The 65,979-nt window shown below is 49.8% G+C and overlaps 2 protein-coding genes across 10 annotated transcripts; one reads left to right on the forward strand and one right to left on the reverse strand.

The window, feature by feature from the left end:
- Positions 1–42,113: 42,113 nt before the first annotated feature.
- Positions 42,114–50,081, reverse strand: COX4I1 (cytochrome c oxidase subunit 4I1). 6 transcript variants are annotated; one of them, XM_081511537.1, is made up of 6 exons: positions 48,477–49,101; positions 48,305–48,379; positions 47,755–47,828; positions 43,887–44,054; positions 43,157–43,288; positions 42,114–42,367 (listed from the first exon to the last, which is right to left on the reverse strand). In XM_081511537.1, exons 3-6 carry the CDS (start codon positions 47,825–47,827, stop codon positions 42,231–42,233), a joined length of 510 nt encoding a protein of 169 aa, XP_081367663.1. In that variant the 5' UTR covers position 47,828; positions 48,305–48,379; positions 48,477–49,101; the 3' UTR covers positions 42,114–42,230. The 6 variants fall into 6 exon arrangements, with proteins under 6 accessions (XP_081367663.1, XP_081367659.1, XP_081367658.1 ...); XM_081511533.1 differs by lacking the exons at positions 48,305–48,379; positions 48,477–49,101 and adding an exon at positions 49,753–50,081; XM_081511532.1 differs by lacking the exons at positions 48,305–48,379; positions 48,477–49,101 and adding an exon at positions 49,727–50,081.
- Positions 49,265–60,707, forward strand: EMC8 (ER membrane protein complex subunit 8). 4 transcript variants are annotated; one of them, XM_081511527.1, is made up of 6 exons: positions 49,265–49,730; positions 56,480–56,589; positions 58,751–58,820; positions 58,924–59,016; positions 59,548–59,642; positions 60,164–60,707. In XM_081511527.1, the coding sequence occupies exons 1-6, from the start codon at positions 49,500–49,502 to the stop codon at positions 60,321–60,323; spliced, it is 759 nt and encodes a 252-aa protein (XP_081367653.1). In that variant the 5' UTR covers positions 49,265–49,499; the 3' UTR covers positions 60,324–60,707. The 4 variants fall into 4 exon arrangements, with proteins under 4 accessions (XP_081367653.1, XP_081367654.1, XP_081367655.1 ...); XM_081511528.1 differs by having other exon boundaries at positions 56,480–56,556; XM_081511529.1 differs by lacking the exon at positions 58,924–59,016.
- Positions 60,708–65,979: the final 5,272 nt, after the last annotated feature.

Genomic DNA, 65,979 nt, shown 5'->3' on the forward strand with positions numbered 1-65,979 from the left:
AAGTCTCACACTGTTTCCACTGTTTCCCATTCTATTTCCCATGAAGTGATGGGACTGGATGCCATGATCTTAGTTTTCTGAATGTTGAGCTTTAAGCCAACTTTTTCACTCTCCTCTTTCACTTTCATCAAGAGGCTCTTTAGTTCTTCTTCGCTTTCTGCCATAATGGTGGTGTCATCTGCATATCTGAGGTTATTGATAATTCTCCCGGCAATCTTGATTCCAGCTTGTCTTTCTTCCAGCCCAGCGTTTCTCATGATGTACTCTGCATGTAAGTTAAATAAGCAGGGTGACAATATACAGCCTTGACGTACTCCTTTTCCTATTTGGAACCAGCCTGTTGTTCCATGTCCAGTTCTAACTGTTGCTTCCTGACCTGCATACAAGTTTCTCAAGAGACAGGTCAGGTGGTCTGGTATGCCCATCTCTTTAAGAATTTTCCACAGTTTATTGGGATCCACACAGTCAAAGGCTTTGGCATAGTCAATAAAGCAGAAATAGATGTTTTTCTGGAACTCTCTTGCTTTTTCGATGACCCAGCGGATGTTGGCAATTTGATCTCTGGTTCCTCTGCCTTTTCTAAAACCAGCTTGAACATCTGGAAGTTCACGGTTCACATATATTTTTTTCATTACGATCTCTAAATGATCATTATTGGTTTAAAGGGAAAATATAGATTTCTGAATAGCTATTTTATAACTGGCCACCTCAACTAACCTCCTAGTTGGTATTAATTTCAGTTATTAATTAATATGATGACACCATATGCTTACATCACCCACAAACAGTGACTGCTCTTGACCACCATGTCTATGTCTGACTTCCCTTTTCTCACTGTGATGACTAATGCTTCGAAAACAATGTCAAGTAATTCCACTTTTATTTTCTAAGTTCCACCCACAAGGAGGAGGCCAAGCAGCTCTCCAGCCCCTCGCGCTCTGGCATCATTTTTCTAAACTCAAAGACAAAAGAGTGGAACCTGTATACACATCTCTGTATTTCTCACAATGTTCCGTTCATTAAAAATTAATGACTCAGCAATACTGTAAATTTTAAAGGAAGAAAGCAGATTGTCACTCCCTTACCACCCTAGCCAGCCGCCGTCCGCTGTACATGCTCATCCTATGTAACGGGCACTCAGTGTTGTCAGAACATAGGAAGTGTCAGTTCAAAGGTTGAAAGCACTTCCTGGATTCTGCACGCAGACTCCTAGACACAGACGGGCATTTGTGCACATTCCCACCTCCCCATCAGAAACAGAGGTAAGAGTGACTAGCAGAAAACATCAGAGTGACAGCTCCTCCAAGGACCACGGTGAGACGACAGAGGGTAAGGAACTGGGCGTGGAGCCATCCAGAGGGTGACAGAGCTGGAGAGGGAGAGGACAGCCAGTGTGGCTGCACTGCCAGGCTGGACCGGCCGATCTAGCGACTGGAAAGCTGAGAGAACTGTCCCTGTCCTGGTCACTGGCTGGCTGGGTGACGTGAACAACTCCCCTTAGTAAAGAAAGCAAACTGAATTTCTAAGGACAGTTTCAGCTCCAAGTTCACATATCTGTTTCCTTGGGGAAACGAGGCACCTGGGATGAGGGCTGGGCTGTCAGAGCAAGACAACTGAGAAGCAATCCCAGGTTTTTCCAGACCATGAGGTCATCTGCTCTTTGTGTTAGAAAGGACCGGATTGCTGACCTAACATATTTCCCCCCACTTCAGGAATTCCCTCTAGAACACCCTTGACGTCCTGAGACTGATTCTGACCCTTTGTCCTTCCCAGGGGTCTAAATGGCAGTTCTCAGATTCTGGTAGAGGAACGATGCCAGTCTGAGACAGTCTTCATCATTGGCAGCTCAAATATCCTTTCTTTCATGAATGATAACACCGCCATATGGTAGGTAGTTTTTTAAGTACTTTATTACAAAATCAAGGCATCAACTCCCCAACACACCCAGGTTTTTCTTCCTACTAGTGTTTGAAACAATCCACCTTCAATGTGGAAGACCTGGGTTTGATCCCTGGGTTGGGAAGATGCCCTGGAGAAGGGAAAGGCTTCACTCAGATATTCTGGCCTGGAGAATTCCATGGACTGTATAGTCCATGGGGTCACAAAGAGTCAGACATGACTGAGCAACTTTCACTTTCATTTTAGGTGTTTAAAACACAAAAGAGTAAGAAGCCTTAGAGAACATCATATATGATCAAACTTATCATATATGATCAAACTTGTCATATATGAAAGGACACCATACAAGAGTGTCTATGTGTTTCCGTGCAGATGATAAAGACAAGCACAAACATGTGGTTTATGGTGGAGAGAATTTTTTAAGTAGTTTTTCACCTTTCTCACCCCTCACACCCTGCATGGTGAGTGTCCAGCACCACAGGATGGGAATGTGGGAACACACACATCATGTAACACTCACTTGTCTACAACTGATGAACTTGCGTATTAATTACTGAGCAAAGGAACAGAAGCTTGCCTTGGTAGTCTTATGTCTGACATTTGAATAAGCAGCAGAGGTTTAAGACAGTCCTCGAAACTGGGAAACATCAATAAGGTGTGGTGAGATGGGGACCTCCTAGGTGTGAGGCAGGGCTTCTCGTGAACACTCACCAACCTGGGAGTTGTATATGATTTAAAAAATGCAGGAGGAGGGGAAGGTGTGTATCTCAGGTATAAGATGTACATCTCATTCTCAAAAGGCATTAGACCATAGTGACCATTTGTTCCCGCTGTAACATGAGTTACAGTATTTAAATTGTGTCCAGCTAAAAATGCTTTTGACCAGAGAATACTACAAACTTGCACAAAAAAAATAGACTATATTCTTCATAGGCAATGGAAATATTATAATAAAAATGTTATTGGATAAAGTATGAGTAGGTTTTCATGAGACGCACTGTGCTTCAATCTTACTTTTTCTGGAAAAATCAGAACAGAACAGAGCCTAGAAACAGATCCACTTAGACGTGGCCAATTGATTTTCTACCAATTAAAGGTAGAAAGGTGCCAGGGCAATTTAAAAGAGAAACAATAATCTCTTCAACTACTGGTAGTCCCAATAGCTGAACAATTGGCCACCCATACATTAAAAAGAGAGAGATATAAATGTAAATGCTAAAACTATAAAACTTCTAGAAGAAAACATAAGGTCACATAAGTGACCTTGGGTTGGGCAAAGATTTCTCAAACAGGACACAAAAAAGTAAAACCTATAAAAGAAATATTTGATAAATTGGACTTAATCAAAAATTGTTAAGTTTTGCTCTTAAGTGACCCTGTTAAAATGAAAAGGCAAACCATAAAAAATAGTTGCAAAACATATACCTGATAAGACTTATATTTAGAATATAAAGAACTCTTGCAACTCAATAATAAGAAAATGAACAACTGAGTTTTTTTTAAAAAGTCAAATGATCTGAACAGACATTTCATCAGAGAAGATAAATAAATGGCAAATAAGCACATAAAAACATCATTGGTCATCGGAGAAATACAAATCAAAACCACAAATTAAAGTGATACCCCTATATGCTCATTGCTGCTGCTGCTGCTGCTAAGTCACTTCAGTCGTGTCCGACTCTGTGTGACCCCATAGACAGCAGCCCACTAGGCTCCCCTGTCCCTGGGATTCTCCAGGCAAGAACACTGGAGTGGGTTGCCATTTCCTTCTCCAATTCATGAAAGTGAAAAGTGAAAGTGAAGTCGCTCAGTCGTGTCCGACTCTTCTCGACCCCATGGACTGTAGCCTACCAGGCCCCTCCGTCCATGGGATTTTTCAGGCAAGAATACTGGAATGGGTTGCCATTTCCTTCTCCAATATGCTCATTAGGAGAGTTAAAATTAAAATACTAGCAATACCAAGTGCTGACGCAGCTGTGGAGCAAAGGGAACTTTATGCACTGCTGGAGGGAGTGAAAAATGGTGCAGCCACTTTGGAAAACATAAACCTATCACATGACCCACAATTCCACTCATAGGTGTTTGCCACAAACACAGAAGACGTATGTTCACATTAATATCTGTAAAGAAATGTGTACAGTTGCATTACTCAAGACTCCAAAAATTGGAAACAACCCAGGTGTCCATGAACTGGTGAATGGATAGAGATACTGGGTGTCTCCAGGTCATGGAGTAGCGCACAATGCGTGGGTGAATTGTAAGAGCGTGACATCAAGTTTAAAAAGCCAAACATGAAGACTACCTACTGTAAGATTTCGTGTACATCCAATTATCTTAAAAGACCAAACCACAGCTCAGCTGGTAAAGAATCTGGCTGCAATGCAGAAGACCCTGGTTTGTATTGGGCTTCCCTGGTGGCTCAGCTGGTAGAGAATCTGCCCGCAATGTGGGAGACCTGGGTTCGCTCCCTGGATTGGGAAGATCCCCTGAAGAAGGGAACAGCTACCCACTCCAGTACTCTGGCCTGGAGAATTTCATGGACTGTATAGTCCATGGGGTCTCAAGGAGTCAGATGTGACTGAGTGACTTTCACTTTCACAGTGAGAGAGCAGGGAAAGGAGGGAGGAAACGGGCTACGGGAGATGAGGGAACTCCTGGGATGATGGGAATATTTTATCTTGTCATTGCAGGGGTTACATGACTGTACACATTTGTCAAAACTCATCAAATTGTACACTTAACACTGGTGAGTTGTACTATACATAAATTACACACTAGCAGAGCTGAACCCCCAAAGCGTCCAGAGTCCATTACCAAGAACAAGTCCAGTACTGCAGTCACAACAGTGGGGAAGTAAGACTTCAGTTTCGTTCTGCCAGAGGATTCCTCTAAATCTAGGTGAGTGAAAGCAAAACACTGCAGACTTTCAGGCTTTCCCTGATGCCTCCCCACACTGGGCCCCTCGCCCAGCTGCGTGGCTCTCCAGGCATGTGGCCCAAGACTCTTGGTTTCTCTTCTTTTTAGACAGCTTTGACCTCGTGCCCAGAGGGGTTTTGGTTCTCAGCTGCCCTGTCAGCGTGGACTTTCCATGTTGCGTTCCCCAGTGGACGTCCCAGATCAGGGGTCCGGGTCATCTGAAAGTGCTCACCCTCACCCTTGCCCTTCATTTTCTGTGACACTTGGGGAATATTTGCACTAAGGATGCTCCTGAAGAGAAGGTTCTGCAGGAGAGGAAAGGTGGTCCGGGATCCACCTGGAAAGGTGTGAGTCAGACAAGGCAGAGAGGTCCAGCTAGCCCTCTGTACCCGCCTCCAAGACAGCCTGTACAGGGCTGAGCCTTCAAAGGGAAGGTCCTGGCCATCCTATGTGGCAAGGGTCCCAAGGAGAGGACGGTGGCTTCTAGGATGACCAAGCATGGTCCCTCGAGCAGTGCCAGCCCCACAGGGAACAGCCTCAACCTGCCTGATAGGCATCACCCAAATTTCCTCACCCAGAGGGGGGCCTTCCGGCTTGAGGACACCCACCCCTGCCTGTCAGTGCCCAGGCCCACGTGCAGTCTGAGGGGCAAAAGCCCACAGCACCAGAAATTCCTAGGAAGGGTTTTCCCTAGCCCATCTTCAAGCATCAGAGTAACAGGATTCAAGAGAAACTGATGTGAAAGGAAACTGACTGGTCGGGCTCCACTTCCCATCAGCGGGATGACCACAGCAGGAAGCGGGGGAGTCCCTGGGGCCGCCTGAAGCACAGACGTGCCCTATAAAAGGCACCCAGAATACACCTGTCAGGAGCCGCCCACCACACAGACAGAAACCTGGCCTTCAACCCTCCTGGCCCCTGGGTTTTCTTCCCACTGCCTGGCTCAGGGGCAAATTCAAGCCAGGCTGGGTCGTAATCCCCAGGTGTGAATGAGAAAAAACTTCTGAGCTGGTTAAATGTCATCTATAACTGTGTTCTGGTGTCAGCTGATCTTTCACAACCAGCATATGAGTTTCCTGAGGATTCACACTTCTGTGCCTGCCACCTGTTGGGCATGGTGGCCGCTCAAGTTTGCAAATGATAGTGATGGTTGAAGTCGGCCCTCCGGGTGACCTTTCCGTGGTAAGCTCTCTGTTCAGACAACAGTCCCTAGTAGGGGCATCAGGGCTCGGGGCTCCCCTCCTCCCACGTGTTCATGAGATCAAAGTTAAGAGCTGGGATTTCCCTGATGGTCCAGTGGCTCAGAGTCTAAGCTCCCAGTGCAGGGGGCCCAGGTGCAATCGCTGGTCAGAGAACTAGATTCCCCATTTCAAAACTAAGATCAAAGATCCCACTTTGCCACAACTAAGACCTGGTAGAGACAAATAAATAAAAATAAAATTGGTTTTTAAAATCCCAGAATTAAGGGCATCCTTGGAGGAAAGTCCACCAGGTCTACCTGGTGCTAAAGTGTGCATCCTAGCTATCCCAGGTGTCCATGAGCGCCACTCCCACCTCCGGACCTGCCCTCTGTCCGCAGTGGGAGGCCCCACCTGCTCTGTACACACAGAGTGTCACCCCCTCGGCCAACACCAAGCCGGGCTGAACACCACCCTTTCTCCACACCTGTGCCCCACAGCGGGGCATGGCTGGAGGAGAGCATGCACCCCGCCAGCCACCTCCCTCTGGTCCCAACTTTCGTCCTCAGTGCGCCTTTCGGCTGCCTGGATCCATCTCTCTCTTCTGCTCCCCCTGGAAACCATTGCATACTTTCTCCTCAGCCTCCCTTGATCTGGTTCCTATTCCAGTGAGAAAATGGAAGCAACCAGAAGAGAGACAGGAGCCAAGGTCTTCCTTTAATCAGGGTCTTCATGGAGTGTTTACTTTCCAGAGCCCAGCTCCCCAGGTCTGGCACTGCCCACAGCCCCAGGCCACTTAAGGAGGCCGTGATGCTTACCTATGTGTGCCCCGACACTTGCTGGAAGCCCTGGGGTTCAGTACTGGTTTGGGGTTCATCCTCCCCTATTGCACAAACACATAGCTTGCAAGTGGACAGGAGTGGACCAAAGGAGGAAATTTCGAGGATCATTCAACCAGCATCCCTTTCTCAGTCCTGGGAATAGAACTATGCACAAGACAGAGTTTCTAGAACAGTGGGAGAGATAGCCCTGAAACATACACACACAGAATCACGATGTGTGCAGATCCTGTGAAGGGGAGGGAGCAGGGAGGGTGGGGTGCAGTGAGCAGACAGAGAAGAGCTGTGGTTAAGGGTCTTGAAATGTGGGGGGCACCCTGCCTCATCCAAGTGTGTCTAGTGTCAGCACCGGAGATCTTACAAGAGGACTGAGAGAGAGTCAGAGTCAGGGAAAGAGATGTGATGACAGAGACCAAGACAGAAAGAAAGAGAAATTTGAAGCTGTTATGCTGCCAATCTTAAAGATGGAGGACGGGGTCCCCAAGCCAAGGAATATGGAAGACTCTGGTAGGTGGAAAAGGCAAGGACACGGCCCTCCCCTGGAGCCCTCGGGAGGAGCACAGCCCTGCAGCACCAGATGTCAGCCCAGGGAGACCCACGCCAGACTGCTGACTCCAGGACTGTGGGGAAATGAGTCTGCATGCATTTTAAAATTGAGACAGAATAAACATACCACCTTATATTGGTTTCAGGGACTCAGTGCAAGGATTCAATATCTGTATATACTGTGGAATGATCACCACAGTAGGTCTAACATCTGTCACCAGATGGAATTACAGAGTTTTCTTCTTGTGATGAGAACCTTTAAGGTCTACTCTCTTAACAACTTTCAAACATGTGTGGTTCTGTTAACTAGAGTCACCATGCCATACGTTATATCCCCAGCACTTAAATTTGTATTGTTTTAGGCCACTGAGTTGGTAGTGATTTGTTTTAGCAGTGAGAGGAAACTACAGGATCTTATATGTCTCCTGATAATATCTATTCCTTGAATAATGAAAAAACCAAAAAGCAATTCAGGTAATATGACAAGGCAGCAAGCATGCGTGACAGCTAAGTCACTTCAGTTGTGTCTGATTCTGTGTGACACTATTGACTGCAGCCCTCCAGGCTTCTCTGTCCATGGGATTCTCCAGGCAAGAATACTCGAGTAGGTTGCCATGCCCTCCTCCAGGGGGTCTTCCTGACCCAGGGATCGAACCCACGTCTGCCTGTACTGGCAGGCAGGTTCTTTACCACTAGCGCCACCTGGGAAGCCCCAAGGCAACATGTCAGTTCAGTTCAGCCGCTGCTCAGTCGTGTTCTGACTCTTCGCAACCCCATGAACCACAGCACACCAGGCCTCCCTGTCCATCACCAACTCCCAGAGTTTACCCAAACTCATGTCCATTGAGTTGGTGATGCCATCCATACATCTTATCCTCTGTCGTCCCCTTCTCCTCCCACCCTCAATCTTTCCCAGCATTAGGGTCTTTTCCAATGAGTCAGTTCACCTCAGGTAGCCAAAGTATTGGAGTTTCAGCTTCAGCATTAGTGCTTCCAATGAATATTCAGGACTGATCTCCTTTAGGATGGACTGGTTGGATCTCCTTGCAGTCCAAGGGACTCTCAAGAGTCTTCTCCAACACCACAGTTCAAAAGCATCAATTCTTCTGCGCTCAGCTTTCTTTATAGTCCAACTCTCATATCCATATATGACCACTGGAAAAACCATAACCTTGACTAGACAGACCTTTGTTGACAAAGTAATGTCTCTGCTTTTCAATATGCTGTCCAGCTTAGTCATAACTTTCCTTCCAAGGAGTAAGTGTCTTTTAATTTCTTGGCTGCAGTCACCATTTGCAGTGATTTTGGAGCCAAAAAAAAATAAAGTCTTCCACTGTTTCCCCATTTATTTGCCATGAAGTGATGGGACTGGATGCCATGATCTTAGTTTTCTGAATGTTGAGCTTTAAGCCAACTTTTCACTCTCCTCTTTCACTTTCATCAAGAGGCTCTTTAGTTCTTCTTCACTTTCTGCCATAAGGGTGGTGTCATCTGCATATCTGAGGTTACTGATATTTCTCCCGACAATCTTGATTCCAGCTTGTGCTTCATCCAGCCCAGCATTTCTCATGATGTACTCTGCATATAAGTTAAATAAGCAGGGTGACAATATACAGCCTTAACGTACTCCTTTTCCTATTTGGAACCAGTCTGTTGTTCCATGTCCAGTTCTAACTGTTGCTTTCTGACCTGCATAGATTTCTCAAGAGGCAGGTCAGGTGGCCTGGTATTCCCATTTCTTTAAGAATTTTCCAGAGTTTATTGTGATCCACACAGTCAAAGGCTTTGGCATAGTCAATAAGGCAGAAATAGATGTTTTCCTGGAACTCCCTTGCTTTTTTGATGATCCAGCAGATGTTGGCAATTTGATCTCTGGTTCCTCTGCCTTTTCTAAATTCAGCTTGAACATCTGGAAGTTCACAGTTCAAGTATTGCTGAAGCCTGGCTTGGAGAATTTTGAGCATTACTTTACTAGCGTGTGAGATGAGTGCAATTGTGCGGTAGTTTGAGCATTCTTTGGCATTGCCTTTCTTTGGGATTGGAATGAAAACTGACCTTTTCCAGTCCTGTGGCCACTGCTGAGTTTTCCACATCTGCTGGCATATTCAATGCAGCACTTTCACAGCATCATCTTTTAGGATCTGAAATAGCTCAACTGGAATTCCATCACCTCCACTAGCTTTGTTCATAGTGATGCTTCCAGGCCCACTTGACTTCACATTCCAGGATGTCTGGCTGTAGGTGAGTTATCACACCAAGGCAACGTGTACTAATCATCAAATCAAATGTACACCTAGTAAGCACATTGACAGTTGAGAGGCTTTCTAACTCCTGGAAAGAACTCAGCAAGAATCGTCTTGGGCTGCTGAGAACAGCTTCTGGAACAAAGGCTCTCCTGCCTCCAAAGTGAGACGCCTTGTGTTCATTATGTTCAACAGCCCCTCACAGAAAGATGGAGCCTGGGGGACAGTCAGGTGCTCGGGTGTAACAGCTCTGGTTTAGCAGGCATCACCCTTGATGCCTCCTGGAATAGTTACTTCATCACTGATTCTCCAGGCCACTCACCCTGAGGAATGCTATGCACAGTCAACACTAGGAAGCAAGTCAACTTAACCACGAAAGACTTTGAGGTCCTATGACCTTCTAGCCAGGCCCTGCACAGGTCCCAGTTTGTCACGCAGCACAGAGTGCATGGCCTGCCTGCAGCACACCAGGTGTGTGCTCCTGCCCCAAAGTCCCTTTGAACTGCCCTGTGAACTCCTGTGAACTCCTGTGAACTCCTGCCCTGTGAACTGTCCCTTTGAACTCCTTTGAAAGGAGCCTGTGTCCTCCTTTGCAAATGGCAGAGAGAAGTTTCCACCTCAAAGAGCTGTTGTGGGAGGCTTCCCTGGGGGTTCAGTGGTTAAGAATCTGCCTTGCAACACAGGGGACGTGAGTTCAATCCCTGGTCAGGGAACTAAGATCCCACGTGCCACAACTAAGCCTCTGCATCGCAACTACAAAGTCTGTGCACCTCAACTACAGAGTTTGCACCCTGGAACCCATGGGCCACAACTAGAGAGACCATGCGCTGCAACAAAAGATCCCACGTGCTACAAATAGGACCTGACACAGCAAAATAAATAAGCAAATTTAAAAGAGAGAGAGAGAGCTGCTGTGAAGATGAAATGAGATGTGAAGCAGCTGATGCCCAATAGGCAGTGAGGACGGCAGTAGCCATCTGCATCCATTCTTTGACACAGAAGAAGCAGAGGAGAGAGAAGGGTGGTCGGAATTGAAGGACAGAAACTCAAAGGATTTCGGTCATGCCTATAACTTAAATGATTAGGACTTTTTTTTTTTTTTTTTTTGGCCACACGGCATGGTTTGTAGGATCTGAGTTCCCCAACCAGAGCTTGAACCACGGCCCTCGGCAGTTAGAGTGCGGAGTCCTAACCACTGGACTGCCAGGGAAGTCAGATGATTAGTCCTTTTCAGGGCAGCAGGGCTGGATGCAAACTCCACGAAGTTCAGAGGTCTGACTGATGGGGAAATTGGAGGAAGCCCTCACTGGATTTATATGGACAAGCACGAACACTGAAATGAGTGGCTAATACAAGATGTCAGCGGTGGCTGTACATTCCTCAGGCATAAATAATCCAGGGATCCTGGGCTCCCTGTTGTGTGAAAGGGTAGTTTTAAGAGCTTCAGTCCTCTCAGAACCACTCCCCCAGGTGATTCTGAGATGCACTCGGGTTTGAGAACCACTGCTCCAGGTAAAGTATTTTATTGCTTCCATGAGAGCAGTGCCCCCCAAAATAGGAGCCAGGATCTTTCAATTGCTAGTTCCATAGACATGTATCTGAACTTGTACAATTAACACTGATGAATTACAGGAGGTTGAATGAATTATAGGAGGTCAAACCAGTCAATCCTAAAGGAAATCAACCCTGAATATTCATTGGAAGGATTGATGCTGAAGCTGAAACTCCAATACTTTGGCCACCTGATGAGAAGAGCTGACTCATTTGGAAAAGACCCTGATGCTGGGAAAGACTGCGGTCAGGAGGAGAAGGAGGTGACAGAGGATGAGACGGTTGAATGGTATCACTGAGTCAATGGACATGGACACTGAGTCAATGGAGTTTGAGCAAACTCCAGGAGATGGTGAAGGACAGGGAAGCCTGGAGTGCTGCAGTCCAGAGTTGCAAAGAGTCAGACACATTTAGTGACTGAACAGCAAAGGAGGTCGATGGAAAAGAAATTAACATTTGACAGAATTTTCCAAAATAATTATATGAACAAACAAAAATGGAGCAGCAGTCCGGGTCACTGGGACCTCCCAGTGGTTGGGTCATTCTATTTTTTCCTTGTCCTTCCCCAAACTCTTAACTTCCTCATTGCAGCCCTCATTGAGTTGACCTCTTTCTCCAGGCTCATTTCCAGAAGTGTTTAGACTCTCTGCTCTGAAAGTCTCTTTCTCTAAAGGCAGTATTTCATGATCCCTCGGATCCTTATCTTCCCTGACTGCACAAGGGGATTCACAGAAACCCTAAGTGTCTCCTCATACTGTGTGACTACCAAATAGCAGCTGCCATTGACAGCGTGAAGCCCCCCTCACCCCACCTAAACACATGCCTGTTGTGAAATCTAGGGTGTAGAGGGATGTTCAGAAAATAGCTTCTTCCTTCCTGTGGCCAATGTCATGTAGACATGTCAGAACTGCAGGGGGAAAATGAGAGGTTAAAAAAATACACTGGATTTGCTGAAAAAGTTATTTCTTGTAAAAGTTTCTCCCTTCCATTTAGGGATGACATGAACAAGCAGATTACTCTCAGTTTCCTTAATCTGCAAAGGTAGAGAAAACCCCACTTCAGCAAGGGCTCTGTGCCTAAGCCAGCCTCCGTCTCCAGCTTTAGGGTGAAAATAACATTGAGGGTCCATCAAACCAAACCCCATTCGGTTCTGTTTGAACATTTCTTCAGTCAGTCAGTTCAGTTGCTCAGTCATGTCCGACTCTTTGCGACCCCATGGACTGCAACAATCCAGGCCTCCCTGTCCATCACCAACTCCCAGAGTTTACTCAGACTCATGTCCATTGAGTCGGTGATGCCATCCAAACCATCCCATCCTCTGTCGTCCCCTTCTCCTCCTGCCTTCAATCCTTCCCAGCATCAGGGTCTTTTCAGGTGAGTCAGCTCTTCACATCAGGTGACCAAAGTATTGGAGTTTCAGCTTCAGCATCAGTCCTTCCAGGGAATATTCAGGGTTGATTTCCTTTAGGATGGACTGGCTGGATCTCCTTGCAGTCCAAGGGACTCTCAAGAGTCTTCTCCAACACCACAGTTCAAAAGCATCAATTCTTCTGTGCTCAGCTTTCTTTATAGTCCAACTCTCACATCCATACATGACTACTGGAAAAACCATAGCCTTGACTAGACAGACCTTTGCTGGCAAAGTAATGTCTTGGAGAATTTAGAGCATTACTTTACTAGTGTGTGAGATGAGTGCAATTGTGTGGTAGTTTGAGCATTCTTTGGCATTTGAACATTTCTTGTGACCTCAAAAATAAGCTATGGAGTGGGGTCCCTGCAGAACCAGGCTGAGATGTGGGTAGATCTTGTATTCAGTTACTCCATTCCTGCCTACAGCCTTTAAAAGGTCTTTTATCTCAGATCACTAGTGGTAACCCTCTCTCAGTCTTCACCTGAAATGTCTTTGTGTCACAATCCCTCTTGAGTGATGGTTTAGATTCCAGCTTGACAGATACTCTTGCTCATCTCTTTGAAGATATTATTCTATTGTGTTCCACTTTATTTAAGCATGCCGGGATAACTGGGCATCCATATGGGAAAAAAAGAAATTGGACCCTTACCTCACACCATACACAAAACTCATTTCTATGTGAATTATAGACCTACATGTGAAGGCAATAATACAAAGTGTTTAGAATTAATACTAGAAATCTCTCTGCATGAACCTGGAATAGGTAAGTTTTCCTTAAGACAAAAACAAGTCATTAACCTCAAGGGAAAGATTGATAAATTCAACTCTATTGAGATTTAATATCAAAAATGCCATTAAAAATCCACAGATGAGAGAAGATATTTATAATACACATACCAAACAACTGGTTCTTATCCAGAATATATAAAGATCTCCTCAAAGCAATAAGAAAATGAAGCACCATAATTGAAAAACTGGAGGAAACTTTTCACAATAAAGCAAGAAGGCCAATAAACACATGAAAGTATGCTCAACTTCATTAATAGTAAGATAAATACAAATTAAAATCACAACAAGTTACAACTATGTACCCTATGACACACAATTCCATATTTAGTATATGCCCAGTAAAAATGCAAACACCAGAATACATGTGAACATATATATACACACACACACTCATATATATGTGTTTCTGTGTGTATGTGTATGTATATATATTAATTTCCAAAGCCTAGGGAGGAAAATGTCCATCAACATTAGAATGGGGGAAAAAAACCACATTAAAATGGATAAATGAAGTGTGCTATATTCGTGCAAGTGAGTAATATACAGCAGTGAAGATAAATGGCCTAGGGCTACACACAACATGGATGAACCTTAACACGGTGTTGAGTGAAAGGAGCCAACCTCACCCCCCACAAAAAGATGCACATGATATGGTTCCACTGATATCAATTTGGAAATAAACGAAAATGGAACACTTCAGGACGAATATATAAGCAGTGAATACAGAAGGCAAAGTAGGGGTCTGATGACCATGGGGACAGTGGGACCTCCAGGGAGAGAGGGCCTGCTGGGAGGTGCAGCTTTTCGGGAACACGTCAGTGGCACATTTATATTTTATGCACTTTTCTGTGAAACATAACAGCAAAAAAAGGAAGTGAAGGCTTCCTAAAATAATTGGCGCACAATCCATATCTTCCTAACTAGTGAATTAGAAAACCTGGGAAGAGGGGTGCAGAGGGGAATACGAAAAGATCAACAAAACTTAAAGTACAGTGTTGGAGACAAGAACAAAACTGAAAGGAAATAGAAAACACAACATAAATGCCAGTGAGAGGAGGTTCAAACTTGTGCGCGCTCAGTCAGGTCTGACTCTTTGCGACCCCGTGGACTATAGCCCACCAGGCTCCTCTGTCCATGGAGTTCTCCAGGCAAGAATACTGGAGTGGGTTGCCATTCCCTTCTCCAGGGGATCTTCCTGACCCAGGGATCGAACCCACATATCCTGCATTGCAGGCAGATTCTTTACCGCTGCGCCACCTGGGAAATGAATTAGAGGCATCTGCTCACTGGGTGGCTGCCCCCTCAACACCCACTGCATGCCGCTGAGAGGAAACAGAGGTTCCCACACGGAGGCACCATTGCATTGTCTTTGTTTAAAATAAACACACATTAATACAGCTACACATACACATCTACAAGTTCTAAGGGACCAGTCAGCAAAATGTTACTTATCTCTGGGTGATGGAACTGTGGGTTATTTTTTATTTGTATTCGTAATATTTCTATAATTCTGTTGTGTCCCTTAGACTTTTTTAAGGCTTTATTTTTTGGAGCAGCTGTAGGTTCACAGCAAAATTGAGAGGAAGGCAAAGAGAGTTCCAATATACCCCCTGTTCCTACACACACAGCCTCCCCCATATCAACATCCCCACCAGAGTGGTCCATTCATCACACCTTATGGGTCTACACTGACAGGTCATCTCCCAAAGTCCACAGTCTATACTGGGGCTCACTCCTCGCACTGCACACTCTGGTTGGACAAATTTATAAGGTCATGTAGCCCCCATGACAGAGTCACACAGAGTATTTTCACTGCTCTAAAACTGCGCTCCGTTTACTCATCCCTCCATCCCCCTAACTTCTAGCATCCTCGGATCTTTTCATTCTCTCCATTGTTTTGCCTTTTACAGAATGTCACAGAGCTGGAATCATATAGTATGTAGCTTTTTCAGATGGGCGTCCTTTACTTAATATTAATAATATGCATTTAAGGTTCCTCCGCATCTTTTCATGGTTTAACAACTCCTTTCTTTTTAGTACTGATGCTCCTTGGAAGAAAAGCTATGACAAACCTAGACAGCGTATTAAAAAGCAGAGATATCACTTTGCCGTCAAAGGTCTGTATAGTGAGAGATTTTTCCAGTAGCCATGTATGGATGGATGTGAGAGTTGGACCATAAAGAAGGCTGAGCACCAAGAATTGATGCTTTTGATCTGTGGTGCTGGAGAAGACTCTGGAGAGTTCCTTGGACTGCAAGAAGATCAAATCAGTCAATCGTAAAGGAAATCAACCCTGAATATTCATTGGAAGGACTGATGTTGAAGCTGAAACTCCAATACTTTGGCCACCTGATGTGAAGAGCTGACTCATTGGAAAAGACTCTGATGCTGGGAAAGATTGAGGGCAGGAGGAGAAGGGGGAGACAGAGGATGAGATGGTTGGATGGCATCACCAACTCAATGGACATGAGTTTGAGCAAACTCCAGGAGATGGTGAAGGACAGGGAAGCCTGGCATGCTGCAGTCAATGGGGTCGCAATTGGACACGACTTAGCAACTGAACGACAAGAAGTATTCCATTGTCTGGGTATACCACAGTTTAATCACTCACCTACTTAAAAGATATCTCGGTGCTTCCAAAATTTGGCACGACTGCTTTTTAAGTAATGGGAGTGACGTGGTAGCCGAGCTGAAGCCAAGGTATGGAGATCCTCATGGGCCGGGCCAAGTTTAGACGTCATACATCATACAATGGGAGCGACTGAAGATTCTGGAGCAGACACTCAGTGGGACAGGAGCCGGGCCTGGGGAGGATCCATTCACTGTAGAATTGTGGTGGGGGGTGGTCAGAGGCAAGTGCTGAGCCAGAAGGCATTGCAATCAGCCCAAAGGAAAGTGGGAGGGCAGGGGTGATGCACAAAGGCTGGGGAGGAGAAGGGGGAGTGAGGCTTTCAATTCTTTGAGGACATTTTGGAGGAAAGAAATAATAGAGCATGATGAGTTTCAGGTGGCTGGGTGGGACCCCAGAAGAGGGAATGGTCAGGAAGATGACGCCCAGCCTTGGAAACCAGGAGGGGAGGCTTTATTTAAATCAGTTGGGGTTAACCTCAAGTGCTCCCCGAGTGTGTAAGATGATGCCCCAGGAAAACCAGGTGCAGTTAGAGCATCTTCGGGGGGCGAAGAGAGGCGGATAAGGAAGTGCACTGGCCAGAGGGCCCCTCACCCGTCAGCTCTGGCGCCTCCCTCTGGCCCGACCGCAATCCTGCGAGGGGGGAAGTGTGAGCCTCCCTGTTCTGCAGATGAGTCCCTCCCAGAGAGATGGTCCCATGTGTCCAAGGCCATGAACAGCAGAGGATGTGACTACGGTGTGAATTTGCCTCTCCTGTGGGCAAATCCCACTCTGCTCTCTGATAAAACCGCTCCCATAGAGACGGTCCTGTCTGTGGGGCTGAGGAGCGGGGACCGGGGGCAAAGGATCCCATAGGTGTGTGGTAGGTACAGACTGCACCTTCTGGGGACCTGGCCACCAGGCATGGTGGGGAGTGGACAAAGACGCGGCAGGTGGGCTCGTAGAAGAGACCTCCGTGTGTGTGAGCGACAGGGACATGGGCACTGTGTCCCCAGTCCTGGGGCCGAGGGGTGTGCTTCACACACACTGCTCTTCTCCTCGTCAGAGCTGGCACTCAGGACTGCTGTCCTTCCTCCCTCTTAGAATTGAGGAGTCAGAGGCCCCAAGTGGCACACAAGTCCCAAGACGTACTAAGGCACAGGCTTTGATCAAGGGCACAGGCTTTGAGCGTAACTCTGTTGCTTCCCAGCCTCAGGCTCCCCATCTGTGAGATCGCAACCTCACCGATAGCTGTTACTCGCTAAAGCGTGTGAGCTATTATGATGACTGCGGCTAGGACTTCATCATAAGAACTAGCACTCACACTGAACTGATGGCTTATATTGATCAAGCATTTTCCACATTTCATAGCTCTGAGCTCAGTTTTTTTTTTTTAACTCTAGATCAAGCATCCTTTCATCCGTTTTATTGGAAGAAATAGTCTGTGAAAAGAAAGAAAATGTAGATGCTTGAAAAAAAGGTTGAGCACCAAAGGCAGGAAGTCTCCCCTCCTTAGTTTCAGCTTTCCTGAGACCTTGGCTGTGGGAGTGTATCCCCCTTCCGCTGATACATCCGGAGGTCAAGGAGGGTGTTGTTTACTTCCGGCTGTTTTGTGAGCTCTAGGTAATTGGGCCCAGTGTGTCTCACCCATAGAAGGGTTTTGATAAATATTTGTGGAAGGAGGGGAAGGCGAGGAGAGGGAGAGCGAGAAAGCAGCCTGGATGCAAGACCTCTGAAGACCAAGACCTCCTGTGCAGAGTGTTTGTCTTGCCAATGTATAAATATGGGAGTTTCGAGATTATACAATTTTTTTCCCCTCAGAACTGACACACTGCCTACAGAAACGAGTTCAGTGTGGATGACCTGGGCACACAGGCCTCCTTCAGGTTGAAAAGCAGTGTCCTGCGCTAAAAATGACCCTAGACGTGGAGAACCTGGCCTGGCTGGGAGAAGCAATCCATGCTTCCCCATCTGTCAGCGACACAGGCGTTCAACAGCTGTTCTTGACCGCTGGCCACGAACCTCTCTCGACCAATGAAGGGTGAGACCCCTCCCCATCCTTCCGTCACACTCTGAAATTAAGAAGTGGGAATTTCTGGAAGCCACGGCACAAGGTGAACGTTCACGCTGCTGGACGAGGTCAAGGGCTAAACATGTGCCCGCTCCGCATGCAGAGCCCAGAGCCCTGTGGAAGTGGACGACTTACACTGCGCTTGACCTTCACACACCCACAGGCGCATAAACAGTGCAAGAGAAGACACAGCCAGGAGGGATCCGCTTTGCAGAGGAAAGTGGCCGTGTCACTGAAGTAGAGCACGTTAGTCACTAAGCTCAGCCTGGTTTCCTTCCAACAGCTGCCTTTTGCTACGTTATTAGATCTGGAAACATTCAAGCAAAGAGAGCGATGAAGGGGGTCAAAGCAATAACACTCGGGAACAGACAGGCAGAGACCCAGAGAGACAGTGCTTCCGGGACAGGCTTGCACAACACTCACAGGTGAGTCTTACCACACCACTGTCAGAGCCCGAGGACCTAAAAACTGCAGAGGCTGAAATGCTACAGAGAAATCAACTGACTTCTAAACGATCTGGAGTCAGGAGTTCTATTTGTAAAAGCCCAAGTTGAAACACTGACGTGGATGAGAGAATCAATCCCGCACTGGCGGGTCTGGCAGATGCGATGCTGCAGCACTTTTGCCACGGAGGAGAAAAGAGCAGTGAAAACGCACAGACACGGAGGGCTTCCCTGGTGCCTTGGTGGCAAAGAACTCTTCTGCCGATGCAGGAGGCACAGGCTCGACCCCTGGTCTGGGAAGATCCCACATGCCGCAGAGCAACTAAGCCCATGTGCTACAGCTACTGAAGCCCCCAGGCCCCAGAGCCTGGGCTCCACTAGAGAAGCCACTGCAATGAGAAGCTTGCACACCGCAACTAGAGAGTAGACCCCCACTCACCACAACTAGAGAAAAGCCTGTGCAGCAGTGAAGACCCAGCCCAACCAGAAATAAATAAATAAAGTTTAAAAAGAAAACACGGAGTCTCAGGGCGTGGGCGCTGGGAGGCAGGGGTGAGGCATAGGCATCTCTGTCACAAGGACTTTGGGGCCAAAAGCAGAGTGTGGGGTGGGGGGGAGGTGCTGGGATTCTGAGGAGGGGTCAGGGGGGTTCAGATATCTATACCCTGAAGGGCTGTGTCGTGAGGAAGCCAGGGGAGCAGTGGAGGGACTTGGAGCAATGTCAGTGTGTTAACACAGAGGCCCAAGACAGGGGTTTCCAGAAAGGACTGCTTCCAAGGTGTGCCCTCGGCTGGCGTCTGGGAGCTTGAACCTGGGAAGGGTGCCCCCCAACCCCAGGAGTGGCAAGCGGCTCCCTGTCCTAAATCATGTGTACAGACAGCAGGGCCGGAACTGGGCTCCTGCTGTCCTCCTGCGAGTCTGGGGTGTGAGTGGGTGTTGGGCAGAGGATGCTCATGGGACCGGCCCCCCAGTAAAAACCCTGGGCACTGACTCTCTAATGCGTCCCTGCTGGACAGCACTGCACACGTGCCGCCTCAGCTCGCGGCTGGGGGAGTTCAGCGCATCCTGTGCGACTCCACTGGAGAGGACGCTGGAGGCTGGTCCCTGGGACTTCACCACCCACCTCCCGGACCCTTCGCGGTGGCAAAACCAGTCCCGGAACCCAGTTGGGCATCCTCAGTGTGGATGGTAAAGAAGAGAACCGTTTTCTTAAGCGTCCAGTCACATGGAAGCTGACACGAGGCCACACACAGACAAACGACAGCTGAAGACCCGAAGCGGGTCATGAATTATCGCAGGAATGGTTAAAACCAATTAAAGAAAGAAAACAAGCCATGTTCTGCTTTCAGATGGGACTTCCAAAATCACTGTGTTCTGAATGTAAGGCAGATTGATCATCAAAAAAAAAAAAACTCGGATGCAATTTTCCTCGTCGTGGGTTGAATTGTCTCCCAAAAAAAGACACACAGAAGCCCTAACTTCTGGTACCTGTGAGTGCAGCCTTATGTGAAAGTAGGTAGGGTGTCTATAGGTGTGATCCAGTGAAGATGGGGTCAGACTGGGCTGGGGGCCCTGGCACAGTGAGTGGTGCCCTAAGAAGAAGAGACACAGTCGGGGGAGGGCTGTGTGATGCTGGAGCCACACCTCTACCTCTACAAGTCAAAGAAAGCCCAGGATGTCAGGAGCCAACAGTCGAGAGACCGGCAAGGAAGGAGCATTTCTGAGAGCCTTGAGGGGTTCGGTGGCAGGGCCCCACCCTGAATTTCAGGCTTCTGGCCCCCACAACTGTGAGAGAACATATCTCTGCTGTTTTAAGTCATCCAGAGTTCAGTATTTGGTTATTGCAGCCCCAGAAGCTAACATACCAACCTGGCTAACTAAGTAGGGTGACTGAGTGGAAGGCACCTTGATTGGTCCAATGTCAGAGCCACAGTCTGACCCGCCCCGGAGGTATTCCATACACACGTGACACGTTTTCACCCTGTGTGACAGAGAACCCACCGACCTCAGCAACTTGAAAGGCTTGAGTCTCAGCTTTAAAATCAATCTATCGATCAGCCTCTTCTGCTCTGGAGAGGAGGCCTCTGCCATTCAGCTTCCCAATCAAAGGCACGCAACTCACATCAGGTCCCAGTCGGCAGCGAAAGGACACCCTTCCCACACAGAGGGCCTTGTCTTGCTCACCAGAGGCCGAGGGAAGCCCCTCAGGAGGCAGGCTTCCTGTCACTGGGAGGATCAGCCACATGCTGCCCTGAGCCTTGAAGAGGGCTGCTCACGCCTGGGAAAAATGCTTTCAAATTCTATGTGCCCAAATTGAAAGATAAAGGTCTTCACCTTCAAAGCATCTGTCAAGCTCAAATTAAAAGTTCAAAGTTCAAAGACACACTGGAAAAGGAAATGGCTACTCACTCCAGTATTCTTGCCTGGAGAACCCCATGGACAGAGGAGCCTGGTGGGCTACAGCCCAAGTGGTCGCACAGAGTCGGACACAACTGAATGACTGAACAACAAATTAAAAGTTCAAAGACACACTTAGGAATTATGATACCACAGAGTAATTTGTTGTTGTTTTGGGGTTTTTTTGGCTGCACTGGGTCTTGGTTCCTGCTCTCAGGCTTTCTCCATTTGGGGAGAGTGGAGGCTACCCTTTGTTGGGGTGCACAGGCTTCTCATTGCGGTGGCCTCTCTTGTTGCAGAGCATGGGTGTCTAGGGCATGCGGCTCAGTAGTTGTGGTGCATAGGTCTAGTTGCCCCTTGGCATATGGAATCTTCCCAGACTGGAGATCGAACCTGTGTCCTCTACATTGGCAGCTGGATTCTTAACCACTGGACTGCCAGGGAAGACCCCACGGAGTGGATTTTAAATCACATCCATGCTAGGAACACCAAAAGGCCATGACAGGGTCCCTGAGCTGGGGCAAGCTGGAGGTGGACATGGACAGGTGGATGGAGGATTCATACCCCAGCAAACAGTCAACACTGGAGAGGTTGTAAGAAATACTTTACATGGCGTCAAAGCCCTTCACAACACACCTGAGAGACACGAGCACCCTCCAGAAGGGACTTTCCAGTTTAGAGTCTCTAATTCCCATGTTGGAAGGGCTAGGAAATTCCATGCCCAGAAAAACAGTCACTCTCCCAGTTACCCAGAGAGGGGGGACAGGCTGGGCCAGTTTGGGGGCTCCAAATTGTGCACTCCCAGCCCAGCCCCACCCCCCGATTCTGGGGAGAAGGAGCTAATGGGGCCGATGGCAGGGGAGTGGTTGAGCGAAAGCTTGTGAAAGGCTGTCCTTGAGCTCTGAGGGTGTGGAGTCTGTGGCTGGGCTGGGGGTGGAGGGTACCCCCTGAGCGGGACGAGGGAAGGAAAGACAGGCAGGCCCAGGACCGAGCCCTGACCAGTCCCCCATGGAGCAGAGCAAGCCTTCAACGCAGGGGCCCCCAGCTGTCATCCTGGAGGAGAATGAGAACCCTGAGGCTACACGGGGGCACCTGTGTGAGGTGTCAGCCTTCACCTGGGCCCCTGGGCCCCTGTCTCTGGGACCCCTGTAAGGATTCAGGGAGGCTCCTTGAACTCCAAAGACCCAGAGTAGAGGCTGCCTGTCCCCGCCCCCTCCTGGGGACCCTGAGGGACCCTGACCAGCCTGTGCCTATTGGAGGTCACCCCTGCCATGCCCCCTCTGCCCACATAGGGATGAGCTTTGAGTCTCTGGACTCCACACTACCAGGTGGCTGGAGGTGCACGTGCCTGCCTGGGCAGGGGATCTCAGGAGAATGGCGAGAGAGCCTTGTCCCTGGGACCCAGGACTGCTTCTTGCTCCCGGCTTGTGGGTAAAAGCAGTGGCCCAGAGTGCACGCTGCAAGGAGCTTTGGGCTTTGAATCCCATGAGTTTGAGCATCCCCTGGTCACACCGAGTTTTGGAGGTGGGCTGTGTGGCTGTGACTGATCCTTTGCAGGTGGGGATGGGAAGGTACAGAAAGACTCCACTAAAAGGTGTTCCCTCACCCCAGGCCACCCCTCTCACGGGGACTCATCAGGGACCCCTTCATCCAGCAAATGTGGGGAGTGTGCCCTGCACCCTGGGTTGAGGGCTCTGTGTCTGCAGAGAGGAGGGCGGGCCGGGCTAAGGGGAGCTGCACCACTGACCCCTGTAGGGCAAAGGAGGGGCCATCCTGGACATGGGGAGAACAGTGCGGTGTCCCACACAGGGAAGGAAGGAGCCAGGTTGGAGGTGCCAGAAGGTCCTGAGGGACATCCAGAGGGAAGCCGTCCACACGCTGCCTTCAATCTCCCCAGGAACCCTGTGCTGGTGATATTATTGCCTGAGTTTATAGAAGGGCTCTGAGGGGTTGGTGCCTGCCCAGTGACAACAGCATTGGGCTCAGGACAGGTAGCCGGGGACCCGCTTTCCTCTGCACCCCACGGTCCTCTGAGAGCCACAGTCATGATCAGACAGGCCACGCCCATGTCTCCATCCAGGCTGAGATGGACGGTGGCACGCAGAGCCCCACTCAGAGCTGCCACACCAGCCGCAGGACAGGGACCACAGCCCCGCGGCCAGGCTTACAGCTGCACTGGGCGGCACCAGCCCTGGGAACGAGGGCTGATGGGGAACCGAAAGAGCGCAGCCTGGCCCAGCTGGAGTGCGGAGTCCAGTTCCCAGGGACCTGGCGAGGACAAGGTCAAGACCACACTGGTGTTTGTGCATTGCCCATTTCTGGAGCACCATCAGCCTTCCCATACTGGTGCTCCTACCTGCCCCATCCTCGGGAACCACCCAGAGCTTGGCCAACAGCTAACAGCAGGCCACCCTCATCCCCTGACCCTCCCCCTGGAGCTGGGACGAGATGGCTCCGAGATGGAGATGGAGGTGCTGCAGGGGCCATCGCCTGGAAAGGGCAGAGGGTGGGCAGGGCCATGCGGGGCCCATCTGGAGACCCCGGCTCGGGGACAGGTCCAGCAACTCCCTCCTCCCTCTCCACCAAGTCAGCAGGCACACCCTGAGTGCCAGGAGCCCGGGCCCCCCAGGAGACCCTCAGCCTGCTCTCACCCTGAGCACACGCCCAGCCTCCCTAAGCCCTGCATTGCCTGGACCCCTGCACCTCAGGTGTGCACTGAATCACACCTTCCCCTCTCTCCTGGGACACACATCAGTGCCCACCCTTCACTTCATCAGTGAGGAACCCTCTGCCCCTGTCTCAGTGGTACACCTGGCCCAAGGCCACTGCTTTCTAAGTTCCCCAGCTCCGGCTGGGCCACCCCTGGCTGCATAGAATGGGGAGGGAAAGGGTCTTCTGCTCAAATCAGGGGCAGCACTGGAGCCCCCGAGCAGCTGAAGGATCTCAGTCTGTCTCCCACCTGACTCTGGGTTTCATCTGTCCTGGCCTCTCTCCTCTAGCGAGCCACCCAGCTCCCTGCCTGAGAACACAGCTCAGTGGGCTCCAAGTGTCCAGGGCCAGGAAAGGCTGCCACTGACCTCCGGGAGGGACCCCCAGGTCATGTTAGAAATTGAACACCTGCGTCCAGCCTGTGGTTTGTTAGTGGTCACCTGGGTGTGGCTGAGCTGTGAGGCTGCAGCCTGAGGCCTCACCCTGGGGAGGGAAGGGAAGGCCTGGGAGTCTCTGGTGCAGAGAGCGATGACGCTCACTCACGCAAGTGCATGGCATTTCCTCTCCAAGACTGAGGGCTCTTAGGACCCTGAGGCACTTCCACCTCCAGAAGTTAAGGGTGTCTGAGTAGGTGGGGTGAACCCACGCCAGCTCCAGGATGGCCCCCAGAAGCCAAGATTCCTTCAGTCATTTCTAACACCTAACAGCATCAACCTTTCTTATAAATTTTGCCTCTTTCTCTGAAAGATGGAATTTTTAAAATTCCCTTATTTGACATTTTACTTCATGATGAATTCTCAGAACAGCGTTCACTCCCACTTCTCAAAGAGACCTGGACTCCAAAGGCAAACACAGAAGCGCTGTTGACTTTGTCACTATTTTACTCTGAGGTTTGGTGAGAAACTCAACTGACCTCAAAAGGCAGAACCTGTTTTTTGCACGTGACTTCACGCAGTAAGTCTCTGACTGTTACTGGGGCAGCCGTCAGTCTGCTTATAATAGCGACCTTTTAAATCATCTGAAATGCTAAGTGTTTCACCCCCATTTGATTCCATTTGACTCTCCCAACAGTTCCGAGCTGGGGGTTATGATCTTCATGACAACAGAGCTGGCTGAGACTCAGTGACCATGCCTTCCATGCCCTCTGCAGTGTCCTAGGGGCTGAGCACACATCATCACATCATGGGCCCTTTCCAGCCCACTGCGCCCACTGATGTTTCTAAAGCCCAGGTTTTGACAGCGAAGTGCCATTTGTAGTGCCTTCAAAGCCCCCCATCCACAGAGCTGTGGTTCTCTACTCTTGGTGACCCACTTCTTATATTGAAGTCTTACCCTGCTCAAAGAAAATCTGAGAAGACTCCAAACTAGGCAACAAGATTGCAACCATGTAAGCAGGCTCCCAGGGCACAGCAGGTCCCTGGGAGCCACAAGAGACCCAGAACTGTCCCATTCCCCCAGGGCTCCCCCACGGCATGCACCGCCCTCACTGAGCTCTCCTGTGAGCCGTGTGTCCTCAGGCGAGGCGCCGTTGTCGGCTTCAAGAGACACCTTGGAAACTTTCCAGATGACTCTTGTTTATGGCTTCCCTGGAGCAGGGAGTAACTTTCATGTCCTGTACACAGCTAAAGGCCGGGTGATCTTCACCCCAGCCAGTCAGGGTTCCGGGCTTACAGAGGGCACGGCTTTCCAACTCCATGTTTGGTGACTCCACGTGAGCCTCGGGCTTGGCCTCGGTGACAGAATTTCCACGGTAATGGGCAGGCACTAAGGAATCGGGGCTCGCCCCCAGGCCAGCTGGTTGCTAATCTACCAGCAGCCATGGAGCAAGGAACCGGAGTAAGCACGGGGCTGGTGTCTAGTGAGGGGCTGGACTGGGAGCTCCACGACCCCTTCTGGCTTCAGAACCAATGTTCTCCAACACACGGCACAAAGGGACTCAGAGGCAGGGCCCAGAAGCCTGGAGCTGCCCACAGGGTTTCCTGTGAGAACCACCCTCCCTCCTCTCAGGCAGCGTCAGCACCCACGCGTGCGCAGCAGCTCAGGCTGCTTGGTGTCTGCGGGGCTGAGGACAGGCCCTCGAGACAGAGGGGGCCTGCTGCAGAGTTGCCCGCTGCAACTCCCCTGGCTGAGCACTTACAATACTTCCTGTTCATTCTTCAGAAACGATGTCCTGCCTTCCAGAAGGAGCTTCCACCCTCAGGACCCTGAGCCCTATCCTGATACCTCAACAAGCAGCCCTTGCCACCGCAGAGGAGGATCTGGAATGCGGACCTCAGGGTGGCTGGGGAGGCCAGGTGGCAGTCGTCCCCTTGTCCCATTAATCCTGCCGCTCCGGGGCCTGCCAGTCTCAGAGTCGTGGAACAAGTGCAGACTCCAGCTCGCCAGACTTGCTTGGGAAACCAGGAGGCTGCCATGTCGATCATCACTGTGTCTCCGGTGTGTCAGGAGCCAGAAGGCACCTGTCAGCGTTACCTGCGTAGCCTCTGCCTCTAGACACATCTGCGCGGGAAACTGGGCCGTAAACAGGCAGTGTCTCAGCGGGCTCAGGGCCAGACTGCAGGGGCTGCATGGAGCAGATGCACTGCAGTCCCGGCTAAGAGGTCTGGATCCTCCGTCCTGTGGTGGACGGGCGCCCACAGCCAGCGGGCCCGGGGTGCTGCGGGGCAGAGTTGATCCCTACTGTGCTGGGCACCGCCTGGAGGGACAGTGGCCTCTGGGACACTCCCTTCTCCAGACACTCACAGCGGTCCGAGTCCCTCCCTCCACCAAGGAAGCTGGTCTTCCTTCTGCTATGCTGATACCCTCCACAGGGCCAGTCGGTCTGCACGGGGTAGAGACCACGCCCACCCACTTCAGCCTGCATATCTCTGCTCAGTCTGGCCTGGCCCGGTGGACGTGCTGTCGGCTGTGGACTCGGGGCAGGTGACAGGTTGCTGCCTGCCTCTGTGTGCTGGGCTGTGGGCACAGAGGCGTGAGGCCTGGGCAAACCCAGGGGCTCCTGTGATGGCTCCTGGCACGGCGCGGTCACACGGCACGAGGATTACAGCTCCAGGCTTCACTCTCCTCCCTTGCCAGCTTTCTGTGCTCAAATGTAATTCTGATGCTCAGTCTGACACTGGTTCCATTTCACAAGTAAAGCAGAACAAGCGGGAAAATAAACTGAGTGGAGCAGCCCCTCCACCTGCTCTGTCGGCGAGCACCGTCCATCAGAAGAGCGGCTCTTTCCTACAGGCCCTGTGCCGAGGGGGAGCAGAAACCAGACCTGCAGGGCGAACACAGTGCCCAGGCAGCTCTGGAGGACCAGCCCAGGATCTCGGGCTCTGTGCTGGCCTCCCGGGACGCGTGCTCTGCAGGCTGAGCGCAGAGGGCCTCACTCACTCACTGGCCTGGCTCACTGGCTGGCTCGTTGTGACAGCAGTGCAGCCCGCCAGGCACGGAGCTGGGTGCCTCCACGACACAGAGAGCACGTGGTTGAGGGAGGGGGAGGAGAGGAGGGGCGAGCTGAGACCCGTGGTCTAGAACCAACGTGTGAGCCACCCCCTGGCTCCACCTCGGACCTCGGTCGGCCGCTAGACCTCTGTGCCAGAATCTTCCACCCACTTCCGTCCTGTCCTCTCTGCCTGTGTGGCTTGGGGATGGGGTGGGGGGCTAATGGGAAGCCCTCTGGGAGCCTGGAGGAGGGAGAAGGGCACGGTTGGGCATCTACCTGCTGGGCACCCCCCCCCCACTGGCCATGTCCCTTCACCAGACACCCTTGCTCCTCTCACAGAGACTGAGTCACAGCACTTTCTCCTTCTGGTTCCAGAAACTTCTCCCCCCTCCCACCCCTTCTGGCCTGGGTTTGGGGCAGCTCCACCTCTGCTACCAGCTTGGGGCCCCAAATCTTCCCTTCAGGGTCTGCTCACAGCCGCACAAAGGGCCCCTGCACTCTAATCTGAGGAGGCCTCTGCATGGGGGACTGGGTAACCCCCTCCTCTGTAAACGTGGATAGTCATGCCTATTTCCAGGGCTGAGGGGAGAATTCAGTTGAGGGTGTCAATAAAAAGGTTGTATTACCTCACCCTACAGACCTGGCCACACCGAAGTCCAGCTGGGTTAGCAGTAAGTTGTGGTGCCAAATGCAAGTGGCAGCAACTGGCAGTCAGACCTGGAGCCTGAAAGAAAGGAGGCCTGGGGCCCCAGTGGTCAGGCCGTGGGGAGGCCTGTGTTCACTGCAGACTCACACCTGCAGACAGGCTGTGCTGAAAGCAGTGGTAGCACGGGCTCGGCGGCCAAGGCGGCAGGGGAGCTGGAAGGGACATGGCCGGTACCTGGAGACGGGAAGCTGTGGGGGACCCGGGAGCTTCCTCACTGGTTTCTGTGACCCTTGCGGGGATAAGCATTTGGCTGTAGTCCTGATGGCTCCTGCCAGCAGGACTGGGTGGATGGAAGCTGCAGTGAGGTGGGTTTGGTTCATAAGAAGAAATTTCTAGTAACTGGAGCTTTCTAAAATAGAATGCTTCCCACAGGGAACAAGGTCCCTGTAGTGTTGTTGGGGGAAGTGGCAACAGATAAAGGGACCATCGATGGAACTGTCATGCCACCGAACAACAAGGCCACGCTCAGACAGAAGGAGGAGTTCATAGGTCCTGCTACAGGATAAGCCCTGTCGTAGATGGCTCAGTACAAAAGCGGCTTTCAGAAACACATCGGTTGGACGTCCCTGGTGGCACAGTGGGCAAGAATCTGGCTGCCAAAGCAGGGGTCATGGTGTTGATCTCTGGTATGGGAAGATGCCACATGCCGAGGAGCAACTGAGCTCGAAGGCCACAGCTATTGAGCCTGTGCGCCTGGAGCCTGTGCTCCACGAGACTAGCCCCCGCTTATCTCAACTAGAGAAAGCCCATGCATAGCAACAAAGACCCAGCACAGCCAACGATAAATACAGAAAGAAAAGAGATGCATGCGTAGTTGAGGATGAAAGTGAATATCAATAGTAACAGGATATGGCTTTGAATAAACAGGGATCCAGGAATGCACATTGACGTCAGTGGATAAACATGGACGGCTTTCCATTGTGCACTTCCCCACCCCTGAACACAGAACCCTTGAGAAGAACTTAGCATTGTTTCTGTGATTTTCCAGACAAAATGCATAAATTGCATCTCATTGTGAGGGAACATCAGACAAACCCAAATCAAGAGGCATCTGAGAAAAGACTGGACTATTTCAAACATGTCCAGGCTGTGAACGCCAAGGAAACACTCAAAACAGATCCAGGTGGACAATGGGTCATCCCATTATCCTGAATGGGGTTCCACCGCGAGAGCAGGCGGCTGGAGCCCTGGATCCCAGCTGTCGGGAAACCTGAGTGGGGTCTAGGGGCGAAGGGTGCACAGGAATGCTTTGAGATACTCTTAACGCGTCTGTAAGGCCAAAAACGTTTCAAAATAAAGAGTAACAATAAATGTAAAGGAGAAAAAACAAACAAAACATACAGGGATGGTGCTGACTGCCACCCCTCCTGCTCGATGCAAGGTCACAGGAAGGACACGGTGCCCTCTGAGGTAGGTAAGCTCGAGCAGGGCCCAGCCTGGGGGACACAGGGACACACGGAGACACACGATCCAGGTCAGCCTGTGAGACATCCACCCACACAACAACCCAGTCTCTTCAGTGAACAAACGGCCAGGCAGAGAAGAGAGGAATACAGGAGACTCAGAAGGCACAGCAGCCTTTCCTGGATCCTAATTCAAGCAAACCGACTTCCGGGAGATGTTCACGAGAGAACTGGAGCGACGTGGACCCTGTCTGGCTGTCAGATGACACAAGCGAATTACTGCTAAGTGGTCTGCATGGAATCATGTTATGACTATGATGCTTTTTTTAAAAAAAAGTCCTCATCTTTAAGAGCACTTTGACATATCTATGGACAAAACACGATGATGTCTGAAATTTGCTCAGACAATTGTGCAAATGTGCATTGACAGATGGATAGACAAAACGTGGGACACATGTATGAGAGTATTTATTATTCAGTCTTAAGAGGGAATGAAGTGCTGACACCTGCTACCACCCCAGTGAATCGTGAAAACATTATGTGCTAAGTGAAAGCCAGACACGAAAGACCAAATAATTCTATTCCACTTATATGAGGTACCTAGATAGTCAAATTCATAAACACAGAAAATGGAATAGAGGTTCCCAGAGCTGGGGGTGGGGGGAACAGTAGGAGTTAGTGTTTAATGGAGACAGAGTTTCAGTTTGGGATGATGGAAAATTTCTGGAGATGGTGGTGGTGATGACTGTGGAAAAATGTGAATGTGCTTCATGACTCTAAACTGAAAATGGCAAACTTTATACTATGTATATTCTACCACCATTAAAAAAAAAATACCAGAGGGGTGACGCACAAGCAGATAATTGTTGAAACTGGGTGACGAGAACCTGGAGATTGCTTTTATGATTCACTCTCTTTTTATGCATGCTTCAAATGCTTCCACACTGAAACGTGTTCTTAAAACCTTACAGATAAAACTATGGTCCAAACACCCAGGGTTGATGAGCACAGCTATGAAAACCACCACAGCTTGGAAAAATGTTCATAAGATTATGTTGGGTCAAAGGCTGGCTCTCCAATTCTGTCTGTACTACGTGTGAATCACATGCCAAAACATGAATTAAGGAAAAAAGTCTGGAAGGAAACATACCAAATTTACAACAGCCGTAGTGTTCTGATGTTTGGATTGTGGGTAGATTTTCTTTCTTCTTCTAAACTTTCTCTAATAGAGTTATTTGCATAGGTTTTAGAAATAAGTTACATATCCCCCAGGGCAGTCACAGGAGAGAGGTTGTTAACAAGCGATGAAGGATTTCTCTGGTGGCACAGTGGGTGCGAATCTACCTGCCAGTGCAGGGGTCACGAGTTGGATCCCTAGTCCAGGAAGATTCCACATGCCGCAGAGCAACTAAGCCCGTGCACTGTTAAGCCTGTGCTCTAAAGCCCACCGGGAGCAACTACTGAGCCCGCATGACACACCTACTGAAGCCTGTGTGCTCTAGAGCCTGTGCTCCACACCAAGAGAAGCCACCGCAATGAGAAGCCTGTGCACCACAATCAAGAGTAGTCCCTGCTCGCCACGACCACAGAAAGCTGGCTCGCAGCAATGAAGACCCAGCACAGCCAAGTAAACAAATCTTAGCTGTGTTGTGCTCAGTCGTGTCCAACTTAGTAACCCCTATGGACTATGGCCCACCAGGCTCTTCTGTCCATGGGATTCTCCAGGCAAGAATACTGGAGCGGGTTGCCATTTCCTTCTCCAGGGGATCTTCCCAACCCAGGAACTGAATCGGCATCTCCTGCATTGGCAGACAGGTTCCTTATCACTGCGACACTTGGGAAGCCCTAAATAAATAAATAAAAATTTAAAAAACAGCAACACACGAGTTAGGAGAAGGCAGCAATCCATCTGGAGAGTTCCGGGCTGCCTGGCCTGAGGATTCGGGGAGAGCTGCCAGCCCAGGGCAAGGGGTGGGCGGCCTCTGCTCCTGCCTCTGGGGTGGGAAGGGGGTCTCCCCCAGGGCTGGCCCCTCCCTGGAGTGCAGTGGGGGCAGAACAGTGCAGCCAGGCCTGACCCCAGGCCCCCACACACAGAAGGGCCCCCAAGAGTCGGGCTGGGGGTGCTTCCTGTGCAAACGCCCGGCGGCTGCGGTGTCCAGGGCTGTGGTCGGCTGGCCCCAATCTGGGCTCGCGTTGCTCAACCCGCCCTGCTTTTCCTGTTCCCCTTTCCCGACGGCGCAGCCCGGGCGGCAGGGTCCGGGGGCTCTGCGGGCTCACCACATGGCGGACACCCCCCCCACCAGGAGCTGTTTCCATGTCTCTGATTGTTTTCCCTCCCTGGGTTGCTAAACAGCTTATGAAGAAACCCCCTCTTTTGCTTTTGTATTCTGGGGAAAGAGCCCGGCACTATTTGCCGAGAGGCCTAGCTGTCCGGACAAGGTGGCAGGACACGCCCGGTCCCCCACAGCCAGGTGGGGCGGCTCCCTGAGAAATGGGCCCAAACCCGCCCAGAGGTTGCACAGTGGTAACAACAGCTGATAGGGGGCGGGGAGCTGTCCTCCTGACAGCCCTGCCGAGGGGGCCCGCCGTGACCCCAGTGTCTCAAGGAGGGGGCTGCAGCATTACAAGGAGGTGACACGGTTGACCCAGGTCGGGGGGGGGGGTCGACCAGAACCAGGACGCATCCGCTCGCCCTCGCAGGTCCCCCTGTAGTGTCCTGCGTCCCCAAGTGTCCTCAGGGCCACACGAAGGCTGCAGGTACAGGAGCCTCAGGGGTCCTTTGGAAGAGTGAAAACTCACTCCTGAGGTCACTGCTTTGGGAAAGAAATTTCAAAGAGGTGGAGAAAAATGCAAGGGGAGTGTCACCTCTGCGGGAGGGAGGGGACAACCGAGAAGGGGTCCCGGGTAACGTGTTCCATACATCACATGACGGGTCCGTGGGGGTCATGGTGGTATCGTGCATACAGTTTTCTATGTCCAGAATATTTCACCATGATTTTAAAGCAAAAACCAAACAAAAAAACCCGACTGCACAGACCTCTTCTCTGACCCTGAGTCAGTACTCCGAAAAATATCAGCCAGTGGCTGATGGTCTCAGCGGGAGACACTGGGTTCACTGTTTATCCCAAGACACACCCTCAGTATTGGAGCCCCTAGCAGACAGAAAGAGAGCAGAGCAAGGCCCCCAACTATGGAATCGTGGCTTTGATGAGGGCCACCCACAGCCCCCTCTGGCTGTGAGGGAGGCCCCCTGACCTGGCTCCTGTGACAGGCCTCCCCAGGCCATCCGTCCCCCGCTTCACAAGAACCCCCAGGGAGACGACCAACCGCGCTAACACAGCAACCCGGCCTCTGAGGAACCTGCGGTATTTTTCAAGTCCAAGAAAAGAAAAATTCCGGCTGCTCAGACATCTGAAACAAACACTGGCTTTTCTGATTCTGAGACCCAAGGGGATCTTTATTACATAAACATCTGAAGGATCTGTTCTGTGCGGATGGACAAAAATACATAATTCACTTACAACATAAATAGCTTAGCGTTCCACTGCTCCAGGCCCTGGTTATCTATTATCATTTCAAAAAACCTGTGGAGGGTTTTGTGGCCAGTGACCGAGGCTCAGTCACCATGAGCAGAAGTCTGGTGATGACAGGCTCTGTGTGGAGTAAACGTGGGTGAGCCTGGACACGGGTGCCCCGGGGTCCACGGCCCAGCATCTGGCCACGGGCTCCCTTTTGTGCCAATGGTGTGGGGGTGGGGCCGCACTCTGAGGTTTTGTTTTTCAGGATTACTTCAAGATGAAGACACTTTTGTGGGCATAACTGGGAGTTATTGTAGATTCGGTTCCAGTCCTCGAAATAAAGTGAGTCACGAATGTTTTGTTTCTCAGTGCACATGAACGTTCTCTTTATACTCAACTGAGCCTATTAAGAGTGCAGCAGTGTTATGTCTAAAAAATCTGCATGTTGTGCTGTGCTCAGTCGCTCAGTCGTGTCTGACTCTTTGAGACCCCAAGGACTGCAGCCCGCCAGGCTCCTCTGTCCATGGGATTCTCCAGGCAAGAACACTTGGAGTGGGTTGCCATTCCCTTCTCTAGGGAATCTTCAAGACCCAGGGATCAAACCCAGGTCTCCAGCAATGCAGGTGGATTCTTCACCATCTGAGCCACCAGGGAAGCAAAAAAATGTGCATACTTTAACTTAAAAAACAACAAAAACAATGACAACAGTAACTTCTAAGATCACTGATCACAAATAATAATGTAAAAGTTTGAAATATTGGGAGAATTATCAAAATGTGACACACAGAAACAGTGAGCAAATATCTGGGGTTGGCAAGTGGCAGCAATAAACGCAGGGTTGCCCCAAACTTTCTGTTTGTAAAAAAAGAAAAAAAAATGCACCGCCTGCGAAGCCCAAAAAAGCAAAGCACAAGGAGACCAGGTGTGCATGTGCAGGGAGCAGGTGAGGGTCCACACCTCCAGTTCACCCCTCTGAACCTGAGCTTTTCATCTATGACCCGGGAGGGTGCGGGGACCAGACCTACAGTTAAAATGTCTCATCTGATCTCAGATGCCCAGGGAGGGCTTCTAGGAACTTTTCAGCAATTTTTTCAAATCTGTTTCTTCCCGACTCTTGGTACCTAGAAGCTCCATGAAAGACGTCCACTGAGCCTATGCACTCGAACACATGCTTGTACATGTCTGTGTGCCTATACATATTTCTGGGGAGAGGGTTCTTAGCTTTTGTTGGATTCTCAAAGAGGGTGGCAAGCCCAAAAGTCTTTGAACCTGTGTGTCAAGCTCTTTCTGTTATGAATGGCAAACAACAACAACAAAAATCCAAATTAAACTGGCTGGAGTAAATAAAGAAGAAAAAGGAATTTATTGGCTCGTGCAAGCAAAAGGTCAGGGAGATGCCAGGCTCAAGTAAAGTTGGATCCAGGGGCTCAAATCACACCAGAAAACCCAAGTCTCTCCATTTCTGGCGCCACTTTCCTCCTCTGTCACCTCAGTATCAGGTGGACTCGCTACAACCAGGCCTCCCAAGGGTCCAGATGCACACCATCACTGTTCCAGATGCAGAAGGAGTCTAGTATCACGGGGGCCCGGCGCGGGTCATGTTCACAAACAAATCCTTCCGGCAGAGGACCTGGATGCTTATCTAGGATGTGGGCCCTTGGTCTTCCCTGCAGTCCCAGAACAGGGGCTCTGCCAGGCTCATGCGGATACCAAGCTGGTGTTTTCCAGGGGGCCTCAAGGAGGTTTGAGGAAGTGGTGGCCCTAATCGCTGGGAAAGTCCTCTGAGGCAGCCTTGTGACTTGCTTCACAGGTGACCCCAGCAGGCTCCTGATCAAAGGGAAAACCCCAAGAGTCCCCCTCCAGCCCGGCATGGTCACAGCATGTACATAAATGCCTGGGAAGCACCAAACGCCAACACGGCCACTGGCCAGGAAGCCCCAAACATGGAGATGCTGCCTAAAGCCCCTGCCAGTCACACCTTCTGGATACACGTGGTCACCTCCAGCTTGCACTCTCTGGTATCTGGACACTGACTGTCTTAGCACTCAGCAGAGAAAGTAAATCAAAGCCAGCCCTGACAGAGCCAGCCTCTGAGCTAGAGTCCCACCTGAGAGCTGTGCCTGGAGCCTTGGCCACCGCAGAGCAAGGGGGAATGTGTAAGCGCTGCATTGAGACACATTGGGGTTTAGACCCTGACTCTCCCATCTACCAGGTGTACAGCCTCTCTTGGTGTCCCCACCTAGAACAGGTAACTACACTTCCTGCCCCAGGGCTGCGGTGAGCAGTCACTGAGATCGTACACGACACAGACATTAGTGTGATGACAGGACGATGAGACGCTCATTCAGCAAATGTTTACTGAGTATCTAATATATGCCAGGCACTCTCTCAGCAGCTAGGGTTACAGTGAGGAACAAAGCAGATACAGGTGTTTTGAAGCTTATGAAGGTGAAGAAGGAGATGGTGGTGATGAGGATGGTGATGATGATGATGCAGGAGGGTGAAGATAAAGCCAAGACTCCTCCCCAGACCACGAGACCCTCAGGAGCAGGAGCTCAGCTCCCACTTCCCACCCCCTCTGTGTCTTGCACATAGTACATACTCAAGCAATGGGTGTTGTTGACAGAATTACTCTCCAAGCCACTCCAGGCAGAGGAGAACCCTTCCAAGATGGCTCAAACCAGCCTCCATGGGAATTTCTTTAAAGTTGTGTGTTTTATCTTTAAAACGGACTTGAGTCTCTTTCCACTCTGTGGTCCATCCATGTTTGTTTTACTTGTAAACAACAAGAACCTTTTTCAAAACTTTGAGTGAAAATGATGCCCCAAGAAAACATGCCCTGTTTACTGCTGTGGCTTTTGAGACACTAACACACTCACACAGGCACGCACATACACACTCATCCCCTTCAGGCCACCCACACACACATGGCAGGTCTTGGAGCCCAGGGCCAGAAGGACAAACCCAAACTGATAAGCCTCTGAGAACACGCATCTCTCCTGGTGGTGCTGAGCCAGAGGAGGAAGGGCAGCTTAGCCCACCACGCTCCAGACAGGAGGCGGGAGCTGGCCACTCTGTGCTGAGAGCCAAAGGCTCTGAAAAGGTCCCTGGGAGCTTTGTTTTCCCCTTCAAACCTGGTGTTCCCATCACAGGGGCCGCATCACCATTGGACGGACTCTGGAGGACACCTGGGTTCTAGGACTCATGGCAAGCAGAGAGCAGCTACTCTGAGTGGCCGGAGTCTTAGGATTTGCTCAGGAGTCCTCCCAACTCCAGCAAGGAGATTAAACAAGTCAATCTTAAAGGCAGTCAATCCTGAATACTCCCTGGAAGGACTGATGCTGAAGCTCCAATACTTTGGCCACCTGATGGGAAGAGCCGACTCACTGGAAAAGACCCTGGTGCTGGGAAAGACTGAAGGCAGGAGGAGAAGGGAATGACAGAGGATGAGATGGTTGGATGGTATCATTGACTCAATGGACATGAACTTGGCCAAACTCCAGGAGATGGTGAGGGACAGGGAAGCCTGGCGTGCTGCAGTCCATGGGGTCACAAAGAATCGGACATGACTTGGTGACTCAACAACAACCACAACAACAACCTCCCAACTCCCGTGACAGACGTTCCGACCAGGAAAACAGGCAGGAAGAGGGCAGGACACTGCCCCGAGCTGCTGGCTGGCCAGGACCTAGTCAGAGCCAGCTCCCTGAGTTTCTATTTCCTCGTTTCTGAAGTAAGCCTTCTAGACCATCTCTCAGATGGTTTTCAGTTCTGTTACACAATATCCATCCTCCACAGATGGAGGTGCAGAGCAGCTCAAGGGCGGTTTGACATCGACACACTGGAATTTATGGAGAGATGAAATTATGCTTGTCACCTGATCCCTGAGGGGGGGTCCTGCCCTTCCCGCCGCAGGAGTTTAGCATTGACATGGAAATGGCCGAGAAGGACACTGTCAATTCCTCCCCTGAATGCGTCAGGACACAGACGTGAGGTGTGCAGTGCCGAGAAGCCTACAAGGGCCAGTGCAACTTCCTGGGGGCGGGAGGAGGCCAATGTTACTTGCAATTTGCAGAAATAATTATTTCTATATTAAATACATCAGTTGTGGAGCAAAATACAAAATTTCCATGGATTTTCACGATCAAACACAAGATTGTTGAAGGCACGTCACGCACGGGGCAGGACAATTGAGGTCACTGACCCACAATCCACATTGCACAAACTTCCCTGCCAACTTTTTAGTAGACAAGTATAACAAGGAGGAAAAAAAAATTTTTTTTTTAATGCAGGGCCTGCCTCGGGGTCTCCAGGACCAGCACGGAGCCTGGACGCCACCTGGTGTTCATTTGGGATTTGACAGTCAGCACTGTGGAGGGGTTGGATTCAAATGCCTGCAGAGCGGGGAGCCGGTTCATCACTGTGGGAACCTCCCCACCCCTCCCTCGCCAGCCTGCTTCAGCACCAGGGGCCCCTTTGTTAACATGCTCATTTGGGTGAGGTGGAGCCTCCCCTAGCCTGGCCTCAAGAGCAACACCAGCTTGTTAACCCCACCTCTGCTCCGCTCCCCTCGGAGACCCTGGTCCAGAAGCCCTGGGTTAGGTGGAGAGGTATGTTTTCAACTGGCTTCTCGGGCAATCTGGGAATGAAGGCAGAGGTTTGAACTTGCCATCACCATGGGCAGATTTTAAACCCTGCAGAAGCACCTGGTCCTGATATAAGGCCCAGGCCTCAGCGCCTTTACACAATCACCCAGGTGACCCTATCACCCAGCCTAAGCTGAGAAACATTGGGATGAAGACTCGCATCACGTGAGTTATCTGATTTCAGCATCCTGGTACTTACCTGGTGGTCCTCTGGTTAAGACTCCACGCTTCCAATGAAGGGGTTCCAGGTCTGATCCCTGGCCAAGGAACTAGATCCTACATGGCCGAAAAATTTAGTTTTTTAAAAGATTTCAGCATCCTTGGGAGGGACGCCAGCTCACACAATCAAGTGATAAGCGCTTCCTGGGATGTCCTCTGGACCAAGAGCTTCAGAGAGGTGTAGGCTGCCTCCAGGGACCTGTCTCATTTGGGGTCCTCTATATCCTGCTCCTGTAGGGACTCTGTTGGGACACCCTATATGTCCTGTTATCAGCTTTCTTCACTAAAACACAAAAATCCCACAGTTAGAGCTATTTTCTGGCACAGTAACTGGTGGGATCAATCAGGTAAATGACCATACTAAGGATGCAGAGCTTTGGTGCTAAAACTGGGAAAACCAAGATAGGTTTGCCACCCTCAACCTCACACCTGCCTCAGACCAGCAGTAACTGGGGCTAGGCCTCACTGTGTGCTCTGTAGAGGTGGTGGGAGTCTGACCGATTCTCGAAGGGTCTGTAACCCCCAAGGATGACAATCCTGCTTTCCGTGCTTATCCACGCTGCAGCCCTATGGGTGTGCTGGAGTGAATCTGGCAATAGCACAGCTACAATTTAGGGAGGAATTGAGGTTCCTAACATCCATTCCAAGACCAGGTGCTGCCCGCAGGGCGGTTCTCAGAAGGAAAGGCTCATGAGGTCACTGGTCAGAGGAGAGCAGTGGACGTCTGAGTTCAGCTAGTTTTGTTATTGCTGGTTGGTTGGGGGAAGGAAGAAATCAGTTACAGGGCAACAGATGAGGAAATCGTTCAGAACATTCCTAATTTCACAGGTTGTTTTCATTTGGGGCTGACCAATATGGCAGCTGGCCTTCTGAGATGTGGGGGCTGCCTTCACTTCCCCAAACATACCTGGGGCTCACCTCTCTTTCACTCCTGCCACCCCCGCCCTGGTCAATCGGATCCCACTCAGCAGTTTCTCTGCAATGCTGGTCTGTCTCAGAGGCCAGCCTAGGAGGGTCAGGACTGAGTGCCTCAGCCACCTGAACCTTTTCTTTTCACTCTTTTCTTTTGGCCGCACTGGGTCTTAGTTGCTGCACATGGGATCTTCAATGTGGTGTATGGGATCTAGTTCCCTGAAAAGGGAAAGAACCTGGGCCCTGCATTGGGAGCACAGGCTTAGCCACTTGACCACGAGGGCAGCCTGCCCCTGCCCAGATCTTATCAATGGCCCCCAGGGTTCACTTGCTGTTGGATTGGGTAACCTTCCCAGTCTCATCGGATGGTCCCACCACACCTCCTCCCTGGTAAAACCCTTGGCTACCCCGGGGTCTCAGCTCTCAGGTCCATCAGCTGTCCCTTCTTCCCTCTGCTTTGTCTGGCACCTAAGCAGATACCATGCAGGGCTTGTGGCCGTGGTTGATCTGTCCCTGCCCATTTGTCCTCTGGGGGGTCATAAGGGTGGTTCATAGTAACATCTCCCCTAATGGTTCGATGTGTGCACGCTCAGTTGCTCAGTCGTGACTGTTTGCGACCCCATGGACTGTAGCTTTCGAGGCTCCTCTGTCCATGGGATTTCCCAGGCAAGAACGCTGGAGTGGGCTGCCATTTCCTTCTTCAGGGGCTCTTCCTGACCCAGGGATCTTGCATCTCCTGCATTGGCAGGATTCTTTACCATTGTGCCACCTGGGTTGGTTACAAGTATCAGTAGGGTTTTTGGTTTTGCTCTCTAGTATCTGTTTCTACAATATGGAGGGAACCACAGAAATTCCAAACCCCGGCCACCATAGCCTTCACCTCCCCAGAATCCCCTCTCCATTGGAGTTAATCATCCAAATAGGTCCCTATCATCTTTGTTGTTGTGGTCAACCAGTGTTTGAGGATCTGCCCTCAGGGTCTCCTGTCCCTTTGCACCCCCTTCGTCCTCTATATCACTCCTTCTGAGTTGTTTTCTCCTTCCTGGATTATGTCCTTTATTGCTTCTCTCAGCAAAGACCTGTGAGTAATACATGCTCTTCATGTTTGCCTGTGAGTATCTTTCTTTCCCTTGCCCTTGGTTAATAGGTTGTGCGTGCATGCTCACTCACTTCAGTTGTGTCTGACTCTTCTCGACCCCATGGACTGTAGAACCCGCCAGGCTCTTCTGTCCATGGGATTCTCCAGGCAATAATACTGGAGTGAGTTGCCATTTCCTCCTCCAGGGGGATTTTCCCGACCCAGGGATCAAACCTACGTCTCCTGTGTCTCTTGCATCAGCATGCGGCTTCTTTACCTACTGAGCCACGTGGGGTTGAACAGGTTAGCTGATTCTATCATTCTCGTTGAAATTACCATTCCATTGCCTTCTGGCTTCCAGGGTTGCATCTGGTATGTCCCCTGTTACCTGTATCTGATATTTGATGATTTGTATCTGATGATTTTTCAGTTCTACAGGGTAGAAAGCTGCCAGCTGGCCACAAGGCAAACTCTTGACAGGCGTGATAAAAACAGTAGGCAAGGACACAGCACACTCTACCTGGCAAGGAGCTCCCCAGGTGTCAGATGAGAGCAGCAGCCCCAGCAGGGCCCTACAATGGCCCCAGGCAGACATGCAGTGCCTGAGCCGGTCAGGGACCCTCACTCAGGACTCTCCACTCCTGGAGGGACAGGGACCCCTCTAGCTAAGCCAGTGGCTGCTCCATTAGCCTTCTTGGTGGTTCTCGAAGTCCTGCTCCGACTTCACGTTACACAAGGAGCCACAGCAGTCTCCCTGAACGCCCTGGGAGGGCTACGTGGGCATACCTCCAAGAGCTCAGCCTGCCCCCTCTCCCGGGCTGCCAGCTCTCCACACCCTTCCTCTCTCATGGGTCTCAATCCCACAGGTCGTCTTTCAGGTCCTGGAACCCAGTGAGCCCTGTCCTCCTTGAGGGCTTTGTCCACGGTCCCTCAAGTGTGACTGTCCCAAGTGTGGGTGACAGTCATCAAGTCCCAGGTCACATGCTACCTCCTCAGGAAGGCCTCCCACCCCCAACCTCCTATTGTTTACACTGTCACCCCCTCCCCCAAGTCTCGGGAGTAGTCTCAATATGTTGTCCATTGTTTCACTTGTCCTCAGTGCTCCTGGGGGTCCCAATGGTAAGCCCTGAGGGTTGTGTTTAAGGATGGTGTTCACCATCATTCCCCCGGGACATGCAGACCATCTGAAAAGTGGTCAGCAGACCTCCAGCTTCAAGATGGAGGACTAGGTCAAACATTCATTCTGCTTCCTCTTGAATCCCTAAAATGGAAATAAAGGGATTTTTTTTTTTTGAAGGACAGAGAGAACAGAAACCAGTCATATCTTGGGAGTCTGAAGCTGAGGTGCAGGTGGTAATCCTGAGCAGCTGCAGGAGTGCTTTCAACGTGTTCAGGGGAAGCCCCAGGCCCAGGGAGACTGTGTGGAGCCACCAGAGGGGAGAAGCAGAGTCTGGGGGTCAGTCTCTGCCACCCCTCATCCCCACTCGGGCAGCGCCCTCGGCCCCTACACATCTTCGGTTCCTCCATCCAACCTCCATCCAAGAGGGAGGTCCCCTCCCTCTTGGGGTCGTTCTGAGGAGACAGCGAGCACCTGGCCAGGGCAGGTGCCCCACCAGGGCCACTCAAGGGTCAGAAGAGCCACATGGTGGGCCAGGTCAGTCCCGTAACAGGAGCCCTGCCCGGGAAGGAGCTGAAAACAGCATCGCCCAGAGGGAGGCCCAAGCCACCCAGAGCCACCCTGGTCCTCACAGCCAGACTTGCACCTTGCCGCTCCAGCACTTCCTCTCCCACTAGAGGGCCTGGGGGAGATGGGGAAAGGGGGTCAGCTGGCCATCTGAGAACAAGCCAGAAGACACCAGGGTCGGGGGCTCTAGTTAAACCTGCTCCTCCATGTGCCTACCTATGGCCATCTTTCCATCTCACTCCCCCATGTGAGCTCTAGGGGCCAATTTCCCTCCAGTTACAGCTCCCCCACTCGCCCGCTTGCCCCTGCACCAATGCTGCTGGGAGACCCCTCTGCCCTGGCTGTCCGGCAGCCCCCATCACACAGCTTGTGTTCTGGGATTTGTTCTGCACCCCACCCGCTGCAGGGGCCCCAGGGACCAGGGAGGGGAATGGACGTTCGAGTGAGGGGGAGAACCACAGGATGGCAGGAGGAGCCCCCACAGGGAGCCTGCCTGCCGGGGGCCAGGGCAGGGTGCCTGGCACTGGCACTGGGGTCACTGTGGCTTCTTAGATAAAAAGGTGGCGAGCAGCCAGGAAATCAGGCAGGAGACGCAGAACTCGGCCTGCCCTTTCCAACCTCGTGGTCACACACTCCAACCAACACCAACAACCTGAAGGGGAAAGTTTCAGGAGAAAAGTGACCACAGGGACATCTGTCGGTCTGGCTACTGTAATGGGATTTTACTCTGATAAAAACCTCTTGCCAAGGACTCTATATTTTTAGTTTTTACATGCTAGTCCTTATACAATTTGTTTTTGCCAGTTCACTTACATCCAAAATGTACTGACTACTGACAAGCCACTTGGGAGAAACCTCCCGTATGTCAAGTGCTGCTTCACTTCATTCAGTTACCGTCAAAGAACAACCACAAGGACTTCACGTAAACTGCGCATTTATTAGCACTAGTGCTGCGACACAGCGCTTCCAGTGAACATGCGGAGCTGCATGGAGGTGGCCGGCAGGGGAGGTGCAGACTCGGGAACCGCGGGTCCTTACTTCTTCCACTCGTTCTTGTCGTAGTCCCACTTGGCCGAGAAGCCCTGGATTGGGGCCACCTTCATGTCCAGCATCCTCTTGGTCTGCTTGGCCACCCACTCCTCTTCAAAGGTGTGTGGGACGGGGCCGTACACTACAGTCCAAAACAACGTCGTGAGGCAACACTGTCTTGACAAGGTGTTTCTAAGCCAACATGTGACACAGGTATCTTCCCCATCTCACTAGCAACTCGATCAGCACCATCATTGACCACTCGACACCCACACCCACACAAACGTGCTGGTTTCAAACTCTGTGCACTGACAACTTGGTATTTCCAAATTACACCCTGGTTTATAAAAGTGAGCACGAAAACACAACGCTAAAGCAGAATGTCTTCTGTGCAGGACACAGACAGCAGGTACACCGGTGAGCGTGGAGCACAAGCAGAACCAAAGGCAACTCATGGAAGAGCAGACGGTCACAGGCGTGTCACCAACCCACGTCCACACACAGGCAGCAAGGACATTACCACCCCTTCTCAGAATGGGCCAACACCTACCCCACAGAACAGAGAACGCAGGACAGGCAGCACCAGAACAAGCAGGCAGCCCCAACGCTGGCCAAGCAGAAACTGCTAGGTCTGAAGACCCAGACCTCTGGTGACCTGAGCTACAGTCCCTGCAGCCCAAACAGCCCCCAATGGTACGAGTTTCCTCCTCCTCAGTCTAACCTTCACCACACCTTCTGACACCTGACTGCCGAGCAGATGAGTTACTGGAAACGTACTGGGCTGGACAACCAAGCATAGCCCATTCAGATCAATCAGCCTCAGGCCATACCACTTCAGTTCATGCGAGCCAGCCTCCCAAAGCTGGTGAACACTCCGGGATGGAGCCCAGAATGGATATGCCTGTCTGTGTGACGGCCCCGCCCCACTCACCATAGTGCTTCTCCCAGATGAGGAGGAGTGCAGTAAAGCCGATGAAGAACATGGCTGCGCCCACCACTGTCTTCCACTCGTTTGTGCTCCTGTTCATCTCAGCGAAGCTCTCTTTGAACTTAAGGCGGTACACTGAGGGGAGAAAGGACAGTGCTGTGGGCATAGAGGACCCCCCTCGAAGTAGAGCTCCACAACATGGCGGGGTGGAACATGGAGTGAAGAACACAACACAGGCTTCAGGCCCTGACACACCTGCTCACACTGCGGGGGGGGGGGGGGGGGGCATAGCGGGGAAGGGAAGGAAGGAGATGCATAGAGCTTGTTCTGGGTGGAAAATAAAAAACTGAAATTCTTCCTTGTTTAGACTAAGGAACAAGGTCCGTTTAACGTGCCTTTTTCCTGACGGTGTGTCAGTGATCGTCCATCAGTACTTAGCACACCCAGCCTCACTGAGGGGAGGCACTGAGGAGCTGCTCCCACATGTAAACCATCTCGAGTTCCACTCGGCGGCCCTGCACCCCTGTTCCTGCTCCTCCTGGGGGCTGGAGCCCACAAGCATGGACAGAGGCGCCTGGGAGGGGGTTCAGCCGGCTGGCAGAGCTAAGGCCCTGGACAGCCCCACAGAAACACAGCACCCCCAACCTCCCCAGCACACTGGCCTTCAGGCCCAGCCCAGAACCAGGAGAATTCTCGCCCAATGCAAGATGCCCATGGTGCCTTCAATACCCACATTCAACTTTCTCATCAATGGAGAGACTGCTCCAGGAAGCCTTCTCCTTTTCCTTCAAGGCCTTCTGGCTGGCAGACAGGTTCTTGACGTGGGCCACGTCGGGCAAGGGGTAGTCACGCCGGTCCACATAACTCGGGAGAGCATAATCTTCACTCTTCACAACACTTCCTATAAAACACGTTGGACAAATATTTGAAATTCACATAGGTTCCTTTACAAACGAGGCGGTACTTCTAAGAACTGAAGTCACTCCAGGTATGTGCACCCTGAAAACCTCAGTTGTCCTAGGGGCTGCGGCCCCCATTCCAAACAGCCACAGGATGGTCGTGTGACATGGGGAGCAGGCTCACCCCATGTGGCCCTGACAGCAGGTGAGGACGGAGGGTACATGGTAACAGCAGCGCTCTTCATCACAGCGAAACAGAAACCTGCTGGGGCACTGCTAATGAGACAGCACTTCCTGCAACTACCAGGGTTCACACAGAGGTTGGACTCAGGTTCCCTGGACTGACTGGAGCCTGGACTAAATGGAGGCCCTTCCACAAGGAACTCCAACTAATGGGGAAGAACAAAATAAAACTCATAAAAGAAACAAGGGTTCAAAGTTCAGAAAGAAAGACATGAAAAGATGGCTACTGTGGCACTGCTTATTACAGCAAAGTAGCAAATAACCTTAGAAATGTGTATAATGGAGCCATTTGGCTTGTTCAACAAAGGTTTACAGAGTGCCTACTGTATGCCAAGTACTGTTCTAGCTCAAGATGGGAAGAGAGTCATGTACACGCCAAGTCACAGAACACCATCAGGGTTATACTTTCTTTTTAAGAATCTAAGTTATGGAGATACTCACATGAATATGCCACTAAACACAAGGTAAACCCAAGTTGTCATCAGTGGAAAGCAGGGATGAAATGGAGACTTCTGCCCAAAAAGATAAAAATTTCAGCACCTTCAAACTGGTGTGTACCCAATGTGTTACTCTAGTAAAAAGGGGAAAAGTTCAAAAAGCAGGGAAAAAAGGAGTATCTTAAACTTTAAGGTTTTCCCTCAGCAAAAAGCTGTTTGATTCTACCCTACATTTGCAGGGAAATTCTGTGTTCAGAACGAATCTGGAGGTATAAAGTCCCGCAAAAATGCTTCACCTCCATTAGCTTAGTCTGAATGATTGAAATCTCCCAAACCATGTTAACAACAGTGAAAGAAAACCTTAGATCTTAAAGCAGTAAAATTTCTCCAAATGCTCACGGGTGCCTTGCCTATGACTAGCACACTCATATATTCATATCCAACCTTATCCCAAAGAGACTGAGATGAAAATGGCTACAATTTTCATTTTAAAAGTTTTCATTTAAAACTTTCCAATTTTAAAACTCTAAGACGTTATTAAAATGATGAGTGGACTAAAAAGCACTCAGCTTACATGAGTTATTAAAAATAGATGTTAATTAGGGTGATGAGAATGTTCTCAAGTTGATTACAGGATAATAGCACAAGTCAGTGAATGTACTGAAAACTGCTGAAGTGTAACCTTTAATGTGTCAGGGTGTTATGGGAATAGATCTTAATAAAACTGTTATCAAGATGTAAATGCTTATAATCTTGAAGCATCCTAAGCATAAAACTGCATTTTCTAGAAAAAGAATGACTAATTCATGACCTCAGGGCTGCCAAGGGCTCTTCAGGACTTTTGGCCTGGCTCCCTAGTAAATGGAGCAGTGGGAGAAACCCCCACACAGACACATAAATGTTAACACACCAAACATTCCTTTTAAAAGGAGAGAAAAGCAAAGATTTTGCATCCCAGTGAAGGTTTTATCATTTCTATCTCCAATCTGGATGGATATGGGGGCCTCTGCTGATGAAATCCGGTGAATCTGAGTTCCCCTCTCAATCAGAGTTGTCACCACACAAACACCCTAACTGCCAATGGGGGCTCCCAATGGCTATTCTATGTGGAGAACTACTTCATGTATGACTTATACAACCAGAACTTTAGAATGAAAGGACAAGACTCGTATGAGAGACAGCAGTTTCCTCCACCTGCTTATCGTGTGCTCGAGAGGCGGCAATGAGTAAGCCTGGCAGGTCCCTGCTTCCAAAAGCTCATGCTCCAAGAGGCAAACGCCCCTCAAACTACCTGCAAACCCACAGCCTCTAAGGAAGCACACAGGGTGAGGCAGGACCTATTTTACTGTAAGATGACACCTGCACGGAGGGTGCCGACTCAAAGGAAGCACCATCTACACCTCTGGAGCAGAGGCAAGAGGAGCCGCCCCAGTGCATTTGAGAAACAAAACACCAGTGGGGCAGGGAGCGAGCGACTAGGGAGGGCTGGTTTGGGCTACTCTCTGCCTTTGTGAGTCTGAGGCGATGAGGCCAGTGAAGCCAGGAGCTGATGTTACTCCAGGCATGAGGAGCCGGCGGATGGCTTCAAGCAGGGACCAACTAGATCTGACTTCCTCTGTCAAAAGCAATACTTAAGAATAATCCCCAGTCAATACCACTGAAGGAGACAGAAGTTGGCTTCTCACAGAAGATCAGAAAGACCAAACAGACATGAAGGGACCTTTAGGGGTGATGAAAGTGTTGCATGTCCTGACTGGAGTCACTGTCACACTGTTGAGTGAATTTATCAAAATCCATACAAATATAACACCTAGAAAAGATAAATTTTCCTTTCTGTAAATTATACTTCTAACTAAACTAAACAAACAAAAAGCTAAGGAAATACATTAGCAAAACCAAAATGCAAACAAAAGGTAATCTTTGACCTAAGTGACTTCCTAGGCTTTTAGTGAAGGAGTGTTTCTGTATATATTAACAACTAATTTTTTTATTATCTACTCATTTAAATAATATACTTTAATAATGTTTTTACTAAAATTATCTGTTCTAGAGTCTATCCTGAGCAATATAAAGGACATACAAAAATGTTAACACCCAAATATCACCAATTAAAGGACACAATGTCAAGGGAAAAAAATCACACATAAAGCAGCTCAGACAAAAGCTCCTGAGTCCCTGGATACATGAGTCTTGCTCTCGACTTCATCACCCATCACTTGAGCATTGCACTTGACTCCTCAGTAACACAATCTGTCACACTGACTTGCATTTCCTCCTTCTGCTTGCTTTCCCTCTGCCTGGAATGTCATTTCTCTCTTGAGTGTGAGCAAGGTCTCTCCTCCAGAAGCCCCCCGTACCTCAGGCCGGGCTAAATGCTTCTCCTCAGAGCCTATCTCTCACTGAAACACTGCCTACATGTATCTTTCTTCTCCAGATTGCTGGGACTCTGTGGAGTAATTCCACATCTCATATTCCTTTATTCTAAGTGTCTACCACTGACAGCTACAAAGAAGATGCTTAATAAACGCAAAACTCAATTTGCTATTTGCCAGGCTCTAAACTAGGTTCTTTAAGTACATTTCAGGTGAGAGAACAGATTCCTAAACTTGAGCACCAAGTCCAAGGTAGAAATGAATTAAACCCAGTTCAGGTTAGGAAGTCCAAACTCCTTCCCTTCCACTGTTCCAATAATTTAAACAGCATTCAAGGTAAGTGGCTAGAAGTTGGGGGTGGGGGTGGGGGGTATGGAACAATAAAGTCAGGTATAGTGTGGATCTCTTAAAAGGTGTGGAACTTGAACCTGAAAACATGGGAAGGGAAGGAAAGGGGAGAAAATATCAGTATAAGCGAAGACTCAGACTAAAATTCATTAAAACTCTTTAATCTAGAACTAGGCACCATTAAACTGTATGTATCTCCCTTCAAATTCCTCAACAAAACATGATCAGGATCAAAGCTCTCCATGTTTGAAACTAGCACAGGGCCTTATGAGCAGCAGAGCAAAAACAAAGACTGTACTTACCATGTGCCCGAACACACACCGAGGTGGAAATTGCACGCCTGCCAATCAGGCTAAATACTCTCGTAGCCAACATTCTGAAAGATAAAAATGTACCTTCACTATGAACAAGCGTAAGCACCTATTAGGAATGATTTTTCTTTTTGCCCCAGTGCATTCTGGAAATCAATGCAATTCTTTTTTTTCTTCTCTCCAACATAAGTGACCAGTTCTTCATTACTATGAATTTTTTTAAAAACCTAGGATGAAGGCTTTTTTTTTCTCTCAGCAGACAGCATGTTTTAATGGAGCTTCGTTATAAACCAACTGCCATATATATACACACTTAATGCAATTCGTAGAAAACTGTTTGGGGGGGTTTTGCTTTTTTTTTTTTCCTTTTTTTTAAAAAAAAATCAGCTTTCTTAAAAAGCAAAGAGGGAAAAAAACAGTTTAAGGAGACTCGAAAAGTTAGAATGTGCTGCCAATAATGGGCTCCACCGTCTAGAGAGAAAAGGTAAACAGTTTAAAGTAATTAAGAGACACGCACCGCATTCATTATTTGGTTACAGACCTAATTATGTGCTCCGGCTTGGAAGGGGAAATGAAGGGGAAAGGATGCAAAAGCGGCCTGGTCCACTTTCAATCCCTGCAGGACAACGAATGACCGGGATGACACACCTCTCGCTTGGGTCTTTTCTGGGTCAGGCCCAGCTCCCCTATTTGCCCCTCCCTTAAAACCGGACCTTTCAGGGAGCTGCTGATGATGAAAAAGATCCCGAACGCATTCAAAAAGCAGCCCACTAGAGGCAGAATAAACAGAAGCATGACGTCAGGGCCGAACTCGCCTCCGTTTCCCGTGTTTTCTCCCCGGCCTGGACCGCGCTTGAGCGGGAGCCGAGCGTCTAACAGGCCGGGAAGTGGGGCGCCTCCCTCGGAGCCCCGTTACACCCAGGGCGGTGGCGCAGCACCGTCGGAAGGGGCGGCCGGGAGCCCGCGAAGCGACCTGCCCTCAGGCCCCCGCCCTCAGCCAGCGGACGCTCCAAGGTCAGAGCCGCAGCCAGCCCGCGGCTGCGGAAGGACAGGTGGGGACCGGCCGGATGCTTCCAGGCGTCACAGAAGCAGCGACCAGGCGGCTCCCGAGCCCGGAGCCCCAAGGGCCGGCCTCAATGTCACCAGGACAGGAGGCCCAGTCGTCAGTTCCCTGTGGGCGCCCGACCACGGGCACGCAGGCCTGAGGGCTCCCGGCGCCCGACGCTCCTCAGCCTCGCGGCGCGGACCGGCCACCGCCCGCCTCACCTGCCGCCACCGACCAGCTGCTGCCCACCGTGCCCGCTGCGACCGCCCTCTACGGCTCGGCTGCCCGCGACCGGAAAAGAGCGAGGCCGAGCCGCGGAGCACCACGGGATCGAGGAGGACTCCACCCCGCGCCCTACCGCGCGGGAGGTCACAGGACCGGAAGTAGGTCGAGCGGCGAACGTCGTAAAACGCCGGACTGAGCGGCTTTCTGGCGGCTACTGGACGTCCGCTTTCCGGCGTCGCCCGGCGAGGAGCGCGAGTGGAGTCTTAAGGTGGCCGCGTCGGGCTCTCCCGGGTAGTTAGCCGGCGTCTGAGGAGCGGAGCTCGAGCGAGGCTGGGCCCTCGCCAGCCGCGGGGCCGCGCCAGGGGGCCGCCGCCTCGTCCTGCTTCTCCCCTGAGGCGCCGCGCGGCCGGGCAGAGGATCCAGGCCTCGGCCGGCGCCGGGCCTCCGGGGCCCTCCCGGGCTCAGCATGCCCGGGGTGAAGCTGACCACCCAGGCCTACTGCAAGATGGTGCTGCACGGTGCGAAGTACCCGCACTGCGCCGTCAACGGACTGCTCGTGGCCGAGAAGCAGAAGCCACGCAAGGAGCACCTGCCCCTGGGAGGCCCGGGCGCTCACCACACCCTCTTCGTGGACTGTATCCCCCTCTTCCACGGCACCCTGGCCCTCGCCCCCATGCTGGAGGTGGCCCTCACCCTGGTAAGCGCGGGAAGGGGCTTGCCTCGGAGTTAGCGGGACAGGAGACGGGCTGACAGTCCGCTTCCGAGCTGTCCCGGCTAGAAGCTCAGGGTGGTCCAGCCGGAGTCTGGACCCCGCACCGCTGAGTTCGCCGTCACCGTGAACGGACGACCCGCGAGGGCGCGTTGGTCTTTGCCCGCACGCACTTAGCAAGTGCCCCGCAGGTGGCAGGCAGCTCGTCGTTGCAGCGGCCGAAGGGGCGACCTTAGTCGTCCCGGGTGTTTTTAGAACGCCTTAGGCGACGGAAAAGGCACCGATTTTCTCACACCAGTAACCCTTATAGAGACAAGCCGCTGTTAACCGAGCGTCTGTATTTGGAATTTTGAGTCGCGGGGAGTTTGGACGTTGCCGTCGGGCTCGCGCGCTCCGTCGCGGGGCCGGATCCGTGTCTGCCGTAGGTGTGAAGGCGCGGTTCTTCCCACGTCACTGCCCCGGGGCACCCAGGGTGGACCCACGGTTAGAAAGGCGGCGTCCAGCGCTCCGTGAACAAGAGCTTGTCTGTCCTCCTTAGTGATATCTGGAATGCACCCGTGGTTTTAAAAGCTGAAGACTTTGTGTGGAATTTGAAAGCCAGAGCAGACTTGCCTTCCAGCCCGCACACTTCTGTGGGTCTCCTCACGACTGGTGTATTTGAAGTACAGTGGGAAAAGGTGTGGCATAGAAACAGACCGACTGGTTATTGAATTCTAGGCCGTAGCTGTTGAGGTATGGTGACCGGTGAAGGAAAAAAGACCACCTATAAGTTGGAATTAAAACCTTAGGGAGGAGTAGGCTCAGACCTGCCTGGGTGGAGGTACAGTTTTTCGAATATGTATAAACTATGATACTAAAAGAGAATTAGTTGATTCATGCAAAGAGTAGTTAAGTTTGAGAAGAGTAGTAGAAATCCTTTTTCTCTACATCCCAACAAGTAAAATGAATCCATTTTGTAAATTACCTAATTATGACACCTATGTAAATTCTTGATAAGCAGGAAGTATCTTTAGCCCAGCCGTCCTTGCCTAAGCTTACTGGGCACATCTTTGAGTACCTGTTAAACTGAGTCATTGTGTGAGTTTTTTCCTGTCATCATGGGGCAGAACATAGAAAGTAGATGACGTGTATAGAATCAACAATTTTAGCTCCTGAAGAAACATGCTGTTGGTATCAGTGTGTTCCTGGGGTACGCGGGTGTCTGTTTAATGCAAGTCTTTTCAGCTCCCTGTCTTGATTATTCTATCAAGAGAACTGTGTGGTGATTGGATATGTGAAGTGCAGTCACTCACAGGGAACTCGATTGACCAGTAGTATTAATGCAGGGTTATTCAGCTCTCCAGTAGAGCCAAGCCTGTGCTAGGGGAAAGGATATTGCTATGGATCAAATACAGTACGTGTGTAGCGGTTGAACTTGTACCAGGCAGACAAGTACAGTACTAAAGAATAAGTGCCATATGGGGGGGTTAAGCAGAAAGTGGGGAGGGGTCCGCTGACCCAGGCTGGCAGAGTTGGGGAGGGCAGGCTGCCCAGAGAAAGGGACATACAAGTAGTGGCCCAAGGGGCAGGGCTGGAGGAGGGGGGCAGATGGACCAGGTGAAAACCAGGGTGTGGGGGGTGGGGATTTTTAGAGATGAGCTAGAAGGTAGAGACAGAGAGAGAGGTGAGCAGTGGACAGATTCATCGTAGAAATCATTCAGGGACACTGCTCGCTCTGCACCACTGCATCTGTACTCCAGATGCACCTTCCAGCCTTTCCCCAAATGTACCCTTCAGTGTTGGAGTCTCCTGTCCAACAGAATTAAGTGCAAACTAGGTTCTCTGCACTTAGCTTTTCAGACAGTAAAAACTGAATGTTCTGTCCTTGCCAAGCAGTGTGGTAGTTTGTGCTCACTTTTCTTATATTGATCAAAACTTTGAATCATAGACTAAGCATCCAACAAGTAGGAGAACAATTTCGATTGAGTACAAATTAAATAACTTTCAAAATAAAGTTATAAAGAAAAAATTGCCATTTGAATCCATCTACAAGTTTTTGTGTTACTGTTAAGACATTTAAGTCTATATCATTCAGATTTTGTCTTAGCAACTTTATAACCTGAAGGCAATGAAAAAATCTGTGAATGGAGCCACAGTTTTATCAGCTGTAGAAAATGTTTTAATAAAGCATCTAAATCCATAAAACTATAAACAAGGCCTAATTCTGATGGCTTGTTTCTATTCAGGGAGTTTGGTATTGTTATTTTTGATAAGTGGGAAAGACTGACTTGATATGCTGTCCATCAAAGGGCAGCATCAGATTCCTTTGCAAGGCTTTTCATTATAATTTTCCATTAAAAAAAAAAAATCCTTGCATTTTTGGGTGCTTTCTGGTTTTTTTTGAGTACTTAGGCCTGTTATCTTAATTTATCCTTACAACCCTTTGACGTAAGTAGTGATGGAATTATTTCTAATAGCAAAACCCCATAAAATGTCAGTAGGGAAATTAGTATAAAGCTGCTATTTCTCTAAGCCCTCTTTGTCCTCCCCCTCCCCCAACACACACACACAGACACACCCCACTGTGATTTCCTAGTGCTGGGAGCTGCTTGTGGGTACCTTCTGCTCCTTTGACTTGGGCCTGGGATTCCTTCTGCTGCCTCCATGTGTGCCTTCTCTGTGCTCATCTGCACAGGCTACCGCCCCTCTGGCTCTCAGCTCAGCCCCCTACTTCCTCCTGGGAGGGGGAGCTGGCTGCTCTGGGCTCTCCTTACAGTTCTTCCCGTGACCTTCGCTCTCTGTTCCCAGGCCCCTTATCTCCAGTACTCTTCCTCCAAAGCCAGCTCCTCCTCGTGGAAGAATCAGCTGCGGATTTGAGGATCTTTTTCTTCTCCATGAAACTAGGCAACCCCTCTAGTTTTATACTCCGGGGCCTGGATGTTGCTGCAGACAGGGAGGCTCCCAGACGCCCTAGCTTGTAAGTGACCAGCCTGGGAGCAGCACCCTGCTTGGGGTGACTCGTACTTAGCAGCGCCCTGCCTTGCCTGCTTTGTGGCTGTGGTTACGGAAGTGCGTGCAGTGTTATGAGAACTCCAGGTGCCTCACTCACGCAGACACTAGCAAGTTTGCCGAGAGAGGCTGCTTTCTTTGTCCAGCCTAGCTGGGAATGGACGAGTGGGCCTAGAGCCTTGGTAGTTCTCCTGCGTGTCTGCAAGGGAGCAGGCCTGAAAGATGTGAACAGAGGGTGGCAGCTTGTGCCAAGGTGACAGTGTCCTTCTTTCCGTCTGAAAAGTAAAGGAAACTGCATAAGTGAATGCAGGATTTGGACCTTGTATCAAAGTCACTTGTCAGGTATCAGAGTTGCCATCGTGAACATTTTCATTTTGATTGTTCACAAGATGCAACACAGGAGGAGGACACCATAATAGTGGAAACGAATTCACTGAGAACGGAGTTCAGACAGCTTCTCAGCTCTTTTGCTTTGTCCTGCCCCACTTGGAGGGTGCGAGTTGCCTACTGTATAATCTGCCACTTAACTCCACTCGGGCTTTTTGTTAACAAGCTGTTTGGGCTGACTGCAGGATTCTGAAACTCCTCAAGAGCCACCTGCCCCATCCCCACTCAGCCGACTGTCCATACTACTTGCCTCCCCCAACACACCGACTCGTATATGCTCCATCACTCACTGATGATGTCTGGTTCCACTGAAGCTTGTGTTCGCTACTTCTGTGGACTCTGGTGGCTGGTTCTCCAGTCATCAACTAGTGGCCACTGGTGTCTCTCTGGACAGTGGACAGGCTGTGCATGCCCATCACAGGCATCCAGACTTCACTTGGTGGTTCTTATTTGAGTCATTGAAAGGTTTCGAAAGCCGAGCCCGAGCTTTTGTGACATGGTTCACTTTGGGAGTGGCCTCTTCAAAGAGTTCTACTAGGAGTTCCCTGAGGCCCAGTAGTTAGGACTCGATGCTTTCCCTGCCGGCGCCCCAGGTTCAATCCCTGGTCAGGTAACTAAGATTCTGCAAGCCATGTGATGTAGCCAGAAAAACAAAACAAACAAAAAAAGAGTTCTACTAGAAGTTTAAGGTCATGACATTATTTTTCTGCTGGAATTTGGTTAGGCCTTTAGAGTGTTTTGTACAGGAATTCATCCCTCTTTAGGTAAAGTGTCAGTTGAGGTATGAGTTTGTTTTTCACAAGAATCCACCATCCTGTCAGATGCCTTCTCTGCTGTCTGAGCGCAGGTACAGGGTGACCCTGTGTGTTTCTTGGGGACTGAATCCCAAACCATTCCCTTCAGCCCAGGAGCAAGATTGGGGAGCAGCTTAGACTGCTCACTGAAGAGTGCTGTGGGGGCTCCCGATGGCCTGGCATGAGGGTTTGGTGCTTTCACCGCTGTGGCCTGAGTTCAGTGTCTGGTCAGGGAACTGATACCCCCCAAGCCTCGTGGTGCAGCCTGCTGCAGGACAGCGGCAGTGGGAAATAATCATCTTATCCTTGCATTAAAGGTAGCTGTGGGAGGCCAGAAAAAAAATGCCCCCCCGCCAAGATGTCCACATCCAAGTCCTTGGACCCTTGGGCAGGTAACCTTACATGGAACATGAGACTGCAGATGAGATTAAGTTAAGGATCTTGAAATGCAATGATTATCCTGGATTATCTGATGGACCCAGTATAATCACAAGGGCCTGCATAAGAGGCAGCAGGGTAAGAATCAGAGAAACAGAGTTTTGACAACAGAAGCAGGGGTCAGAGTGAGACAGCCACCACCCGAGGAATGCGGTGACCTCTCTGTGTTGGAAAAGGCAGGGAGCAGATTCTCCCCTCGAGTCTCCGCCAAGAGTCAGCCCCACAGACCCGTTTTAGACTTCTGACCTGTGAGACAGATCTGTGCTGTGTTAGGCCACTAAGTGTTCGTACCAGACTCAGGACACTCTCTGTAGTTGTGACTCTGGATGTAAGAGCAGCCCACACTGCAGAGCCAGGCGAGGGGCACAAAGGTGGGCAGAAGTGAGGGTCACCTACATGAGGACGCCCTCAAGAGACCAGTCTTCAATCAGAAACAAAGGCTGAGAGGGCGACACCAAAGGGCAGGCCAGCGGGTGGGTGTGAGTTCAGGAAATGGGACCAAGTGCCAGATTTTAGAACTAGGCTATGCCCTTCGATACCACGTGGAGGTAAATTTAGAAAGAAATGAAAGAATTTTGCTGTAAGCAGCAGTAGAGTTTCCAAGACTCATTCTTTTAAGAGGTGATAGAAATAAAATATAAGTAGTTGTGGAATAATTTGCCTCAAAGTTAGAGTGAAAGAGCCATTATGAATATTTCGGAGACATAGCCTTCATCTCTTGGGTGGATGACCAAAACCTCTAATTGGTTCATTGAGCCTTGGTTTTGACCCAGTATGGTAATTTGTGAGCTCTTAGGAGGCCAGAATTACTATTCTAATCCTCGTGTGAGCCAGGGAACCTTGGACTGTGACCATTTTGTAATGTCTGCTTTTAGTTATGAAGGAGACTGTTGGAGTTCCAAACCAGAATTTGAGAAAAAGAACAAATAGAGTTATGTTTAAAAAGGGAAAAGAAAGAAAAGAAACCCTTTTTAACCAGTTAATTCACTTTGAAAAAAATTGAGGATCAATTGTATCTCTTCTTTTGTAAGCCAAGAATAGAATTTCCTGCAGTGTATTATTAAAATTTCATTACAGCAAAACAGGACGACCTTTTGTTGTTTTTAATAATAGCATTAGACCTGCAAGATGCTAAATCTCATGAGAGAAGAGTGGCATTGTAAAACAAAAAACTTTCAAAATCTGCTGCCATGCTCCCATTTAAAAGCATGCCACAGGGAAGTGTGTGAGTGCATGCACGTGTGCTCCTCTGTACCCCATATCACAGCACGAGGGGTTTTCATAGTGTATTGCAAGGAATACTGAAATAACAGTATTAAGGGACTTGACTTTGAAAGAGACTAAGATTCCTATGCTGCCTCTGTTTTCTGGCTGTGCAAGCTTAGACCCTCTCTGAGCTCTTTAGTTTGCTATCTGTGAAGGATTGATTTTAACAATCTGAAGGCTTGTTCAAGCCCCAGAAGGCCTCAGTGCTTCATTTTGTCAGAGAAAGAGGGTAACACTGGTTCCCCCTCACCCACAGCACTGCACCTATTTATTATGTGTCTGTGCTGGAGCCTTCTGCTGGGACTAGGGGAGGAGGTCATTACTAGTGTCCAGCCTCACCCCTCCCGGCCATTGCAGGCTCCTCCTCTGTGGGAAGACACCCCACCTTCGAGAGAGGGGGAGCCTGCGCTCTTCTTTGCTTTCTCGGACCTCCTGTGGACTGTGGAAAAGCTAACTGGTGGCCTTCTTTCCCCTGAACACACCCATACACCCATTTGGTGTGGGGTTTGGTTTTTTTTTTTGGTGGCCATACCACCACCATAATTGGTGGGATCTAAGTTCCCCAACCAAGGACTGAACCTGGGCTATAGCAGTGAAAGGCCAGAATCCTGGAAATCCCATGGACAGAAGAGCCTGATGGGCTACAGTCCATGGGGGTTGCAATGACTAGGACACGACTTAGCAACTAAGCAACAAAGGCCAGCAGGAAACTCCCCCATTTCATTCTCGTAGGGAGGAGGATACAGGAGTTCTGTTTGTCTTGTCCCAGCATTTGGTTGAGGGGGAGGTTCCTCTGTTTATTGAGACTTGATGTTTAAGGGAAAAATATTCACCTTTTCTTCCCAAATTTTGTTCTCTTTTCAGATTGATTCGTGGTGCAAAGATAATAGCTACGTGATTGCTGGTTATTATCAAGCTAATGAACGAGTAAAGGATGCCAGGTATATCCATGCGAAACTCCTCGAAACCCCTCAGTAAGCTCCAGGTGCAGAATCTGTAAGAACAGAGTCCCTCCATGCTTGTTGATAGTATTCCAGGGGTACTGGGGTGCAGTCTGTGGGAACAGAGCCCCTCTGTGCTGTTGATAGTATTCCAGGAGGGCTGGGGTACGGGTCATTCCAAACACCAGTCATTCTAAACACTTATATGAACATTGGGATTCTGTCCTGTGTCGTCTTTATTTTGTTTGAAGGGAATTCTTAAAAGCAACAGTCCAGGGCCTGCTGTTCGGTCCCCCCTCAGCTGTGCCTCGCTTCCCATCCCCAGACTGGGATTGATGTAGGGCAGAGCACCAGGCAAGAACTCCACTCTCTTTGGGGGTTAAAAAAACAAAAGCAGCTTTTAGGTTTGGTGTTATTTGGGTCTGCTGCTTTGACGAAAACATGGTGTTTGCTACTTCTCCCATATAATATGTCTTGTTTTCTCTTATCCAGCTAGTTGCCCCCACGGTGGTTCTCACTAATGAGCAAAGCCGAGATCTTTGCTTTGTTTCTGCATCAATGTCCTAGCAGAAAAACTGATGACATCCTGACGTTAGGGTAATTTGAGGTGGGCTTAATAAGCTGGTTGTTTACAGGGGTGTGAACCGTGTGTCAGAAAAAGGAGTGTGGTACAGTTACCCAGAGCTGGTGACAAAAGCTGGCACCTGCCCTGCCTGAAGGAATGACCTGACTTACACCCTGGTCAGGTCAGGAAGTTCCCCCCAGAAGAACAGTGTCCTTTGGTCAAGGGATGTGGCCAGCAGCCAGCCTGACGTGACCTCACGGAGAGAGTCCTAGAGGAGTCGGCACCCTGAGCAGCCAGAGGCACGAGCCGGGTCACCCTGCAGCTTTCCTCACATGGCCAGGCAGAGCCGACGGGCTCCAGTGTCCAGGCAGTCGGGGTGCAGTGAAGGGCCCCAGACCAAATGCCTCCCGGAGTCGTGTCCACTTGCCCAGCATAGGCAAGTGGTAGGACTCAGTAGCATTTGGGAAAATAATACAGTAAGCCAATGGAGCACTTCCAGAGATGTGAACTGTTTTATCCTAGAGGACTGGGCCTAGTTGGGACTGAGGGCGACAGGGTCCCCAGGGCAGCGTGGGCTCAGAGCGGCTTCTGTGCCAGCCTCTCCATGGACGACATGAGCTGCTCTCTGATCCCTGATTCTTCAGCTTTTCCCGAGACATCTCTGACTGTTTGGTCTCTGCGTCCATGCATGGCTCTGGTTTCTCCTCGGTGCGGCTCTTACCAGCCCCTCGTTCGAGTCCACCTGCCTCCCTGTGTTGATGAGCTGGAGCCTGTTCACGGCCTGTGTCAGTCTTGGTCTTACTACACGAGGGAAGCTGCCAGAGTGTGAATCCCCTGCCCCAGGCCAAGCTCTGTGCTGAGCTGAGCTAAGGACTCCTCTCCTTTGCCCTCAAGTTGCTGCACTGAACTTGAAAGACATTGAAACCCAGGCCTGTGGTGCAGGCCCTGGAGCCCATGCTGTGAGGGTGGTGCGGGCGCTGTGGCAGCAGGAGCAGGAGGCATTACAGCCACAGGCGTGACAGAGGAGCCTCCGGAAGGGTGTGGACAGATGAGCTGGTGGCTGCGGGACCCTGGCCCTTGAGACACCTGTGCAGCGCAGCCTTCACTCTAAGGGCTTTCCAGGGTGACCTGGGGGATGAGAATCCCTGGGGCCCTTTCTCTATTACAGTGTTTTTTTGTTTCATTTTTCTTAACATGATGCTGCAGATAATCACATACCTCTGTAAATGTTCAATCTTAAAAGTAAAAATAGAATACTTGGCTAAATTTATTTTTATAAAGCACTAAGCCTGCTTTTTTCACCTCAATCACAATGAAAGGATTGTAACTGTATAGTGTGTTTGTTTCTGGTTCAGTCCCTGCTTCAGAAAGCTGAGGCACTGATTGTACAGAGGAAAAGATGCACAAAAAGACAAGGGCCTCTGCTCTGCCCTGAGCGCCACACAGTCCTCATCAAGTCACTGTAGCAGGATCATAGTCCCCAAAAGCTGCTTAAAGGGGTGTAACCCCACATGGGTAGCTTACTGGTGCTGTTGGTCTTTGTGTCATTGCTGTTGACTCTGCCATAGGCAGACAGTGTTGCCCAGCATTAACTAAAACTTGGTAACCTCGCTGGTTCTTCTCTCACAGTCCAAACCAGGTAGCAGAAAAGGTGGCCTCCAGAATCGCTGAGGGCTTCAGTGACACGGCTCTCATCATGGTGAGTCACTGTCGCTCACTCCAGAGTCCTATGTGTGGGGACAGCTGCTGAGCAGCCTCTTGCTGATGGGGAGCTTTGTCTGTGAACGGTTTCCTTTCTGCAGGTACTTCATCAGACTGTCGCCTTCCTCGGCTGTCTTCTCCCAACTGCAGGCTTAAAGTTGCTGAGTCAGGGCCGCTGCAGTCGTGGCACACGGGTATCCAGAGGTGGGGGGGTCATTCAGCTTCAGCAGGTCTCAAAGTGGGGTCCCTTTGCTGACAGTATCAGTACCACCCGGGAATCTATTGGAAATGCAGATTCTAGGGGCCTAGGAATCTGTGTCTCCATAAGCTTCCAGATGATTCCAATGCACACTCGAGTGTGAGGCGTATTAAATGAGGTTAACCAGCACAGCTGAGGGAGCAGGGAGGGGAGTAGCTCCCATCAGGAGCCCTGCTCCTGTCAGTTCAGGTGGAATTCTAACAGGGAAGGCTGAGGAACGTTTGTAAGCTTCGAGTTTGTGAGAAAGCAGTCAAGCACTCAGTGTTTCTCCCACGTGATGCACCGTGTGCCTGGGCCGTGGTGTTGTGCACTCTGAGACGGGGTTTCTGCCCTGGTGGGCAGTGCTGAGCCCATCCCTGACCATCCCTGTGGAGTCCTCCCCAGTGGGAGAGCCCCAGGGAGGGACCTGCAGGCTGCCACAGAGGTCCTGGCTCTGTTCATGAGTGCGCCCTTTGTCTCATTGCAGGTAGACAACACTAAGTTCACGATGGACTGTGTGGTCCCCACGATCCACGTGTATGAACACCACGAAAACAAGTGGCGCTGCAGAGACCCGCACTAGTGAGTGCCCTGTTCCCAGGGGGTGGCCTGCGTGCCGCGTGTGCTGGGGCCTATCCTGGCACGCTGCTCCCACGGGAAAGCTGACCCCACCTTCTGGGTTTTAAAGCTAGCATGTTCTCTAGAGAAGTGTGCACACCTCATACAGAAGTCATGGGTGTTCCTCAGCCCCCGGAGGACAGGCCTGCAGGGTTTCCAAGCAGTAGAGACAACCTGTCACTCACGGGTCTCCTCTCCCAATGCCAGGCCACCTTTCCCTAAGCCAGACCCTCTTCCCAGGCATTTGTTTGGTTTATTTGCAATCAGTCATCTACCTCCAGCTTTTTCAGAATTTCATTTGAAGGTTATCTCTTCCATGTTTCATATTCTTTATATGCATCTTCATGTGTTTAGATGTATGTGTTTGCTAGAGTTCGCCCTTGGCTTCCTTTATACCACTCTGCATGCAGCTGGTTTCCTGTTTACTCTATTGAAAAGCCATACGTTTTGAGTAAGAAGCTGACTTCTCCTGTCTCACCTCATAGTGATTACTGTGAAGACTGGCCGGAGGCCCAGAGGATCTCGGCATCGCTCCTGGACAGCCGGTCCTATGAAACACTCGTGGATTTTGATAACCACCTGGATGACATTCGGAATGACTGGACAAATCCAGAGATCAATAAAGCTGTTCTGCACCTGTGTTAGGGAGGGGTTTCAATGACTGATCTCTGGGCATTTCCACTACACTGAAGAAGAAAAGATATTTTTAAATGTAAATAAAATATCATAGCCGGTATGGAAAGCTGACAATTTTCAGAAGTGACGTGTGCCTTGAGAGAGGGCAGAATGTCCATCAGTCACCTGTCTAATGCAGAGTCTCTAGACCAGGTACAGACCGTCCCATCCGACCACCCTGTGGAACCTTCCCAGTTGTACGTGGCTATAATTCTTCAAATCAAAGCTACTTCTGCTTGTCCAAGATTGTTCCTATTAAACAATTTTAACTAACCTTTTATAATCTGGAGAGAGTACTTGTTAAGGCATAAGAACTGTCTTAAAAAAAAAAAAGCCCAGATCTTACACCCAAAAGAGAGTGTTTGTGAGTTTTCATCCTGTTTGAGTTAATATCATCAAGACGGGATCAGGCCTGCGCCTGGCGTGCCGGTGCCAAGCTGTGTCTGAGAGCTGTGTGCTGGTGTCCACAGCTGGGAGGCTCCCCTAGCTGCTGCGTCTTTTCACTTGGGAATAATGCTGCTGGTGCCTGAGAAACCTTCATCGTTAAAGGGTAAAAACAAACACTGGGGAAGGCAGCTTGAGTGGGAGCACTGTATGATGCTCCTCTGCCAGACAGGTGGGAAACCCATGGAACTGAAGAAAAAGGGGACCAGTGTGCTGAGATTGTCTTAAAAAGGCAAGAGTCGGTCCTGACTCCTGACCGGCTTGCATGATTACGCAAATGGCTCTAATTTCTTTCTTCACAACAATTACTTCTTTTCATATCTGAAGCCACACGAGCTGAACAAAACATAGGCTTCTGGAGTTTTACAGCACCCAGTCTGTAATCATTAATGCGTGAAACAGTCAGTCAAGCTTTTTAACGCATTGTAGGAAATTGATGGGGAAATGATTCCATCGCGTTTATTCTTTTTCATATGAATTATTCCACGCAGAGTGCAGAGACCGGTACCTTTGCCGCTGTCTTTTTTTTTTCAACCATGTGAAGGAAGTCTGTGACAATTGGGTTATCTGTTGAAAAGGTTATGACGCAGCATTTCACTGTTTTATCAAGCAGGAAACCTTCCAGCATTGCTTACAATAGATGTGCTTCCTTTGGTTCACCAGAATCTGTCTCCTTTCTTCAAATTCAGCTCACCCTTGGCTTTGTAAGGTGACCGTATGTCGTGTGGGGAACACAAACGAAGGGCTGGCGTGCCGGTCCACTGCACCTTCTCACTCCTCGCCTCAGAGGCTGCGACCAGCACAGGTGGAGTGCGGCGGACAGTCTCGTTCCAGATGGGTCTGTATTTTACTTTGAAAAGGAGAAGAGTCAGTTTCTAGCATTTGCCACAGAAAAAGCTGTCTTTTCCTGAAATTAGAACAAGTATATGCTACCTCCAGGTCAAGGTCAAAGGGAACTGACAGAGCTATTTGAAGCCAAAGGTGTGGCCAAGTCTAGTTTGGAAGCGCTGCACAGATGGTCTTATTTTCCCTCGTTTTTACCTGTCTGTGCAATTCTTGTTCTTGGTTCCACCAGCTTCCCAGGAATGTGTTCTGTTCTCCAGTTCGGATTTCAGCCTAGAACCAGGTGCCCTCTCTATAGCGGAGTCAAGCTCATGTTTTCAAAAGAAAAATACTCCAAAGAGAAGAATGTATCTGTGAAGAAACAAAAATAAATTTCCAAAGTGCGGACGATTGCTTCTGGATGCTTGTGAAAATAGCGAGGCCTCCGCTGAGCCCCCAGGCCCTGTGCCCGTCTCCCTTCCATCCTCTCTCCAGGCCTGGCTGTGTGGCCTCTGGGCCTCCAGTCTCCCGGCCCTTAGAACAGGCTTCATTTTTACCCACCCGGGATGAGAGAGAGAGCCCATCAGATAGCTACCGAAATGGAGTCATACTGTGATTTCCCTAGAAAAGACTTAGAGAAGCAACACAAATTGTATTGTACATTGAAGAGATCCTTGTCAATCAGAATGTTCTAAGTGAGTCCTGCTTCAGTCCGAAGGCACTGGAGGGGAAGGGGTGGGAAACGTGTAGAGACATCCCCTTAGAACTAGCCATATGCTGAAAATTCTGATGGATGTGTTTCTCTCTTCCGTACATCCATCCATCATGAAGTGAGTGGGACAAATGAATTACTGGTTTGCCTAAAAATGCCATCCAAGCCTAATGGTTGCCTTTAAGAATTGAAAATACTGAATGTGAAAAGGTAGGCTGTGACTTCCTAAATGACAAAAAGCAATGTGCACACTAAGGAAAAATTGATTTAAGCTTTCCAGGGATCTGGTATTTTTAAGCTTCCTCAGTGTGAAAAGTTCTGTATAATTAGCTTTGACTCAGTGGCTTATTTTTCTGATTGATGTGCTTGCATAACTGTTGTTCCCTCTTAAAGTAATTTTCAGCTTTTCTGACTTACTGTCTTTGTTTTGCCTTCAAAAGAAAAATATTGGCTTCCCAAACTGCCCCTTTTTAGTATTACATTTATCTTAACAGAGTAGCTACTTTATGACGTCCTGGTAAGTGAAAGCAAGAAAAAGAGCCATGAGCATTAATCTCCATACCCTGCAGACATTTTTAGCAATTTTAATAAAGAAAACTGAATTTTAAAATAGACTTTTGTTTTACTAATTGACATTTCTTTAGCCTTTCCATCAACTCAGTGCCTCTTAAGCACTGGATTCTTTTCTTCAGTAGAAAGCCTGGCGGCAAAGACTGGTTTGTGTTCCCCCTGCCAGCTCTCAGATAAAGTGAAAGTCTCTCAGTCGTGTCCAACTTTGTGACCCCATGGACTGTAGCCCACCAGGCTCCTCTGTTCATGGAACTCTCCAGGCAAGAATACTGGAGTGGGTAGCCATTCCCTTCTCCAGGGGGTCTTCCCAACCCAGGAATCGGATTGGGGTCTCCTGCATTACAGGCTGATTCTTTACCAGCTGAGCCACCAGAAACGCCTTTAGCTCTCAGATAGGTGGTGTGTTAACCTGACTGTGTTCCCATACACCTCAGAATCTGGGGGATAACAGATAATTTGTATTCTCATAATGTTGACTTGTTGTTCCTACTTAAAATGTTTAAGATCTCCTTGAATAAGATGCAAAATCTGATCAAGTTTTGCAGTTCTCTGAAATGAATCCCCATTCTTTTAAGGAGCTGTTTTTTTCCCCTTAAAGATTAACTTCTTGGGATCTAGTCCAGCTTTAGAACTGCCAAAAACTGTGCTCTCCTTGGTCTTTGGCTTTCACAGTAGTGTGACAGGTGCCAGCGTGGAGGAAACCTTTGGCTTGAACATGCATTGCCATATAAAGCAGAATAGCATCCTATATTTAGTGCTGTCTGAAAAAAGTTCCAGATCCCATCAGGAAGGCCGTGATAAATAATCACATTTCAGAATACAGGCACACCTCGGAGATACTGTGGGTTTGGATTCAGATCACTGAAATACAGCAATAAAGTGAGTCACATGAATGTTTTGGTTTCCTGGTACATATAACAGTTATGCTTACACTATACTGTGTCATTGTGTCTGAGAAAACAATGTACATACCTTAATTTTTAAATAGTTCATAGCTCAAACATGCTAACCATCATCTGGGAGAGTCTTCATCTTTGCTGGTAGAGGGTCCTTGCCTCAGTGTTGGTGACTGCTGACTGATCAGGGTGGTGGCTGCTGAAGGCTGGGATGTCTGTGGCAATTTCTTAAACTGAGACAGCAGTGAAGTTTGCTGTGTGGATTGACTTTTGTGAACAGTTTCTTTGTAGCATGCAGTGCTGTCTGATAGCATTTGACCCACAACAGAACTTCTTTCAAAAATTGGAGTCAGTTGTCTCAAACCTGCTTCATCAATTAAGTTGATGTTGTAGTCTAAACCCTTTGTTGTCATTTCAGCAGTCTTAACATCTTCACAGGAGTAGATTCCATCTCACGAAACCACTTTCATGTCCATCCATAAGGAGCAACTCCTCTTTCATTCAAGTTTGATCATGAAGTTGCATCAATTCAACCACATCTTCAGGCTCCACTTCTAGTTCTAGATCTCTTGCTGGTCCCCCCACATCTGCAGTTACTTCCTCTGCTGAACTCTTGAACCCTTCAGGGTCATTCATGAGAGCTGGAATCATCTTCCAGACTCCTGTGTATGTTGATATTTTGACCTTTTCCCGAGAATCGCAGATGTTTTTAATGGCATCTAGAATGGTGACTCCTTTCCAGAAGGTTTTCAATTCGCTTTACCCAGATCCATCAGAGGAATCACTCAGTACCTATAGCAGTTGGAGCCTTTCTAAATGTATTTCTTGAAGACTTAAAAAGTCAAAATGACGCTTTGATCCATGGTCTACAGAATGGATGCTGTGTTAGCAGGTGTGAAAACCATTAATCTCCTTGTCATCTGCATCAGAGCTGTTGGGTGACCAGGTGCATTGTCACTGAGCAGCAATCTTTTGAAAAGAAGCTTATTTCTGAGCTTCAGGTTACAACAGTGGGATTAAAAATATTCAGTAAACTGTGTTAACAGATGTGCTGTCATCCAGGCTTTGTTGTTCTGTTTATAGTGCACAGGCAGAGTAGACTTAGCAACGTTCTTCAGAGCCTGGGATTTTCGAAATGAGCACTGGCTTCAATTTAAAATCACCGTAACGTTAGATATTAGCCCCTAACAAGAGAGTTAGTCTGTCCTTTGAAGCTTTGAAACTGGTCATTGACTTCTCAGTCCTAAAAGAGATCAACCCTGAATATTCACTAGAAGGACTGATACTGAAGCTGAGGCTCCAGGACTTTGGCCACCTGATGCAAAGAACTGACTCACTGGAAAAGACCCTGATGCTGGAAAAGATTGAGGGCGGGAGGAGAAGAGGGGGCAGCAGAGGATGAGATGGTTAGATTACATCACCAGCTCAATGGGCATGAATTTGAGCAAACTCCAGGAGACAGTGAAGGATGGGAGCTTGGCATGCTACAGTCCATGGGGTCGCAAACAATCGGACATGACTTAGCAACTGAACAACAGCAACAACAAATCAAGTTCTCTCTAGTTATGAAAGTCCTAGATGGCCTCTTCTCCCATCAGAAGGCTTCATCACCTACATTGAGCATCTGTTGTTCACTGCAGCCGCCTTCACATGTGATCTGAGCTGGAATTCTGGAGAACTCATTGCAGCTTCTCCATCAGCACTTACTGCTTCAGCTGTCAGTTTCATGCTCTGGAGGCAGCTTCTTTCCTTTAGCCTCATGAACCGTCTCTGCTGCTTCATACTTTCCTTCTGCAGCTTCTTCACCTCAGCCTTCGCAGAATTAGGGACAGTAGCGGCCTTGCTCTGCATTAGGCTTTGGCTCAGGGAATGTGGCTGCTCTGATCTTCTATCCAGACCACTCAGGCTTTCTCCGTATCAACAGTAAGGCTGTTTCGTCTTCTTATCAATGTGCATGCTGGAGCAGTGCTTTAAATTTCCTTCAGGAACTTTTCCTTTGCATTCACAGCTCAGATAACTTAAGCACAACAGGCTTCTGGCTCTGCTTTTGGCATATCTTTCTCTCTAAGCCTGATTGTTTCCATCTTTTGATTTAAAGTGAGAGACTTGTGACTCTTCCTTTCCCTTGAATACTTAGAGGCTGCTGCAAAGTTATTAATTGGCCTAATTTCAATATTACGTC

This window comes from Giraffa tippelskirchi, chromosome 7 (genome assembly GCF_054371585.1).
Source record: "Giraffa tippelskirchi isolate mGirTip1 chromosome 7, T2T-mGirTip1v1.2.pri, whole genome shotgun sequence".
Lineage (NCBI taxonomy): Eukaryota > Metazoa > Chordata > Mammalia > Artiodactyla > Giraffidae > Giraffa > Giraffa tippelskirchi.

What these genes read in the sequence shown, in the direction of transcription:
- COX4I1 (XM_081511533.1), bottom strand. Translation starts at nt 47,827, where the DNA reads ATGTTGGCTACGAGAGTATTTAGCCTGATTGGCAGGCGTGCAATTTCC. An exon ending in GGTGTGTGTTCGGGCACATG is followed by an intron (nt 44,055 to 47,754) that starts GTAAGTACAGTC and finishes CGTGTTTTATAG; the next exon opens with GAAGTGTTGTGAAGAGTGAA. An exon ending in CATCTGGGAGAAGCACTATG is followed by an intron (nt 42,368 to 43,156) that starts GTGAGTGGGGCG and finishes TTTGGACTGTAG; the next exon opens with TGTACGGCCCCGTCCCACAC.
- EMC8 (XM_081511527.1), top strand. Translation starts at nt 49,500, where the DNA reads ATGCCCGGGGTGAAGCTGACCACCCAGGCCTACTGCAAGATGGTGCTG. An exon ending in AAACTCCTCGAAACCCCTCA is followed by an intron (nt 56,590 to 58,750) that starts GTAAGCTCCAGG and finishes CTTCTCTCACAG; the next exon opens with TCCAAACCAGGTAGCAGAAA. An exon ending in GCTGCAGTCGTGGCACACGG is followed by an intron (nt 59,017 to 59,547) that starts GTATCCAGAGGT and finishes GTCTCATTGCAG; the next exon opens with GTAGACAACACTAAGTTCAC.